The following is a 72,089-nucleotide window of genomic DNA, read 5'->3' as shown; positions in this document are numbered from 1 at the left end:
TAGGCAGACATTTTCCTTCCTAAATACCTGCCTCAAGCTGATCTTCCAGGAAAAAAAACCAACAGGGAAATAGTTCAGCCATTTCTGAGTTCCAGAAGGAAGGTAGATATGTCGGTAACAAGGAAGAAGAGATGACCAGTTGCTTAACTGGCAAGTTCCCATATTCTGGAGCAGAAGTCTGAGGAGTCCTTGCAATGAAGTGCTCGAGCTCCCTACCTGACCTTGGCCATGCTATAAATCTTTCAGAAATCACACCTGCACATGCTTAGTTGGCAGTTGGTTTTGGTGGCTCAGGTCCCCAGAGAGCCTGCCTTTGCAGGGAGACCAAAACGGGGTGGGAGATCGAAGGGTAGGTGGCAATGGTGTGGGAACATGGAGACCGATGGAGAAGTGCAAGGGAGAAGGGATGAGTGGGGTGGATAAGAAGTCAAGGCTTGGACACCAATGTCAACAAATGCTGTTGCTGCTGCTGACCAACGGGCTCGGTGCTCACAAGCTGAATGCTGATTTAAGTATCTTCCTTCACAGAGCTGCATTAAGATGGCAGGTGTCTGCCATCGGTCAAGAGGTCACTGTGAGAACAAGACAGGCTCCAGCTGTGCTTCCCACCGCCCCTCCAGGGCTCACCTAGCAGCAGGCTGAGGGCCCTCCTGTCAGAAGCGTGGTCTGCAGCAGAAGTCTGTAGCCCTGCAGCCTTAGTGGTGGGACTTCTGGCAAGAGGCACGGAGCAAATGACATGATTATTCTTTTGCTTTTAAAAGGGACTGAAGAAAGCATTTTTCCTTTTGCTTTCCTCTTTCTTTCTTAATCTGTGACAATTAGGGATAAGCTGGCCAAAGGGCAGGTGGCTTAGCTTGCCAGCTGGGAGCCTTTAATGGCTGAGGCTGCTGTTGTTTTGTGGAGAGGGGGAAGCGGATGAGTCTCTGTGTCCTGTGTCTAAACTGTGATGCCTCTCTTGTGCCCTTCTACTTGGGCAGTAATTGACAATATACCCTGGAATCACTCAAGCTCTTGAGGCTAATCATATGGGCATCGCTGTAAGTGACATCCATAATTATTTCAGTAAAGCAAGCCTTTGGAAAAAGCAGTGTCTTTTGTGGCACTCACTGAAAGCTATTTCAGTTCCTTCCTCATAACAGATAGCCCTCCCCCACAGCCTGCACTGTGGTGGCCCTGTTCCGCACAGCCACACGGCTTCTGTCATTTGCTTTAAGGGACGTGTTTAATTCTCCAGATCTGATTTTCCTGAGGCGGTGTTGAGTACTGCTTGAAGTGTAACTGGGTGAATGGCTGTGGACTTTACTGTCTTGTTATTATGACTGGCATAGATCTTTCTGCTGCACAGTATTCTCCAATATGCTGCAAGATAACAACTTAGTTTTCTAAAATATGGTTTAAAAGCTTAACTCTATCAGCAAGTGAGATAGTTCAGGGGATTCTTTAATTGGTCATTAATGCAGTATTTAGTGGTAGAAAGTAAAGGCTGTCTGCCACACAGTTATACTATGCCTCTGTTAATAGCCCATTAAAATACTTGTAAAATCATTTTTTTTAAACTGTACACTCCCTTTTGGTTTGGGAATAAGAGGATATAAATTGTTTTGAACTTGTTTCACTTAAAATATAAAGGTCCCATTAACAAATATGTGTTAAGTAACTGTACAAATTAGGGCTTTTGGCACATAGTCTGCCTTTCTAAAACCTATGAACAGAGCTAGAGGCTACTGAGTTTATCATAATGCCAGTCTGTTGGGTCCCAGACCAGAGTAGGGAGCTCAGGTGCCAGAGCAGGTAGCGAGGCACTGGGCTGCCCCAGGGGACGTCTCCCCTTAAGCAGATGCGAGCCCCCCAACCTCAGGATATCCTTCTACTGTTTCACAGACTTGCACCATGAGAGAATTATCAGATGCCTGCATTGCAGATGCCTGGAGTGCCAGTATATTTTTTCAGGAGTAGGGGAAACATAAGATGGGGCTGAATGAGTGAGTGTTATGCTCAGACAGTGGGATCTGAAATATTGGGGTGCAGTTTTGTCCTAGGGGGTGCTCTGCAGGTGCCTACTTTGTACCATGCTCCTTCCCATGTTAGGCTCTGATTTCCAGGTCATCCTATCATCTGCCTGTTACTTGGAGAAGGCACTCAGGATTTAGTCAGGTTGAAATAAAGATTGAAGGTCTTGAGATGGCATGTTGGAGTAGGAATGCTGAAGCAGCTCTTCTGTGGCTGTTATAAGGCTCTGCTTTGGGCTCAGAGTCCCTTTTTTCTTTCCCACTGCTGGAATTGTTGAAATAAGCAACTGCTGCAGACAACAACCCAGGCATCAATTTTATTTTCATGTACTACTCAAGGGATGTCTATTTGATTGTCTTTAAAGAGGCTACTAATCCCTTTCTCTGCTGGCAATGTGAAATGATGGCACTTGATTGCTGAAGACGCAGAGCCACAAATTTCATGTCTGATGGCTTTTATTAGAAGAAAAGCTCCCTTGGAAGTGGTGCTGCTCAGCAGGGCTAATTTAAAGTGCTTTTTCTCTCCCTGGTGTAACTATTGTAGGGTGCAGCTGTTGCTGATGTTGTGGAAGAGCTTCCAATTCCCAGGCAGAAACTGGGGAGTAGGGCAGATCTTCTGGAGAATCTGTACGTGTGCTATGGTCCCTAATGAGCATGGTACCTGACTCAGGAAATCACCTGTTGTATATCACAGTAATAACATGAAATAAAAATGTTAAGGGATTTGTCATCAGCTGCAGTCTTTTGCATTATTATTCTGTATCTCACCCTTTAAGAAATGAGTTTCTGAGCCAAAGAGAATACTGACACAGTAAGGAAAGAATAAAGCAAGGCCAAAACTGGGCTTAAACAAAATTCAGTACTTCAAAGCGCTCTATGCCTTTTAGAAATATTTATTTTTAATGTCTCTACTCATCATAATAGCTAAAAATAAGCAACCATTGGAAGACTCATCTTTTATCCCTTGGTTATACAGTCCTCTGTCACTTGCTACTGTTGATTTCTAATTCACTCTTGCAGCATGCTGTAGCCAATGATATTGAAGTGCTCTATAAATATTAATTAAACATTCCAATAAATCATCCTGATGGTTCGCAATGTTTTTATTGTGCCTGTTGCAACAACTCTAACAAAGATATTGATACTTGTGTATGTATACACTCTTGTATGAATCCTTAACCATAACCAAACTAGGGGTTAACTCTACACCAAATATTTTTATTTCTTCCTTCAATATTCAAATCCTTATTAGAAGCTCCATTATGTTCAAGGAGCAATTAAAAGATACAAAATATCCCTAGCTATTTAGAGTATAAAAATATCAACATGAAATGTAAAAATCTTAATGTAGTGATAGTAAATATTTTCAGACTTGCAATACTCATATAATACTCTTAAATTTAAAAGACCACCAGCGGGAATTATTGAGTGCAGCATCAAGGACATGGCCTGACAGAACTGGAAGTATTCAGATACTACAGAGGCTTAGGGAGTGGGTGGTACATTTAAAAAGGATCACTGTTTTCTCCCAGTTCCAATGAATTTGAGATAATTTTCTGCATATCCTGACTTTCTAAAATGATGCAAAATTTTGGACAATTGTTGAATACAAAGGCAATAATAGCATTTGGAATTCATGGTGACACTTGATCACATTTCAAGCCTGTGATCTTGGTAGAGTTTTGTTACTGCTGACCATATACTACAATATAACTTGTTGAGTCTATACAGTGTTTGTATTGATTTCCTTGTCCTGGTAAGAATTTGGCTTTTACATTTCTTGCTGCTGTGTTTCACTGAGTTAGTGTCTGCTTCATATCTGTCTGTTTAGAAAATCTGGGGCATAACTATGAAGCATAATAGCAAAGAAGTTCTCAAGTATATAGTCCCAGAATCTTCCTTCCTGAAATCTCCCCTTCAAAGAATCCCAATTTTTAGATTTTTGTCTTGATAAGACTTCTCCTGTTTCTAAAGTGCTAAATAATTAGAGAAAATCCATCTTAAAACTTCTTTAAGTCTCCTCATTCCATGGTGTGTTCCAACCATAATACCAGCTACACCTGGTCATTATGTTAGAATTCTTTGTTAGCACTTATAAACCAGTGATTTTAGTCTTTTTACAGCAAATCTCTATGTGCATTTATGATGTCATAGTAAGAATGATTATCACATATACAGAACTGTATTCATTTTTTGTAACCTTAAAAAATCTGCAAGTATGTGCATATACAATTATATTTTGTACACATATGCCTTAATAATAGCACTTAGACATTATAGTGAGAGAAACAACACAAGGGCAGAGAAGGAACTAGTTTATTTTGTGTATGTGAACACAGGTTTCACTGCACACTGAAGAATCATCTTTGCTGAGAAGCACTTTGGCTGGTGTCATGAAGTTAATAAATACACATATCACAATGCACTTAAGAATTTGCAGCAATATCCTGTGAATACTATATAAAAAAAAGCACATTAAATTTTTAAATATCAGAGACCTGTCTTTGTGAACCAGAAAATAAGTCAGAAAATCACCAAAATGCCAGGAGGGCAATCTGAACAGAGAAGGCTGGTTAGGAACTGGATTGTAATTTGGGCAATAAACCCTGTTTATGGTTGTATCCCAGTCATTAACTGTCTCTGCCTGCCAGAGGAAACTGGGACTATTAACTTCCTCTGACTGAACCAGAGGGGGAAAGCAATAATTTCTTTTACAAGCAGAAGGAAAGGTTCTGCTCAATAAAGAGCAATTAAACATTTTCTATAAAAAAGAATGCTCAGGAGCTCATGCCGCCGTCAATAGACATGTGGCCATCAAAAGCTTTCTTTTAGCTCTTTGAAGGATATTCCATGCTATTTGTGTATTTATTACATCTCTGCAATCGCAAACTTGACAGAAGCCAAATTTTGTTGGGGTGAATAGTTCCACTGGATGACTAGTGATCTAATGAATTTCCTTCTCATCCCAAGCAAGGAATCTTTGAGTGTTTTCAGAGATGAGGGCTAAAGATGTGCTCTTGTATGCTAATCTTGCTTTGTATAACTAAGGATGACTTTTTAATTATTCAGATAACTCTCACTTTCTACCTCTTTAATGAATTTATAATTTTTTTTTTTCTCAGTAACACATTTGTTGGATTACTATCTTGGATCAGTGACCTGTTTAGGAAATTATACTCTATCATTACACACTGTATAAAGAAATGTTTCCTTTCAATCTCCTTAGGTTACAAAAATATTTTGGTGCTATTATTTCTGTTAGAAGATTTAAATCTTGTGATCCTTGTCTGGATCATAGCATTCTGTGTGACACAAAAAGAAGAGAAACAGCAGTCCTTTTCACATGGAGTTCAGAATTGGACAGCAATGAAAGATGCAAAAATAGGAGACATGCCTTCTAGCTGTAAGAAGAATGGCCTGGGAAGAGAATGACTTCATTTTCATAATATACTGGTAGCGTTTAGCCCTATGAGTAATTTTCTTTCAAGGAAAAGGGTAATAAATTATTGCCAATTACTCCTTCAATTTATCATTATCAGCATATAACAGTCATTCACTTCAGCAGTTCGTAAAAATGTGGTATTTCACAGGGTTTTATTAGTACCTGGATTACTGTGCAAAACAGCTTTCAGAAGAGGGAGGCTGCATCATTCCACTGCTTCCCATCCATCACCAGCTGGCTATCAAAGGATACAGGAGTAAAACAAACAACGAAAATTACTGCCACATGCTGGTCCTCTTTCCACTATAGTGTCTGCAGTAATTGAAAGCTTGGCTTGTCTAACTGCAGCTGAATTCATGCAGCATCTAATGCCAAACAAAGCACCAATATTACTGCCATTTCAAAACTCATTTTCAGTAATGTTCCTACTATTGAGTTGTGGGCTAAATACTTCCATACTGAAGCAAAATCCTCACTGAAGGTAGAAGAGAATTTGGCTTGACTACATTTTGGCCCAAGATCATTCTATCACATTGCATTAGAAAAGGTATGCAGCAGAAGTGTGGGAGCTCTTCCTCGTCCCACAGACAAATCACCCCATCAGTATTTGTCTTCTTGTGATCTGCCTATTGTTCAACACCCTCAGGTTGCGTTACAAATCCTGCTTATATCTCATTGTGCTTGCATTTGCTGTCTGGATAAAAGAAGATGGAGAAGGAGAAAAGCAAAGATTTAGGGAGACAGAAAATATTCAAATGCAGCTATGGCAAAGAGGATAACGTGCTGAAGAAGCTGTGTGAAGCAACTTCATTCTAGCTCTACTATACTGCCTTTCTCTTTAGCTAGGTAGGAAAAGGTTATTATGACAAATACTTCAATGTTCTCTCTGTCCCCCTGTTGGAGGGATTTTCAAAGCCATAAAACTAACAACACTATTTCATTTCTCCTTTAAATGGGAATGGTGAGAACATAACAGGGTGATGGGTTACAACTTCAGAGAGCTGTGTGCCATCCTGCTGAAGTCAATGGAGGTAGATCCATTGGAAAATCAGATCACAGACTGCTGAGTAAGAGAGAATTCCTGTAACTGAAAGCATGGACGGGTTTGAGAACTGCTGATATTTTCTATTAGAGCAACAGAGAATTAGGAAAAGAAGAAAAATTTTGACCCCTCCATTGGTTCAAAAACATAAGCATCAGGTACCATTTTATGGTACAATCCTCAAAAGGTTTATAATGACTTAATGTCCTCCAAGTGACTCACAATAATAGTAAGAGTATGTAAATTGTTTTAGATAATTATTGGCTATATAATATCTAATTATTTGCAGACAAATGGCTAAATTAAAAGATTCTTTGCCTAAAGAACTTGCTGTTCATTTCCTACTTATTTTACCAAAACAAAGCAAGAATTGCTCGGAGATTCTTTTGACTTTTTGGGGAGGCAGGAAATGGAAAAAGAAATGATAGCAAATATATCCAAGCTCTACAAAAAGGCTACAAAAGACATTCTTTTCATTAAAGTACTTTTAAATGCTTTAAATACTGCCAGGATTGGATCATCTACCTCAGTTTATTGAAAGGAATCTACCAGGCCTGATTTTGAGGTGCATGTGGCTAAAACATATATGAGAAAAGGATTTGGCCTAAAGTCTCCATTCTCCTTTGGGAAAGGTACAGATCACCAGCAGCAAAAATATGGAAGATTACAAGCCATTGCTGATGGGGTGGGCTTATAGCACGTAAGAGACATGTAACTCAACAGCTGAAATATTGTGGGTTTGTTCTAGACATCCATTTGATCAAAATGATGGCCATTGCACACCCCCCCCCCCCCCCCCAATGAATGCATAGTAGCTGTCCATGTGTGTCATATATTGGGAACATTCTTCTACGAATTTCTAAGAGTTCATACAAAAAGGTACATATTCTTTGGAAACACATTTTCTCCTATCCTGGAGGTTCAAATGTTTATGTGTCAGATGCTGTGCCTCCCAAGGAAAGTGACTCGATTTAAACAGGAAATTTGTTCCCTTACAGAGAAAGAGAAAGGCTCTGCTCTACAGATTCCTTTAGAAAGGGGAACACATTCAGCACTAGAAAACTTAAAAATATAGCAACAAACTGCATACAAGGCATTTCACAAAGACAGTTGTCTTGGCCATTGCACATATGAGAAAATAAATGAAAAATAAAAGGGTAGATTTTATATAATGTGTTTGAGGGTCTTTCCCATGTACTAATGTCTTCCTTTTAAAGGAGTCTCACACTACTTAATGAGTTGAGGCATAGATGTGTATGTGCATAAAAAAAAATGCATGATATAGCCACCTTAGCTCCATATATTCCCTTTGGAAATAAAAACAGGCAACTGTACTGAGATACTGCAGAATTTAATAATTGATTAGTTTAAGTTTTAATGGCATGTTTCATCTGTGCATTAATCATTTCTCCCCCTTCTGAGAATGATTTTGAAAGTCATTGCTGGATGAGATCATGTAAATTCAGCAGTCGGGCAGTTAAAAGAAAGGTTTAGAGGTCTTGGATAAGTTTTTGCAAAATACTATATTGCAGGTTACCAAGAAATCTTAGATGCAGTATTTTAGAAGGTGAAAAAAATCAATCATGAATCACAAAGAGACTGCATTGATTTTGTTCAGTCTAGTTTGCAATTTTTTCTGACCTGTTTTTATCTGATATGACCTACCCTTTATATACGAAGTGTTTGCTTTGAGAAATATTCATGTTGCTTTGCATAGGATTTGAAAAAATGTTTAAAGCAGTGCCTGCAAATATTTGAAAGAGAGCTTCATTCACTTTTCTCTCAAATTGATGGTAACTGTAGTGTGTGACCACAGGAGGGAGACAAAGACTTGGTTAATGTGACAGTTAGACGCAGAGAACTGTTTAAGCTTCAGAAAAGAAATGTGTAGAATGAATACAGCTGGTGATTTACAAGTATTACATATGATTAAAAATAATATTTTTATTATATGCCATATTGCTTTCTAAATTGCCACCTAACATTATGCAGTAAGAAACAGTTCCCCCTTTTTCCTTTAATAATTGCTGCTAGTGCAACAATTTCTTAGCCTATTTCTGGAAGTGTTATCATGGAAAGTCTTCTCTTGCTGACTGTGCCTATAGCTGACACTGATGTATTTTTGCCAGTAGAAAAATTACATTCAATCATATGAAAATTATGTTGTCTCTTACTGCAGATTGCACTACTAATGTTTGGAGTAAGATGCACTTATTTTTAATTCTCTTGGTTTTTAAATATAACACCATTTGGCACGTGCTTATTGTGTTTTGCAGTGCTTTCTCTCATTTGAGAGCTCTTAGCAAACAGACATGATAGAGATTGATTTTTGAAACTATTTTCTTCCAAAATTTCTTGGCATAAAAAATTATCAAATCATGACTGCACCATCTTTACAGTCTTCTGTAGTTTGCAGAGAAAGCAGAGCTGAGAAAACCTTCTGGCTGGTTGATAGCTGGGAGACTGAACCCCTCTTTCTCTACAGCAGAAATACAACAATGTGCTTGGCCTTGCCAATGTGAGTCAACCATAGCTGTGAAGAAGCCTCTCCAGAATTCATTTTCCTTGTACACTTGGGGTGTCTCTGCTGAGATTGAAAATATGCTCATTTGTCTGATTGGTGATACAGTTTCCTGCTTGCTGAGAGGTGAACTGTGGCTGCTTACACTGGCCATCAAAGAACTGGAGGATGGACTTTGTGTTGCAGCCATATAGTAAGGAAAATAAAACCATCTAAAAATGCATGCTATCATCTGACTTAAAGATGGTGGAAAGGAGCTGGATATGATAAGGCAACAAAGTGATAATGTGGATGAACTTCTGAGCAGTAGGAGTAGCTAGCCATGTGTGTTTTACCAAGTTTGTCATTGTAACACTGGCTTTGTGTTTTATACCTGCTTACAACATTTTAAAAAGAAAGCACCAATTAATCCTTAGGTTTTGGTAGGCTAAAAATGTGCAAAAGTAATTCCATGTGATTAGGAATTAATACTTTGAAGTGCAATGACGTTCAGGGGATGATGAGTTGACTAAATTGGTGAGTACTACTCTGTACTCAATATATCAATCACATTCTGGACTGATATCTGGAAATGGATGGTTTCATATCCTTCTCTCAGACCCAGAATCACCCAGCCTTTTTGATGTTGTTGTGAATTGTAACTAGGTAAGCAACATTTCCAAACTTCATCAAAGAGCTGTCTTATTTCCACATGTAATTCATAGTAAAAAGAAATATATGGAAATAACATAAAGGAATACCGTACTGGACATTTGAAACCTCATGAAACATGGCTAGCTTCCATGCTATTAAAAAGAGCATGCAAACGAGATGTTTAATGGAAGTAGCCTACACAGATGTAGCATCTGTGTGACTTTTAGATTGGCAAAACAACCTGAAAGTAATTTCTTTTAGTGTAAACTCATTGTATTCTAGCAACATCAGGAATTGTTCCTTAAATAAGAACAATTTTGATTGTAAATTGATAGGCACAAACCAGGTGGGTGTGTTAAGCTATTTAGCAACTATTGTTGCTGGAACAGTGCATAGCCAGGGCTTTAAAATAGTGTCGTGGTTTAAGCCCAGCTGGCAGCTAAGCACCAAGCGGCCGCTTGCTCACTCCTCCCACCCCCTCTGTGATGGCGAGGTGAATTGGAAGAAAAAGGTAGAACCTCATGGGTTGAGATAAGGACAGTTTAATAGGACAACACAAGGAGAGAAGAAGTAATAATAACAATAATACTAATAAAAGAATGTATAAAGTGGGTGATGCACAATGCAATTGCTCACCACCTGGACCCAATGCTCAGCCCATTCCTGAGCCGCGATCCCTCCTCCCCCCGGCCAGCTCCCCCAGTTATATACTGAGCATGACATCACATGGTATGGAAGATCCCCTTGGCTAGTTTGGGTCAGCTGTCCTCGCTGTGCTCCCTCCCAGCTTCTGAAAATTAACTCTATCCCAGCTGAACTGAGGACAAATAGGTACAAAAGGAGCTCTCAAGCAGTCTGGGAAGAGCCACCTGGGCTGTGTGGCAGAGGCAGTGGTCTTCTCTCTACTGTCTTTTTTCCAAAATGATGTGACTGCCATGCCAGCTCTGCAATAGATCTTTGCTGGTGATAATGATTGGCACAGCACAAGCCACCAGAGCTTTAGTCAGTTGGGTAGTTCTGAGCACCTCAAAAAACCTAGCCATTGACAAGTAGGCAGAGCTACAAGAAGACCATTGCACTGGTGGGAAATTTTAAGAAAATGTAATTGTAGGTACAGCTAGTGGCTCTTGGTAGGTTCTTCATTGCAGCTCTCCTAACTATGACAGTGTGACCTTCCTTCCTAGCTCTATTTCTGTGGCCACTAATCCCACAGCCCTGAAGCAGAAAAGAAGGTTTTACTAAAACAGGCTCAATTTGTTTCAGCAGCATGAAATTCCAGACAATGGAAGAGGAATGCGCTGAGGTTCATTTTTATGTTCTGTGTTCTTGGGTGTATGATGTCCCTTAGAGGTCTGCAGAGTAGAAGGTCATCCTTCTTTCAAATGGAAAAAGAGAATTCTGCCTGTAAACTCATTTTAATTTGTTCTAAAACTCAGTTAAGTACATGCATTTGTAATTCATTTTTTGAACAGGGAGGCTGGGAATGGAGTGCAGCAGCTTATTCACTGGCAGTAACTTTGAAACATAGCTTTAAAACTTGGCATCAAAATGATAGTTGCGCTCTCAGGCTGAGACAGTCTTCTTCAGACATGAGGCTACTAGCCTGATTTATTATAACTTTTTGTGCAGAAACTGTGCGTATGGCATAGTTCATCATCTTTGGAAGCTGGCAAGGATGGCCTCAGACTCTTTCTGTCTGTTCTTTAAGCAGTTGTCAAGACAGTCATGGGGATTCCAGCTGCATAAGTCTCTTAAGAATTTCATCCTATTTCCACACCCAAGGAAATGAATAGTACTCAAAGGCTGAGATGGCAGAAGTGAAAGTCTTAAATGAAGACTGGTGCTGTTGGAGGAGATGGTGGGACTAGATGGCTCAGAAGACAGATAAGGGGATGCAGAACCCTTTACTCTGGGTTATTAGTCTAGTGCCTGTCACTTCTCTCCTGGGTAGCATCCGCTGCCTTCTCATGCTCTTTCCTGGGCAGGAGGGCTCTTTCACAGGGGTCAGGATCAGAACTACTTCCAAAAGACAACTTGTACTACTCCCAGAGGATCTGGCCTGAGAAAGAAGGAAATTTTTCTCACTAGATGTGACGGCTCTGAGCTGCAGCTGAGACGCAGTACCTGAGAAATGTCATAGAAAACTCGCTTTGGATAATGCTAGCACTTCAGTTTACAGTCCTCTCTCCTTTTACAGATGCTTAAGTCTCTGTTTCTCATCCCTACTGGTATCCCCCTGTGCCTGGTGGAGGCATGCTCACTCTGTGCTGCTGGGGTACCCTGGCTGCCTGCCATTCGTCTGGGTGACGGATGATTCGAGTGTGTGCTGGAGGTATCCACCTGGACTGGATTATTGCCTCATAAAATTGGGAACGAAAGGAAAAGTCTGTGAATGGATTTCACACTGAGGATGAGTGTTAATGATTGTCAAGACCACTGTCACTATTCAGAGTGAATTAAGATTTTGGTTTAGGGCAGCACAACTAATCATGTACAGTGAAGAGGGGATCAAGAATACTGCTTTCTGCATCGCAGCAGACATACTTCATAATAATAAGCAGAGAGACATCAAGGATGTCACATCGATATCAATGATTCCGTCATGCAAACCCTGTCAGCAGTATTGCATTATTTAAAAAATATAATACTCCACACAGAGACTGCAATACTAAATATGCTTGAGAAAACAATAAAAACAAATGCGTAGAGAGGTAAAGAAGAAGAGCAGATCACATGCGTTAGCATTAATTCAGTAGTTTTTAGGTTTCAGCTCCCTGGGAAATGAACAAAAATTTACTGGCGTAAAACTTCAGACAGATAGAGACTTAAAGAGAAAAGACATGTGAGGACCGCATCTTTCAAGAAGAAATTAAAATGAGGATTGTTCTGGGAAAACAAGAGGAAAAGCTGAGGCTCATTTATGGTCTCTAGCTGGTAGGATTGTGTAGCTATAGGTCTACTTGTTTATTTGGGCCTGATCTCACTCCCAGTTATAATAAAGGCTGAGCTTCTGTGGACTGTAAGGGAGCTGCTCACAGTCCTCAATTCTGGAATATTTGGTGGGCAAAACAACATAGATGATGACAGAAAGGTCATGTCTCTCGGAAGGGCAGGAATATCAGAGTCAGATAGTTCTTCTCCTAGTGGTTTAAGTGCTGAGACAAAAATGTTATTCATTTACCTTATTGTGTTACTACATTGCTCATGTTTTCTTTATATCACTTTCTGCATATATTTTCCTGTTCAGTGTCAATAGAAGAGGGAAGGCAAAAATAAATGAAGACAAGAAAGCTGTGCACCTACTTTTTAAAAAGGAGCTTTGTGTGCTTGTGCACAGAGGAAGAAGCAATTTTGCAAGTACTGAATGTTAACTGATATTCCTCAGAAGTACTCATTTTCCTCTGCACATGGCAGAGTTGCACTGCGAGCCCATTTTAACAGACTGACACATTTTTAATGCAACAGAGTGGGAATTTATTTAAAACTTGAAGTTATTTATTACTGGTGTGTTAGAATTACCCATATGATACAGCAGCCTATACACTATTGTGTAAGTGGATGACTTTTATTACACTTCTACAGATAAAACTTTTACAATATTTGTAATTAAAATATTTTGAAATATTAATTAACTTTCTGTATGAATTACAATTACTATTTCATAAACTTGGTAGGAATTTTTTTATTACAACCCTTTATACCATGCATTTCCTTTAGTCTAAAAATGACTGAAATAAAGAGATAGAGTGCAAGGAAAAGATAGACTCAGTAGAACTGCTCTGAACAAGATAAAAAGGGAAAAAGCAGCTCTGCAAGTACGATTGACAAGTTGCTTTAATATCCAGTGAAAGAAGAATGCAATTCTAGAGCAGCTGGATTAATTAAGTAACATGGCAAAACAAACCATGGGTTATTATCATTTTCAGTATGCCTCAGGACTTAGGGAGGCCTGAAGGCTTAGAGTTCAACTTTTCTCCAGACAAAAGGTGCTGACATCTATAATTATCTTGGGTGTCAAGATATAAAATGTATCTTTTATATGTAATATGAGTATATATGAGACACATCTTATCCAAAATATAAATAAGACATATTTTATCTTGTATATTATATATCTTATTATATCAATATCTTATATCTCTCTCTGTATATATAGAATACATAGATAGCTGTGATTATAGAACACAGACTGAAAAAAAGGATGAAAAAAATCCCAACCTCTAATACGATCAGAAATAAAACAATCTGAGGAAGGAAACCAGTAAGTGGTCTTGAGGAAGTGAGTGAAATAAATTATGTGACCCAGTTTGCTTTTACTAGAAATCTGCTGTTGCCTGGGGCATTATAAAAATCAATCAGACAGGTGAAAATAGAAAGTCAACGACCACTGGATGGTTTAAGAAATTTGTAAAGGTTTCATAGAAAACCTGGAGACCCTGAAAATGATTCTGAATAAGTTCATGTCAACTGCAAAAAGACACACAGATCACATCCTAGAAAATGACACTTGCATAAGTTATCCTTACATACACGAGTAGACCAACAAACAGACTGTTTTAAAAATCCCCTTCAGCCCTGGATGTGCAGGAGAAGAGGTCTCACTGCCGCGCAGCATGAGGAATGGTACAAAAGACACAAAGTAGTGACACTCTGTAGAAGATGTGAAGAACTCACTTGTCACTGTGGAAATTAGGTATGGTGAAGCTTTGTTAATTGCAGGGCCAAATTTCTTCCCTGATTAGAGGTAGAAAAAGGTGGTTGGTCTTGCTCGATCTATTGGGTTTGATCTGAATGACTGATGAAGGAATGCCAATACGTGGAAGACCACTGGATTGGCATTAATTTCTGTTGACCGATGACCAGGGAAAGCAGAAGGGTCAGAAACAACATGACGCAGGTTTGAGAAGGATGTGACTGTTGACTTTATGGGAATTCTGGCAGTGAGAGTCTGGGAAGCACTCATACTGCAAAACTCAAGGCAAACCTGGAGGCAACATTTGCCTGTGTAAACAGACCTGGGCACAAGTGACAACTTTGTTCTTCCTGTCCAAACTGGGGACCATCCAATATTGTCCTGTGTTGGACAATGAACTGCGGATCTGCTTGGATTTTGGATGCATTTGGGAGTAGGTGGGTCACGGGTACTCAGGTGAGGGCTGAGTCCCAAAGGAGAATGAAAGGAGGAAGACCAGTCCCTACCACTTTGGAAAAATGGTCCTTGACAGAAGGTGTAAAGGTGAGGACAGAGTGAATCTGTGGCAAGGTAAATCCAGGTAAACTGGTAAATGACAGTGAGAAAACCTTTCATCAATATGTGGACAAAAGTGTTCAGGGACCAGGATTTCAACCACTGACTTTTTGTAAGACCAAGCTAAAAACAGACCTGAAAGAAAATACAATACCTTGGCAGCATGAAATAAATTCTAATAGCAGTCACAGACAGATGATGTGAGCAAAACTGGCAAAAACATGTATTTCCTTTCAGAACAATAAAAACAAATACACCAGTGATTACTAATAGAGATAGGAACCTGTATGAAATGTTGACATTTATCAAATATTCTGCAATAGAAAATGAGCTTAGCTTGACAAGTATCATGTTCCAGGCCTGAAAGCATATGAAATGAGTAGAGACACAGAGACAGTTCTTATATTTTGAGAAAAAAGTTGCACTGAACAGTGAAGAAGGTAATCAGTCAAAGCAATCAAGGAAAGCATCAGAGAAAGCGGTATCAGGGTATGCTCAGGAGCCAGTGAGTGAAAACCAGCTAGAATCAGAAATAAAGTTATCATGGAAGACTAAAATAGTAATTCTGCTGATATATATGACATAAATTACAAAGCAAACCTTAATTGTTCCATGTTTGTGACTCTTTCTTACCATATGCTAGTGAAAGAAGTTGTTTACTGCCTTAGCAGGCTAAACCAATGTAATTTTGTTGTAAATTACTACACTGGGTCCAGTCCTGATGTCATGAAAATTAGAGGCAAAGCTGTGAGAGAAGATTATTTAGAGATCTTTGAATATCTGAAAGGAAGTGCTAAATCTCAGAGAACCACCCCAACCCGGACCCTGCTGCAGGCAATAAATAAGCAAAAAATTGTATCTGAAAGAGAACCAAATATAAACAACATTCCAGTCATTACACTGTAATAGGGAAACACGAACAGTATATCTGTACTGCGTAACAGGATTTGTGTTCTCTACCATGAAGTTACATTCAACAAGTAATCTACATATTCGGTCCTAGCTTGATATACATCATCACTCAGTATATATGGAAAAACACTTCCAAATTCAAGGCAAACAACATACTGCAAATTCTGTTTTCAAATTTAGAAACTCAGTATAGAGCTATATGCACTTGCACATTTTAAGTATTTTATGCTTTTAATTCTTCTCAAAATAAATGTGCCTACATATGCACTGTAAAACACATATGAAGATGGCAGTATAGCTTTCTTTTGGATATTAAATATAAAAATGCCAAATATTCACAGATGTTGGCAGAATACTTTATTATACTGGTGCTTATCAATAGAAAACAATTTAAAATAATCTTTGAGGGCAAGATTTCTTGAACAAGAGTGGGCTAGCTGCTCCACAAATCAAGCCAGCAATTTCAGTGTTACTCTCTTCACCATCTAGTCTCACTTAAGGAAGTCTTGCTGAACACATACTCTTCCCTAAGAAAGGCTGTAAAGATAACACTCTCACACTCCTTTCTAAAGCAGTCTTAGAGCACTGCATGGTTACAAATCTGTCAGGGATGAATGAACACCAATGTGATTACTTGAATGTCTATATTTGACTACTGCATCCTTAACTCCTTTTTAACATTTTATATTGTTTAAAATTGATAATTACCATTATGAACAGCAACAATAATAACGTGCATGCACTTTCTTATTTAAAACACAGGTGTATGCTGTGATGTCTAGCCTCTGTATGGTGCCAGTGTGTATGAAAAGTTATTTGCCTCATGGAATATTTTCTCTCTTGATCTGCTTAATACTTTGCTAATAGAATCCGATACACATACATCTTCATGCAGTTTATCTTCTACATGGAGTTCACCCAGGAAACTATTCCCACATATATTGGTCAAAATATTAAGTAACATATAACCAGTGACCAGAAAGGGGGAATACGTTATAATAAGTTTGTGGTTTAAATATCGTGGCAGACTGTAAGCAGTACCATAGGCCAAGATTACTTTAGACAAATTTCTGAATGGTTATAATTGCTCTCTACATATGCCTTATTTAGGCATTTTTATAGAGGTATTTAATTACAATGCCATGTGTGTCTTTTTCTAGTCCAGAACAAACACTCAGATTGGTCAGATCCCTCTATTTAGCTTTTTCTGAAAAATGTAACTGAAAAACAGATAAAGGGTTATAAAACCCTAGTATGCATTGGCATGGAGTAACTTGACAAATAAATGCATTTACTGTTAATGGATGGCTGCTTCAAAGTCAGCGCAATTTCAGAATTGGCACTAGAAAGCAGTCAAATGACACAAAGCATACAATATGGAACAAACAGTGGGTTTGATTATCTGCATCTGTCTCATCCTCTCCAGTGCAGGTTTCAGGAATTATCCTGGGTTTGGCTGGGATAGTGTTAATTTTCTTCCTAGTAGCTGGTATAGTGTTATGTTTTGGGTTCAGTATGAGAATAATGTTGATTTGTTGCCAAGTAGTGTTTAGACTAAGTCAAGGATTTTTCAGCTTCTCATGCCCAGCCAGCAAGAAGGCTGGAGGGGCACAAGGAGTTGGGAGGTGACACAGCCAGGGCAGCTGACCCAAACTGGCCAAAGGGGTATTCAATACCATGTGATGTCATGCCCAGTATATAAACTGGAGCGAATTAGTCTGGAGGGGCAGATCGCTGCTTGGGAACTAACTGGGCATCAGTCAGCAAGTGGTGAGCAATTGCATTGTGCATAATTTGTTTTGTATATGCCAACCCTTTTATTATTATTATTATTTTATTGTTATTAATATCATTATTAGTTTCTTCCTTTCTGTTCTATTAAACTGTTCTTATCTCAACCCACAAGTTTTACTTTTTTTCCCTTCCAGCTGTCTCCCCATCCGACTGGGTGGGGGGCAGTGATCTAGCGGCTGCATGGTGCTTAGTTGCTGGCTGGGGTTAAACCACGACAGGAATTTATGCAATTTATACACATAGAGTATATGGCTGATTTGCCACAATACTTTTAGACTTACAGAGAAGCTAAAATGTTAGTTGGAAATCACCTGTTTTTAAAGTAAAACATGCCAGTGAAGATTTGTTGACCCAATCAGAAGCCATCCAATAACTCAACAATGAAGAAAGCGGTATATAGCTTGCATGTGATCTTTGGAGTTGGGAAGTTTTTGAAGAGCTTCATATTCCAGAGCTCTAGCAGCACCTTGGAAACAAGAGAAATGATAGATGTGTCAATATGATGATTACAAACAAACACATCACCAAATCCATGCAGTTGAAGTCATGTCTGAAACGTCACATTTGTCAAAAATCAAAATGAAATGAAGAAGATTTGGAGGTATTATGTTATGCCTGGCTTCCATTTTCCTACCTTGAAGATTGTTGGACCAACAGAAAAAGTTGTCCTCTGCCTGAAAGGTAGGGGCAGGGATGAAGTATACCCATTGGGCCAAATTCCCAGTAGACCTGAGTTAATATGAACAAAGAAAGGCAAAATGAACTGACAGTCATTAGAAAACCTATGTCATTAATTTAATACTGTTTTATGTTCTACAGTCTTAGATCTCCAGCTGCCTGTCACAGGCACAGTCACAGAAATAATGGAAGCAGCTTGTATTTCCTATCATTCCTGCTTTCTTTAAATGTGGAAATATGGCAGCTGTGAACATCTAGGATGTTTGTCCTAGTACCTCCTTTTTTCAATGCAGATGGCTGAGGAAGACCTAGTATTTTGGGGCTCTGGGATTTTTTCTCCACCCCTAGAGATCAGGTTCTAGTGTTGCTCACCTGTAGGTTACAGTTAAGCTCGTCAGGTCTTAGGTTTTCAGTGGTGAAAGAAGTGGTGACTAGTTTGTGTGTGGAGTAGAGATGAATTTTAAAGGTTCAACCAATATGTTTAGATAACAGTTTGGATTGTGAAACCTTTGGCAGGAGTTCTGATCACAGCAGCTGGGCAAAAAAAGATCTGTACTACTGACTGCATGTAGCACATACTGTGCTTATTTGAGTAGCAGTATACAAACTGATGTATGCTCACTAATCTTCTCCACTATTTCACAAACATTTTCATCTTAACATAAGGACCAGGAAAAAAGTCACTGCTTTCCAAAAATCAAATTTGGTATCAGATGAGATTGATTTTCTTTGCTTTTATTAAAGAAGTTAACACATCATCTGAATTAAAAGCCTAGCCTTTCCACAGGAAAATACCTATATTAAAGCTTTTTTCTAAAGGATTTAATGAAGTTGTTGTAGTAGGTATTCTTTCAGAGAGAAGGGTAATGCTTACCATCAGTGAAAGAAGAACTTTGCAATAAGAAAATTCTATCAGGTACTTTATTAATTAATGAAGGCTTTCAGAAATTTCAGCAGAGGACATGAGATCACTCTGTATAGGAAAAAGGTTCCTCTCCAACACAGTGCCTCATGTTTGCATACTTAACCCAGCTTAGTGTTTTTTTCTCCATCTTCCATCACCACCCAAATTTTGAACAACAAGGATTTTTAAAGCCACTCTTGAAGTAAGGTGCATTAAATTATTCAGACTGTTTTCTAAACCTCTTTAGGAAATTCATAGGACACCCCACAATATCTGGCCACACTCCCCATCCCCCCCCCATTAGAGGGGAGAAACCATTACAGGGGAGAAGTGTGCTAAAAGTGACAGGAGAGAACATTCTGTGTCCAAACACTTGTCTTCAATAATTAGCAAGTAATAGGAAAAAAATCATCACGTATGTACAAATGGTAAACTGACTCGTGCCTTGGCAATGCACTTCTTTGCTATGATTGAGCATGCAAGTTCATTTTTAAAGCAGTAATTTGAACGGTGTAAAGGGAGATCTGTTTGTTTGCTTCCTCCCCTGTTCTCCAAAGACAGAGCATTAGTTAAAAAAACAAATGAAGGAAAATTCCCCAAAGAGCCTTAGCAGGGAACAAGAAAAACATCCATTGTAAACAGCGGGTGGGTCTTCTGACAGGCTTTGTTTGCAAATGATAACAATTACAGGTAATTTTTCATTTCAATTGGAAGAACAGGTATAAAAAAAAAAGGAGATCAAGAGAAACAGAGAGCAAGTGAGATTTCCCAAGTGTCTTATTCCCTCCCAGGTCTACAACCTAACACGAGTGTAGAGAGCTCCGTAGTTTCTTCTCATTCCATTAAGTGAGATCTAATTGTGTCTCTCCTGTCTGTTGGCAGATGCGGTTTCTACATAACAACAGCCCAGAGACAGAGCTGCCTGATTAATGCCTCCAGCTGTCATATGCCCCATTATCTGTGCATTTGCATAACTTAATGGTTTAGGACAGGGGAGAGAGGATGCTTAATTTAATGTTTAGCAGGCCCTTGATAGCTGAATAATTTAAGAACTGTCAAGGGAGGTCAGTCCTACAGCGATTCAGCAAGACAGCTATGATTTCTGAATATCATTAAAATCCTTACTTAGGATAATTTGAAAAAAAAGAAGGGAGGGGGTGTGGAAGAACAACAATGCCTGAAAGGAAGCCCTGCTTTTCTGTTAACCATTCCTTCCCTGAGGACTAGGAGAAAGACTTGCTGAAAAAACACCAATTCATAACAAGGCCAAGAGAGAATGGGTTAACTGTATGCTTTCTCTCCCCCATCCCCCAGTCTTCTCATAGCTAAAGGGTGGAAATACAGAATTTACTTAAATTCAACTAACAGCCCAACATGCTTTGAACAGGAAACACTCTCAGTTTCATTAGATGCTAATGAATATTATTAAGCTAATCTGCCATTTGTTTTCTAATTATGTGTCAGAAAGCACCACAGTGGCAGCTGAGGCAACTGCCAGAGTGCGTTTATTTATCTTCCAATCCTGTGTTTACTGACCGACTATAGCACAGAGTGATTAGGATCAAATAAAAAGGGATAAAAAAAAAAAAGATTTTTTTTTGCAGGTTGATTACTGCTGTTCTTTTCCAAGTTCATGAACTTCTGCATGTCATTTGACTGTATTTTAAGAACCAATAAAATTGAGTTATTTAGGCCTCCTTGTGAGGCATTCTGTCACAATACGAAAATGGATGAAAGAAGTATTTTGTGGCTGGACTGACCCTATATATTGGGTGTGGCTGAGATGGAGTTAATTTTCCCCATAGCAGCCCTCATAGTGCTGTGCTCTGTATTGGTAGCTAGAAAGGTGTTGGTAACACACCAGTGTTTTGGCTACTGCTGAGCAGTGCTCGCACAGCATCAAGGCTCTCTCCAACATCCCCCCCTCACCCTGTAGGTGTGGAATGGGCAAGATCTTGGGAGGCGACACAGCCAGGGTAGCTGACCCAAACTGACCAAAGGGATATTCCATACCATATGATGTCTGCTCAGCAATAAAAGCTAAAAGAAAGGAGGAGGATGAGAGGCATTCGTTATTACGATGTTTTTCTTCCGGAGCAGCCACTATGTCTACTGAAGCCCTACTTCCTGGGAAGTAGCTGGACATCACCAGCTGATGGGAAGTAGAGAGTAAATCTTTTGTTTTCCTTTGTTTCCATGTGTGGCCTTTGCTTTTGCTTTATTAAACTGCCTTTATCTTGACCCACAATTTTTTTCCCCATCTTATTTTCTCCCCACCCTGTCCTGCTGAGGAGGGGAGTGATAGAGCAGCTTGGCGGGCAGCTGGCATCCACCAAGGTCAACCCATGACATCCTACCTATTTGGTAGCCAAGTCAAGGACTTGCTCAATGAGTCATGGAGCTATGCTCTGCTATTTCTGTTGAGTTCATTGCATTCATCTGGCCCTGTCCTCTACTCTCCAGAAACAGATCTCTGTGCTTCCAGAGATCTGGCACTTTGAAGACCATATGGTTAAGATTTAAACAACTTCAAAACACAACAGATTAATGTTTCTCCTAAGAGTAGTAGTTGTTAGGTGCACTGTTACTCGGTGGAATGACATTATTTACATGGAAGACCTATGAAGTTATTTCACTGGATGCAGCGAGTCTGCTGCTTTGCTTGTAGTAAGCAGGCTGACTTTCCAGCCAGTGCTTTGCCCCTAAGCACTTCTTCTTGCATACGCTCCTGGGTGACCAGTTCTTTTCCGGCTTTCTGCTCTTTCTTCAATTGCTGTCTGTTCTGCTTTGCCCAGCTTCAGTTCACCTGGTTCTAACAGAAACTGCCACAATTTTCCTTGTGTTCATTGTGTGTGTCCTCCTTGCAGTTGGTTTTTAGGCAAGGACTTCTGCTGCTTTAACTATCCAATTCTATAAAAGATTTGAATAGCTTATTTAATTTCTGATTTAATTTCCGTCATGCATGGGCAATCGCAAAATGTGCTGCTGATAAAGAAGTAATCTGTGAAACTACCAGTACCTTATACTCACTATGTCAGCGTGTGTGTACACATAGTCCATATACACCTGTACACAAACGTATGTACACACAACTGGGTGAGTTACCTCTTTTTTTTTTGTGTGTGTTCTAGATCAATGGCTTAGAACACCATCTGACATTGGAGCACCTAGTTTTCCTCTGAGATTCAGAATAAGTGTAGGGAAAATTGAGTCAGAGGATTATACATAGTTGAAGGAAAGCAACTGCTGTGGCTTATTGGCAGTTGCCCAAGCTTTTATAAGGGATTGAGTACCTACTGTCTTTGTCCTGTTGAAATCTCCTTCTAAGTAATTTTTTTCTTTACATTTTATAAATATGGAAGCTCAACAACTGTCAGCTGAGTTAATTACTCAGCTGGTTTAGCCTGTAAATAACGACCTGCATCCTCACCTTGCAGTTCTTATGCCTGACAAAGACATTTGGTGGGGTGGGGTAGTAGAGCTGTAACAGCATGGAAAGGAAAAAGAAATCTGCTCCTCTGTTACTGGGCTGTTTTGTCCTTTTTGTGATCTTTCCCTGAAGTATGCAGTACTCACCAGAACAGGATGTAGGACTCAATGGCATGTTTGTTGGTTGTTCTGTAGTGATTTTTATACACAGATCTGATCCATGGTAGAAAAGTCATGGATAGCTCAGGTTTATACTTCTGAGGAAATGAGAGATGATGCCAGCTTTTTTTGTTTAGCTACATTACTGTTTCTTGCTTGCAGAAAGTAAGATTTTTCACTTGCTGATATAATTTTTAATGTTTTCTTGATTTTCTATTCAGTTGCTTTGTTTTAAGAGGGGAAATTAAGAAAAAAATGTGCATTGTGAAGCTCAGTTTCTGAGAGGTAGACTTCCATCAGGTTCATTTTTGGCTATTGCCTTTTTGTTGCTTCCTAGCAGGGAACTGATTAGAAGCAGTGTGAAGCCAAAGTAGAAACTGGGATCTTTTATTTGGTGAAAACATGTAGTTCCTGGTTAGACCTCACTTCTGAGCACATATTCCTGCACTGTTGGCCTTAGAATCATTTTGCTCAGTTTTTTTCAGAGACAAATTTAGTATTAATGCTAGAATCCCATAATGACAATGTTGTCCATTCTTAGGCTTCTATAACAGAACAAGAATAAGAAACAAGATGGGAGGGGAAAAAAATCCTTACGTGTGCTAACATAAATCATCACAGTTTTCCAATCAGCACATATGGTACGGTAACATTGCCCACTGCTTTGAGACCCTCTAATGGAAGACCATATGGGCTGCTGCTGCATCAAAACACAATAGGCCTGTGTTTAGGACTCCGCAGTGACCTGGATTCAGAACTTCCTTGCTTTTATTGGTTTGTGTGTCTGCATCAACATTTTTTCTTCCAACATAGTGGTTTGGGTTTGGTTTTTTTTTCTTTTTTTTTTTTTTTTTCCTGATTCCTTTGTTCAGTGACAGATTCCTGTGGATAGAGCAAGACAAATATGTGCCTGTGGTTTTTGTATTTCATGTGATTACCTTTGCATATTTTGGGACATTTCCACATTTCGGAAATAGTAAGAGAATGTTGCAACTGGATCATTTTGTCAGAATAAATTCACAGAGAGAAAAAATATTTTCCTTTCTCTGGTGCATATTTTTTGAATCACAAAAACGATTAGTTTGGAATCACAGAAAATAGGGTGACATCCTGAGAGTTTCCAGTGGTTCACAGTCAGTGCCTTGCAAAAGTCACTCTGTCCTATGGCTACACTGAAAGGGCTGCAATGCAAAATGTTGTTTAAATTTTATTTACCTAAAGGCTTATACACCATTACTGCAAGTGGGCAAAATGAATACCCCTGGATCTAAACACTCCAGCATGCTGATACTTGGTACTAAGGATATCTATTATAGGTAGAACATACTTCGTTGCTTTTTTCACACTCACTGATCCCTAAAAATAATCAGTCATGCTCTCTTTTTTTCAGGGAAAACATGCAAATCCTCCATGGATTCCACACTGTTTTCCTTCAAAAGATTCTCTTTGTCTTCATGTGTTCTGGCCAGCTCCTCTTCCCATCCCACTGTACTCTTTGGCTGACTTTAGGGCACCTGAAATCCATTGGACTTACAGTCCTCCAGCAAGTTAGGGCTCTTTAGCCCAGGCCTCAGTTGGAGGTGGGTATCTGAGATCCTCCATTTCCTGCTCACTCAAAACAGAACAGCAGCGGATCAGTGGTGGCCTCTCCTGGACCGTACTGTGGTGTGCAGGCAACCAGTGGCATTGTATAATGATACTCCTCCTTCACCTCCTCTTAAATTATCTGTTATGCATGGACCGAGGGTAATGTTCTTGATCTACTCAGCTTTTTTGAAGTATAACAAAAATATAGTCACCAAGGGCTATGCATTCACCAAGGACCTTCCAAGCCCAGTTTAAGACAGAAGACAGCAGATGGATATGGAGGACAGATGGGGACATGGTTATTAACACAATGATAGAGAGTGATTGGCTGGAGAACAGTTTCCCTTTCTGTTCCCAAAGTGGGAGGATTTCTCTGGCAGCTGGGGCTAGCTGGTGGGAATGAGTACAGGCAGAGGAGGGCAGATGTCTTCACATTGTTGAGCAGGGAAATAGGCCATAAAGCTCCCTTCAAGTGATAGCTCTTCTGCATCTGGGGTGGGTTTAAATTGATTTTTTCCTTGCAGACAGGGGTTTTGAGACGTACCAGCCTCAAAATGGCAGTGGATGTATATGGAAGCATAAGGGGCTTAAATGGATTGTGAAAGGGCTCAGACCATGGCAGAAGGATGCATGAGTGCAGTGAGGCAGAGAAGTTGGGTATTACTTACTAACAATACAAGCATATTTCTGCCAGTTTTTTATAACCAGTATCGCTGAGCAAGGGTAAAAGTTTAGCAATCTAGCTATCCAATAAAATAATCATCATTCCAGCATCAGGTAACTGTTTATTTTGTAACTGCTTCTTCTGTTAGTACTATTGCTTTGATGCTCATGCAGCATGAATTTGAAATGAGTTGTAGTACTTGACACTACTTTGCAGTAAAATAAGTAGTAAGTTAAGTAGCCCTGAGCTCTTGGTTATTTTCAGGTAGAGAAAAGGCAGGGATAAGTATTTTTGGTAAAAACCTTTAATTGCTCCAGGTCTCTCCCCTATTCAATATTTGGTTTTTTTTTTAACTTTCCTTTTAAGACTTCTTTCTTCGGTGCTCTGTCACACCTATCAAGGTTCCCTACCTCTATCTGGTTTTTAAGCTTTGAACCAATTCAGATAAGCCCCATAACTATGTGAAATTCTTGATTCTGAAACATGGGCCTGAAAATTCTGTGAAAGCTGGCAAAAGGGAAAGTAATTGGTAATGTAGACCAATTCAGGAGCAGAAAGGAACGGGGAAAGGAACATGTTTCTTCTCTATCCTTCTGAAGTAGACAGGATTCTTCCAAATCTCAAAATTAGGTTTGGTTTTAGGGAAAAGTTCCAGTCAGTGCTTGTTCTTCTAAATCAATTTCAAAACATAAGTTCTCCAATAAATGCCTGATCTCCTGCATACAGATTCAAAAACGACTTTTCTGATTCTGTCTTTTCCTGTCACACAGAAAACACCAAGAAGTCTCACATTCATATTCTCCCACTCACACATTTAGTGGAAAACAATGCAAATGTTCTTCTGCTGCACTAGATGTCACCTAGATGAAAATTTTAAAATAAAATATCCTCTTCCCTCTGTTTCCAGAGGCGATTAGGATGACAACTTAATCAAGACTTCATCTGAGCCCTGCATTTTTCTATTCATCATATCACAGCTCTTCCAATGTAGCTGTCCAGTCCACTCAAGCAGGGTTTTTAAAAGGACTGGATATGTTGCAGATTTACTTTGCTGAAAAATCCCTTAGCCTTTTCCTTAACTAGCCACATATGAAGCAAAACCCAGAAAGACTGCAGGTGTCCCAGAGAGGTGGCTATTAGGAGGATAGCTGAAATGACCTCAGTGCCCTGAACTGAAACCTAAGGAGACCCAGAGAGAGTTCTTGGCAGAGTGTCACGATTTCCCATGACCTGGGGAAATCACTTATGCTCCCTTCTGCTCAAGGGTCCTCATTTGCAAAAGAAGAATAATTTCTCTTTGCTTTAAGGGTTCTGCACCACTAATGACAGTGACTGTTCAGCTTCTGAGCTGATGAAAGGCGGTCAGATATATGCTGGTCGTCTTTAACCTGCTTGGTGTCTTTTGGGGTCCAATTTGGGGTCCAATGTGTAAAGAATACAGTTTTCCTATACCACCTACCATGATACATATAATTTACAAGATCTAAATAAGTATCTGGAGAATCGTATCACATGACGGGGCTGACAGTCACAAAGAACAGAGGTGGTTAAAGATAGTCTTTCAAGAGATAGAACAATTGGGTTCAAAGCCCTGGGTGTTTGAAAGCTACCCATGAGTTCAGAAGAGAGGCCAGTTGCAATCTCCTGCTGCCTCAGCCATATCCTGGGCTGTTCTGCATTATGAATGTGGGAAGGGAATGGGTTTTCATATGTATTTAACTGTTGTTTTTCTTTTGTTACGGTCTTCTGTAGCTGGTATATAATAAAAGGACATCTATTTAAAAGCATTATGTTTCCCTTCTGAGGTTTTCAAGAAAAATGCACAGATTATGGCAAATTTTCTACTCTCTGTAATATGACATTTTACTTTTAAATGGACTCTAATGTTAATAAAGTCTTTATAAACCCTAGCAGCATAACAATAGTGATAGAGCTTGTCTTTTTGCTCAGCCATCAAAATAAAGAAAATGTGTCCAAAATAATTTTTTTCTAAGAAGCTCTAGCAGAAATCTCTTACAAATGTTACATTGAAAGGGATGCTGTGAAAACTGGGCTAAAATAAATGCTGCTCAGCTCAGCCTGAGGTGGAAGTCTCTCTGGTCAAGTCACTTTTTCTCTGTCTTTGGTTTCATGGGTTAAAGCCCATCAGGAATACAATTGTGTCTTAAATCTTCTGATCTGTGTCATGAGTAATAGATTTTCAGTTGCCAAGAGATCAGAATAATTGAATATATTCCAATTTAACTCAACTTTTGATACCTATTTTTAATATTGAATTCAGAGTTTCTTCTGAGTGGCATATGTGGGAATCTGTGAGCATGGAAATGGAAACTGAGAACATCCATGTGTGGACTAAAGGTCCAGCCTGTGAAGCGACCTGATTTCTCTGTGCTGGTCAACTGCCTATGCGAAGAAGTCTTGAAAAAAATTCTGAGTTTCGTCTTTACACAAATACATATTCTGATGAAACTCTGTGAGATGTGAAGCGTCCAAATACTTGTTTTTACTAACCATTTACAAAGCTAGCTACATATGTGCATTCCTGTTCTGGCAGGTTCTGATTACTTTTAATAAAGATGCAAATGATTTCTTCAGCAATATCTACCTGAACACCATTTCATTTGATGTCTATGTGAAATGAGCTAGCAGACAGGAGGCAGTTCTTCTCCCCACAAAAATGACACTATCAGAAAAGAGGATAGTTTGCAACATGATCATGGGATCAACAGAACAGGTAATGTGTGAATAAGTGTTGAAACTGAATATTAGTTTGTCCCTAAAGCTGGTCTCACTTTGCCAAGCTGATGCAGGGAGACAGTAGGCAGTTTGGGGAAGGCTGTATTTTTGTTTTGTTTTGATTCTTGTCTGATCAGAGGTTAAAAAAATGCTATAGATTCTTGACCTATGTCAAGCCAGCAGTTTTCACCAGCACTACTAGACACTAAAGAAAAACTAGTGCTGAATGTCACCTGTAATATTTCAGCTGTCTCTTGAGAAGAATGTGTTAGGTGCTAATTGTCCTGGAAACCTGGTGATCTGTTTTTCACTGTGCATGTTTGTTTATCATTTGTGCCCTTACTGAATTTTTGAGACACAGTTCAATAAAAAATGAAATTGTTGCCCTGTCACCTCTATCAACAGAACACTCTGTCACCTATTGAAGTTCAGCCTAGGACCTCACTTTGAAGACATTAAAAAGTATTACTGCAGGCAGAACCCTTTTTGTTCAGTCAAAAAAAAGTATCCCTCTGTTTACCTGCCCTCAAAATTGGGACTATGAACTCACTTCTGATATGGGGTGGAAAAATTCTTGGCTTATGCTAACAAGTCTGATGAAAAACGCTGGGGTTAAGGAATCCAGCGTGGTGCAGAAATGCACTTGCAAGTAATAGTACATTACCAAATCAAGGCCAAGAGTGAAGCTAAATTCTTTCATTGTGGGGATGCTTTACAGCTTACCCCTAATATGTAGCTTTCCAAACACATGAGATGAAAAAGCACTGCAATTTTTCTTCATCTGCAGAGTAAGAGGGTTTTGAGTGATCTACATGTAGGTGTAACTGCAAGAAAAGGGTCAGACTGAAAATGCTGCTGACACAAGGGAGTATACTGCTTTACACTTTCCTATACTGTGCTGCTTATTCCCCTCCGTATTTGGCCAGCAGATTAAAAAACTGTTTCACGTGAAGATACGTAGTGACCAGCAAATATGCAGTAGAGTAGGACATAAGGACATACTTGTCCTTTTCTTACTCCGCCCTGAATGTATGCTTACAGCCACCACTGGAAAAAGGACACTATGCCAGACAGACCCTTGCTTTAAACCAATATTCACTTCTCTACAGGCATGTGTATCTATTAAAAGGGTGAAAAACCACTGAGACTAGTGAATAGGTTCAGTGTTTCATTTAAATTTTTCTGTGGCATTCATGCCAACTACTAATTAACACTCATTAGTGTTAACTCCCCTCAACCTCCTTCTAACAAGGCACTAAGGCACTGTGCATGCATCAGCTCTGCTTTTTGTTTGTAAATAGCTTGTCTGAAACAAAGCAATTTAAAATCATCTCCTCCTTGCTTTTGTGAATAGAAAAGATATGTGCTCTTATTCACTTTATCAGCCAGTTGAGCATTGCTGTTTCAGAGCCTGATTCAGAGTCCATGGAAAGACTCCTGCTGGGTTAAACATGTTTTAGATCAAGCTCTTAGCAAAGGCAGTACTTTAATAAATCACAGCCTTGCAACGTCTTTGACAGGCTGCATACCTTTGTGGTTCTCTATGGCCTGCTAGCTTTAGGGTTTTCTTTGTCTTTTTAAGGATTTTATTCTACCCAAGCAACCCTGACTTATATTCTGTACAGCCCCACTGAACGTAAATAGAGTTTTACAGACTGTAAGTCAGAACTGACTCTGTTTCTCTGATGTTGTCTTTTTCTGATCCAAGGTTCACTGTCATGCTAGCTTGTCTCTTCCCCTCCTCTTCTTTCAGAATTTCATTTCTCTCTTATTTCTGTGTTTCCAGAGCTCTGGCCCCATCACTCAGCTGCTAAATCTCTGTCTCTCTCTCTATTGGGCTGCCTTCTTCCTCTCAAGTGCCAGATCTTTTCTTGCTCCCAGCAATCTTCTTTCCCTCATCAAGTGTGATAATGTATTTGCTGCTATTTAATGAGATGCCCAAGATGGGTGAACTGACACTCTCATTCTGTCTCCCAGCATCCTTAAATAGATAGCATGATAAATACAAGCCAAAACAGCGTTTTCTGCAGAGGAATCTGAAACTCCTAGGAGACATGCCTTCCCAATCCTCCAAAATAGACAAGGCCATGTCCTCTGACAGTAATTTGACAAAACTCCATTAACTTCAGCAAAGTTACTTGGACTTATGGCGACTGAAGATTTACCCCATAGTATAAATGGAGCTTGTGTTTCACATAAATCACAAGAAAGTAGTTAGATGTATGGCAAATTGAATTAAATATCTGATGTTAAAATACTGCAAGTTCCTGAATTAGTGGTGCTTAATATCAAATCTTAAATTTGCGTCTGAGGTCAAATTAAAATTACCATTATCTAATGGAAATAGCTCTGTACTATTTCTTCAGTGACAGTCATGAGTTTAATAATCTAACAAACCACTGGATGTCTCTACTGTGCCATACAAGTCCAGTTAAAATACATATATCTGGCACAAAAGCCTACTTAAAAAAGAAGGCAATTTGAACACAGACATATTTGAAATTATGGGACAGAGATTTGAGCTGGATCATCTCACTGGATATGCTATGAAATGCAGATGTTACCTACATGGTACAGTAAAATTCAATTCATTCTTTCAAATAAGGAAGTTCCTTTTCTTTTTATTATTTAGATGGTACCTGTTCTTCATAGGTATAGGAAACCACGAATCTCTAGTAGAGTGAATTTTGTTTGCTTTTATTTCTTTAACTCAGCTGAATGGCATTCAGATTTAAATTTTAGTCTTCCTGCTTCGAACACCCTCTGAATGCTCTGTTCCTTTGCAGTCCCTCTCCATGGACTGGGGATGATCGAGATACTCCTCTGGAAACTCTGAATGTTAACGAAGTAACAAAAGGCTACATGAGGACCCAGGCAATTTAGAACAGGAAGGATAAAATCATAAGGACAGGAATACCTAGAGCGTCAAATGTATTATACGGTCTATGTGCTTACATGTGTAGGGGAAAGGAGATGAACCCTCTGGTAGATACCAGCTGGATTTAGTCACCATGGCTACACCTGATTTGTTCTGGCTCTCCCTTCAAGCTGTTTCTTCAGTGAGAATGATTGCAGGGCTGTGAGGTTCCTGTGGGGTGGACATCACACTGCTCCTGAGACAGGCTGGCAGCAACACATCCAGGCACCTGATGAGGAGGCTACAGGCATTTCCTCGTTCAGACACCTCACTCGGTACAGGAAAGGCTGTGCTTAAAATAAGGCTGATTTTGTTTTCCCCGCATCCTGTGCCAGCACCCTTTCTTTTGGGGGGCTGTTTGTATTCTGTATCAGTGTGCATGTTTGTTAAAGGATTCTGAAAGCACTTTGTGACTTGCGTTGTGCAGAGTGGGTAATCTATATGTTCTTGCAGATGAAATACCTACTATATGACCCATGTTATTCTTTCCAGTCCCATTTTGATTTCAAGTTAAACAATGAATAAGCGAAATTAATAATAAACAACACCACTGCACAGTTTTCAATTTATCACAAAACTACCCATCCGTTAGAGTAGTTATAAGCCATTAACAGTATCGATGCTTTTGCTTGTTTGCAGTCCCTCACACAGTCACTTCCACTTTTGAAGAGGAATCAGGATGTGAAAATGGATGCCTGGTTTGAGAACTGGGAGATATGACCCAGCCAAATGCTTCTTTGTCATGCCAGTAATGACAATTCACTGGCATCTCTAGTATGGCTGTGGTGTATTCATGCAGAAGAGATGCCATGTGTGATGCTAGAAGGCGGTGATGGCAAATTATTGTGTTAGGCTAGCAAAGCGGGAATTTAAAGAGTGTTGTCAAATACTCACAGATTACTCTGATCTGGGAAAAGGTATTAAATGGGGGCTAGATACTCTTATGCCAGTCTTAATGACTTTGACTGTAGTTGGTACTTGGTTTTGCTTTGGGTTTTTTTTTTTAAATCCATAAAAATCTTGAAATGGAAAAACCTAATGTCTATAATGACAGTGGGTTCAATTTTACTTCACCCCAGAACTTTGGTCTGAGCAGAGCAGTTGAGTTTTAAAAAGACTGCTCTTTTCTCCTGTATCTATAATAAATTCCTGCCTAGCAAAGTTTAAATATGCAGCTTCAGGGAACAAAGGAAGCCGCTAAAAGGTAGATAAATCATCAGCTTTTATTCAAAGGAACCTTTTCACCTATTCAGTAGCATGAATCTTGCAAGACAAAAACAATATTTTGAATTTTATAGTGCCTTTCATCCAAAACACTTTGCAAAAAAAAGAATAAATTAGTTTCCCCTCATGGTAAGATGTTTGCAAATGTTGATATTTCAGTTTCAGGGTGGAGAAGGTCAAGACAAAATGAGGAACAGTGGTTTCTCCAAAGTCCAACATGGGTAACCTGTGATAAGAGTCAGGAACAGTACCTGGATAATCGTAAGACAAATGTCCTGTTTACTGGATTTGGGAAATGAAAGCATGCAGAGGACAAATCTGTGAAGAACCCAGTCATGGCAGAGAATGAAAAATCACCAGCTGACTGCAGCTGTTTCTGCACTGAGAGCAGAGTAAAGATAAACAGATGTTTATTGGTAAGCACACTCTTCTGCTCATGGCTTGAGCTATGTCAGGTTCGAAACTATGAGCATGGCAATGCCAGAACTCATTGGGGATTTAGCTTTTAGTCTTGGTGTGAGTTTGAGACCCACAGAATGGGAATAAATATGTCCTCTTACCTTGCAGAGCCCCTGCAAGGATGAATATATGGATGTTAATGGATTTCAGGTGCTTAGTTGAATCTGCAGCAATAAGCACTGTATGTGTTTTGCCAGAGCATCTTACCTACTTTGTCCAGGTTCCCATGTACCTTGACTCATATTGTGCATATCAGACACAAAGACTTAATCCTTTCTCCCACCTGTGACATTTCCCTAATGTCCATTTCTTAGTCTTACATCTATACAAGTTTTGATTTTCCAGAATAATCAAGTTTGCAGTTTCACTTGGGAAGACTATTTGCTACCCCAGTAAATTTTCTGACACTCAGTCTGCACATCTTCTTGAGTCTATTTCCACACATGCCATTATACCTTATGCACTGCTCCAACTAACTCCTTGTATTGCCTTTGTTTTTATACCTTTCAAATATTTCACATCTCCTATTATGTCTCCCCACCATGCACTGAGTTGTCATTTAGCCAAGCTACCTTGCAGAATTAGCTCCCATAATCTTGCCCCATTATTCACCTGTGGACCCGTAATTTTTGGGGGCCTCTAGTGTAACCTCCCCCTTTTGTCAATATCTTTTGGGCTGTGGGTTGAACACAACCCACCAAACGTGAATATACAAGAGTTGTACAAGTGAAGGATAAGTCCATTCCAGTTTCTTCATGTGACACCAAAATCCAAGTTCTTTGCCTCTTTTTGCTGCTTTATAACATCATGAACTCTGTATTGCCACTTCCTACCCCTTCTCCATCCTGCTCAATGAACACAGAGAATTTCTGCCTGGAGAGTGTATTTCCCACCACCTTAATGAATGCTTATTTCTCTTTACCAGCATTCACCAAACCCACTGAACTATTCTCAGCGAATTACTAAAGAAGTCTTCTTTCTCACCACCCTCTGGTTACTGAGCTGTTGTCCAGCCTGAACAGCTTTGAACAGCTGTTTCAGACCATCCGTCCAACACTTTTTTCATTTACGCCTGTTGTGCTCAGATTGTAACGATTCATCCTGCTGTTCCACCTATGAAAGTATCTCCCCTATAGGCCCATAGCCTCTTAATCCATCAGGCTTGGCCTATCTGTCTTGGAGAAACCCGTGCTCAGTCTACCAGGCTCTCCAGCTGTGGTGGGACGATTTGCTTCTGTCGTCCTCAGATGTCTGCCATCAATCCGCACCGTGACTAAGGTGAAAGTACAGGGTGAAATACAGCCTGCACCTCCTCATTCCACGCCAAGGGATGTTCTGTACTAAGGCACGGTGGTCCTCGTGCCTCCTGAGCCAGCAGGCTTTCAGCACGGCTCCTGTGTGCTGTGCCATGCCCTGCACAGACTGGCGGGCAGGATGCCTCCGTTTAGGTTTGTCACAGGCACTAATGATCATGAGCGCCTGCTGGAAGTCAAACTGGACTAATAATATTGCCAGTGCCTTGAAAGAAGGAGGGGGAGAAGGAGCAGAGCTGAGTGTGAGATAGGAGGCTACAGGAGGACCATGATTTCTACAACTCTTCTGAAAGGCTTTTAATGGTCTACTTCATGGCCTCATTAAGCGAACAACGTCAGAGCTTTAAAAAGAGCCCTTTGCGATTCTTGCACTGGGCTGGTAATATATGTCACAACAGATACATATAGAAAAGCAAAGGAGCACAGAAATGTGCCGTATGGTTGGACCCCAAAGGAAAGAGCTAGAACATTTCTTCTTTCACCCTCCACTCTGAATCCTTGCAATAATTAGCCAAAGTAAAATGAATATTAGCTTATGCTTAACTGCCTTTCCAGCATGTTACTCTGCATTGACCCAGTAGTGCTAAACCAATTATTTTTTGAACTTTATGGCTTTAAATAATCCTCTGCTCTAAAACTCCCTCTACCCCTCAGCTACTTAACCACAGGCCCGACTGCCCTAAATCCTTTTCTTATACTTTGTAGCTTTTTAAGCAAACCCCCTCTTTAAGTAGACATAATCCCTTCTCTGTAGAAAACATGAAAGACCTTGAACAAATCAAGATTTCTCCATGGAGAATTCAGCTAATCCTGTGCTTAGCTCCTAACAAGGAAATCCATCTCGCCACCAAGCACCCCATTACTAGAACTAATGCCTGACTTGAATAACAAGCACATTATTGTGCTTTAATTGTAGCACTGCTCTGTCACATGGAGAAGTTGGAGAGGAACGTGACTCGGCTCCTCCAGGAAAGACAGGTCACGCCTTTTTGTTGTTGTTCAGGTTGCTGTGATCTAAAAGCAGACTAAATTAACTATTAATATGGACTGCACATGCTTCAGATTAGATGAAACAGCTGCATTGTAGCTCTGTAGTACACTTTATTATAAAACAAGTGCTGTTGTACTGGATTACTATTCTCTTTTACATTGTCTCTTGACTGTTGCGAAATTCATATGCTGGGGCTTGAAGGGGTACAATCGTGCCCTTGGGAGGAGGGAGGCATCAGCCATTTGGTCACAGAAAATTATGTTAATGTTAAATCAGAGTAAAAGCAAACTAATCCACACCATGGATGCATGGTCAGCACTTTTTCCTAGAAGGGCTCCCCACAGCACAAGGTGGTTACTGCCGCAATGGCAGAAGGCAGAAAAAACATTTTGTGGGAAAATAACTGTACATATCAAAGAGACATAGAAGATGCCGTTCCAGCTTCGGGGTAGTGGTGTTAGCACTGATGTAAGCTGTGCACTTGGTACCATCACAAAATGGAAACAGGAAGAGGATACCTGGTACAGATCCCAGGAACGAGGGGCTACACTGGCCTCATGGGCCACTGGCATTGGGAGAGTCATTGCAATTACTCCTTGAGTCCCTGGTGGTCCAACAGCCACATCTGAATTGGAAATGAGCAGTACTGTGGGAAGCAGACTGTGCGCACCTCATTGTTTGTGCTTAATGAGCACGCTCGGAAAGCGCATGGCTTTTTCCCCAGCTTGCAGGGGTTTGGTAAGCAGTGTCCATTGCATTCAATCAATGGCTGTAGAGGCAGATATGGAGCCAGGAGCCAGTGTGTGAGGAGTGAGCCTTGAATAGGAAATACTCCTCCTGACTGATGTGCTCATGTAAAGCCACGCTGCCCCTGATTTAGTCTCTCAATCAGCTCCACGGCATGGAACTACTGTGTGCTCCTTCTGCTGGTTCAGAGAGTTTTGTGAAGCTCCTCTGGATGCCCTGATGTAGTGTGGGACTACAGGTGATTCCCCAGCTTTTTATGGATTAAGAAGAACAAATTCATTTGGAAGATGGCTGGAGTGACTCCTGGATTAAACAAGGAAAGATCTTTGATCCTGTTTGACAGAGTGGAGAGACTTAACTCTGAGAACTGTAACTTATTTCTATGCTTGATAAAAGCATACATGTATTACTAGACAAGAGTGATTGTAACAAGACAAGAGGAAATGCTGTCTTTTCCATTGTGATGAGTAATTAGGGTGAAATACCTTTTTTATTCAGGCATGGTTTATCATCCTATGTGGAGAGCATAGGTTGCACATTTATTCTTTTTGTTTATAATGTGCTTTTCTAAGTAAGATTTTTTCCTCTCTGTATAATACAACTTAGCTGTGGCTGCTGCTGCAGTCATGTCTCTAGATCCTGAAAAATAACACTGAGGGATGGGTGGGATGGGGGAGACAAGGAGCATCATCACATAGATTTAATGCGACATTAGGCAAATATTGAGCAAGATTTTAATTACAGTGGTTATGGCAAATTTTCCTGCTCTGGGAGATGTCAAATTCCTCCTATATTTAGTAACCTGAATACAAGAACCTCATTGCCTACTCTCTCCATCTCAGGCTGCATATAAAGTGCAGACTAGGAGAGTTAATGGGTTGTAGTTTAAGGGGAGTTCCACTAGATGATGGTATAAATCTTCATAATGAGCAAGACCAAAGTGGGCAGCTTAAATAGGAGTCCAGGAAAAGCAAAATGCCACACAACCAGAGGCAGTGACAGCCCCTAATCTTTCCTTGCTGCATTAGAGTGTGGCTCCTGACAATTGCACCAGCCACACGAACGTCGGCAATGTCCAGCAGCATTGCAGTTGGCTGTGGCACCACGCAGGCAAACTGAATAAAGAAGTTGATTTACTTGATTTAAAATCAAGTAACAATGTACTTAATTTATTTTGCAAATTAGACGGGGCTAACATCAATTCATTTTTAAATGATAGTATAAATGGGAGTAATTGTGTAATTAGCAGCAAATTAATTACAGGGCAGAAGATCCATTTACATGAATCTTAAATAAAAAATTAAAGCTGGTCTTACGTTCCCCCAGCTGACAGATGTCAGGATGTTGTTGGGGCATGAGTCTCACTCTGTCTGCCCCAGGAGAAGAAAAGAAACAGCTTTTGCTACAGCTAGCTGACATCTTCTGTAGCTCACTCAGATTGGCACTGGAGGCTTCAAGTGGGAGTTTCATGGAGGCTTCTCAGGCAGGAGGAATATTCCCTGACGAGATATCAGTTAGGAGAAAGGGCACATGGGGAAGACAATGTCATCAAGAAAATCTGCTGAGAACAACCTTTGAAATGTATCAGCAATGGAGAAATGCTTGCCTTAGACTGTGGGGAGAGTATAAAAAGTGTATGCCACTTCTGGATGCCAGTAAGAATAATACTACCAAGGTTCTCCACTTTAACCTGGGGGCTGGTGCATCTCGCCTAGAGCATGACTGCACCATTCAGCTTGAGGAATGTAAAACCCGGGTTCCATTTTCATCTCCATTTCATTGTACTGGCTCTGGCTGGGATGGAGTTCATTTTCTTGAGAGCAGCCCGTAAAGTGCTGTGTTTTGGATTTGTGCCAAAAACTGTCCTGATAACATGCCAATGTTTTGGCTATTGGTGAACGGTGCTTGCACAGTGCCAAAGCTTTCCCTGTTTCTTACACCCCGCTCCCCCCCAAAGGGAGTAGGCTGCGGGAGGGCAAGAGGCTGGGAGGGGACACAGCTGGGGCAGCTGACCCCAGCTGGACAAAGAGATATCCCATGCCGTATGACATCGTGCCAGCAATCAAAGCTCAAGGACAGGAGCAGGAGCAGGGGACATTTGGGGTTATGGTGTTTGTCTTCCCAAGTCAGTGTTGGGTGTGCTGGGGCCCTGCTTTCCAGGGAGTGGCTGGACATCTGCCTGCCCATGGGAAGTGGAGAATTAATTCCTTGCTTTGCTTTGCCTGCAAGTGCAGCTTTTGCTTCACCTGTTAAACTGTCTGTATCTTCATTCATGAGTCTTCTCACCTTCCCTGGGTTTTTGTTCCCACCCCGCAGGAGAGGGAGTGAGGGAGCGGCTGTGGGGGTGCTTGGCTGCTGGCCGGAGTCAAACGACTACATTCATGTAGTGGATTTATTACCCTGTAATTAATTAACTGCTAATTGCACAATTACTTGTATTTACAGTATAATAAAAACCACAAAAACACAAAGATGATGAAGATTAAGTTAGTGATGAAAAAGGAAACAGAGCTCAAGAATACTGATCCACAATGTCCTGGTTTAACCAGTGTGAAAAGAATACTCTATGTTCCTGTAGTAGCTCTGCTCTCTAAATCAGTGTATTTCAAAAAGTAATGGGAAATGCAGAATCTTGAATGCTAGGACTTGAAGTACTTGCCATGCAAATTCTACATACCTATAAGCGCATACCTGTTCAAAGGTAGAATTATATGCTCATAAGATGGTCGTTGAAGACATCACAGTACTAATAGGTATCGGTTTAATCATCTTAAGGCAAAATATTGAAAATCAAAGCTGATTTTATGTAGACAACTCTCACACATGCTTTTGTCAGCAGAGCTGGGAAAAAAGGACCACCGTTAGGAAATGTTTGACTCTGTGCCACACACCATCTGCTTAGCCTTTCATTTCAGCTCTAGGTGCTTTTGAAAATGGTGACCTTGATGATTCTTTTTACCCACACAGCTTTATAAAAATGTCTTGTTACATCCTGTAGGGATGTAACTTCTAAGAGCCGAGAGCCAGCCAGAATCAACTGTTATTTTACATGGAGCTGCTTGTTGTACAGGGCTGATTGGTTATAAATTGGACATTGAGTAGCACAGGCCTCTGTAAGGCATCTGAGTAATTATGGAGCAATTTGCATCCTTTCACAGATCTGCTCAGGAAAGCCGTGAATCTGTAAGCACAGCTCGATGTGCAGAGGTGTGTGCAGAGGCTGCAAAGGGGCATAAGCAAAATTAAGTACTAAATTTGGGCTCCTCCTCTCTGGCAGCAGTGATTCAAAGCCTGTAAGATGTCATGGCCCTCCCTTGCTTTGTGCATACAAAAACGGTCAGCTGTAGTGGAGGACTCTGGTTTCCAGAGGGAGCTGGGCTGAATATTAGTAGTTGCTGTATAAATGTACTAACAGACCTCAGCTACCTGGTAGGAGCAATTTGGCTGCTTCTGCAGCAAGCCTGTACTTGTGGGAACCGTGGGAAGGAGTCGCAGCTTGGCCCCTTCCCCTCTTCCTCCTTCCTCTTGTGTACCAAGTCATGACCCTTCGCTGCTACCAAACTTCAGCTTTGAATGGGTCAGCGTGAGCCTGGAGCCCCGGGCAATCACTTTGGCTGCTCCCGTTGAAAATCAGGCTGTCTCACAACTGCTTTATTCTCCTTAATGCAAGACTGCATATCTTTTACACACTGACCTGCTGATTGCTTCTTACTTTGCTTTGTTGAGCTTAGCAGTCACACACTCTGTGCTTTATATAATTAAGCCCCAAACCAGCAAGTGAAGTGGTAGCTGCCCTGTGTTTAATGGCAGAACTATGCGCTGCCAGACCCCCACCAGACCAAGCAGCAGCACAAGTCAGGTGAGGGCACATGCTAGCACTGCTGTCAAAGTCAGAGCACACAGGGTGAAATGTTTGCTGGCTCTAGAAAGACAGGCAGTGGTGAATCTGTTGTAAAGCCTGCATGCACAATATTAACCCATTAGAAAACCTTGGGCAAACGTGAAGCAGTGGCCTGAGTTCATACTGGTTGGCTACTTTGCATCATGTGGCTGCAATGTTTCTGATGTGGTGCTAGCCAGACTTCCTCTATTGTCAAACCATGACCTGTGCAGAGAGAGGATCATTAGTTTGACCTCAGTGGCATAAAAACAGAACTAAAAGCTTTTTATGCATCTTTTGCCAACTAATGGATCTTTATTTCCCCATCCCCCAACAACAATAATCCTAGTATTTCCACAGAGGATGCATTATGGTAATTTCTGTGGTTTTCCCTTCCTCCATTTACTGTAGGATTGCAAAACCAGTGCCAGGAGTTCACCGTGTATGGGGTTTTAATGCTTAGTAGTTCATAGATTTTTACAAGCACAGGCAGCAGTCTAAAATAAAGAGAGAGGAAATCTCATGTCTTGACATCTGAAATATTCCCAGACTTCAAAGAAGTTTCAGCTGGCCAAGCAGCCTCATTTCAATAACTCAGAAGGAAGGTGTTAGGAAACTTGGGAGTGGATGAGTTCTCACCCGGGAGAGAGCAATGGAGAGCATGAAAGAAAATAAATCCCTTCTGGTGGAACTGGAGTTGAAGTGTCAAGGAGCTGGAGTCCTAAAGGGGCTAGTATGAACTTCAGACTGAAGTATATAAGGGATGTATTTGGCTTCAGCCAACTTTGAAGTAATAAAGCAACAGTCAGTGTTGGGACATAAGAAAGAATAACCTTTGAAGCTTCTGAGAATGTTGCTGATGGCTTTTTTTTCTTTTTTACTTTTTTTTTTTTTTTTTTCTTTTGGGAGGGCGGGGATAGAGTCATTCATCAGTTGCAAATCATCCAATAGAAGAAGGCTTCCTCGTCTCTGCTTTAGGAGAAGACAGCAACTGCCTTCTGGGCAGAAACAAAGTATGTCTGAACACCTGGTCCCATAAGGAATCTGACAACTTGGCACTAGCCACGCGTGGGCTGGATTTGGCAGAAATGCTACTGGCAGTGCGACTTACCCTCTTCCTCCTGGGGATGACTGCCTTCCAGAGCACACACAGGTGAGGCAAAGGGTGATGCAGAAGAGTGGCAAATGACACTTTTCCTCCCTGTTGGAGGGCAACAGAGGTGTGTTTCTGTGTAGCAGACAAAGGTGTAGCTGAATGCTCTCTTTCAAACACTTCTGCTTGTTAATGAAAATATCTAATGCATTACAGCTGCGCGCTGTGCGGTTGGACAACGATGCTGTTTATTCTTTCCTGCTAGAGTTACTCTCTCAATTACTCTGTGGAGCCTCTTAAGTGAACTATTCTGAGTTCATGCTATTCAACAGGTCAACTCTACACCATTAAACATTTTCCCTTGGGAGAGACTCCACGGAAAACCTTACTCAGGGGCTCTTCCATAAAAAGGAGCAATCATCTGAAACGAATGGTTGCAGAAGGCTCCTGGTGGTGGCTCTGGTAGTGGTAGTCATGATAAGGGACAAAAAGCTGGTTAAACCATCTTCCAGGAGTGTGAAAAACTGAAGGCTGTCAAGGAAATTGCAAGTAAACAGGGACAGCCGCAGCTTCACTGTTTTATAGTACAACAGAAACGCCAGTAACTTGTGAGAGCCTGAGAGCGGTAGATTATCTCACTGTTGCAATTTACTCTCAGGCTTGGGGTTTCTGTACATGTGCCTTTCCCTGGTGCTAGTGCAGTTAGCCCCTGTATACCAGCCTGATTAGAGCTACAGCTGCCTTTCCACCTACCAGCTTGGTAGCTCAAGGTCATCTAGGAATCAGGGGTTCTGGATTTATAAAGATCTTTGGTAAAGCAGCACATTGTTATAGTAGGGGGTTAAGACATCAAACCTCAGGAGGGATCTAGTCCTTTGAAATGACATGTAGCTTTTAGATCTGCATGAATTTCTCTCCAGTAATAAATGGCAGATTTACCTAGAGTATATTTTATAGCATTTTGTACAGCTACAGATTGCTTTATTTCTTTGCATAAATAACAAATATCTCCTGTACATTCCTTTTTTCTTCTTTTAAGCTGCAAGAACTGCAGGAGATTCGAAATTTCTGGGTAGATATACTTGCTATAAATGTGTATTGTAGATTGGGAATAATAAGGACTAACTTTTTATAGACCTCTCTCATTAAAAGTCACCTTCAGAAAACACTGCTGTACCTTGCTTATAATCAAATGACACCTCATAACCACCTAACCATTTTTAATATCCCCTAGACTCCATTGCATTATGCCAAGGCTCAGACACTGTCTAGCTAGTCAAGGAAAAGAGTATACCATCATATTTAAAAGCAGTTATTGGGACAGGTTTTACAGGCAGTAGGCTAAGACAATTCAGAAACAATTGCTTATGTGATAGTTTGAGGATTTGTCCCTGTCAAACAGTTAATATTGCTTTAATACATGAAGTAGGCTGTATAAGACAGCAATAATGAAAAATGTCAGGAAAGACAATATCAATTGTTATTCAACATCCACATCAAAGATTACTTTTTTGTCAGTAGCTTTCAGAAAATGTATTTTCCATCAGATCTGATTGCGTTCTTCTTTGAAGTGCTCCATCCTCCCGGTAGATTTAATGTGACATCTAGGCACTTTTTAGTCCCTGGGCCTCTGAGGCGATTCAAAGAGGCACAACAAGCCATCACAGGTTTATCCTCAAAGGCCGACACTGTCTGTCTGATTTATTGTAACTTTAAGAATCATCTCCAGCAAAGCATGAGCCTTTCTACCCATCCGCAGCTTCAGACTTTTATCAATTCATTTGTATGCAGCCTGTACATTCTGGAACTGAGAGCCCTATAGCCACTCATGGAAAATGCATTACCTGCTACTAATCCTTTTTATCTTTAAAGTCTGTATTTTTTATGTATAAGTCATTTTGGGTTATCATAAAATATACATAATTCTCGCCCCAAAAAAGACAAAATGAAAAGAGAATATATAATAAGTTATGAGCTTGCCATGTCCTTATCACCAAGGATTCTAAATAAACAGCTCTCTCTATGTAAATACTGCGGGATATAAAACTGTGATTACTTTCAATAGGGAATAGGAATGCTTCCATTTTTGTTCCTCGTTTCAAAGCGAAACAGTGAGATGAATCATTTTAAACGTGTTTGGGAGCACTTTTATTTTCTGCTTCGTTGCTTTGGGGGCCTGACGGTTGTAGGGGTTGCCTGTCAACCTTCTGTCATATACTACAGACATCCAGAAGCACCTTATGGTTTCAGCATTTTGCTTCAAATTCATGGTCAACTGTAAGTTAATGACAGCTGTTTTCTTTCTTTTGGTTAATGCAGGATGTATTCAAAGCACCTGCAATATCTCATGGCATACTGTGAAAAATGGTGATATGGCTGAGAGGATGATACAGTTCTGGGAGCAGGGCTTTCTCTGCAAATTTGGAGTCAGCTCACTGCAAGTTCACTGCATTATTTTCTTAAAATATGCTCCTCTGTGTATGGTCCTGCCAATAACTTCACTAGATAAATGAACCATCCAAACTTTTATAATTTTGGATACAATATTGATCATGGATGAAACTTTTTCAAAATTAAACCCTACTTTTATCTATTCATGTCAGTCTTGTGTCTCACACGCATTCTGTATACCATATGCCAAGATTATGAAAATTAATAGTATAAGGCAGGCACATCAATCCATATTTAGACACTTATGTGTATCTATATATCTGTACACACACACATACAGATATATATACACACACACAAAAGTCTTTGCATGTATGCAAGTATGCATGTGTACAAAGCTTATTTCACCATGCATATTTAAAAACACTTATTGGGACAGATTTTACATGTGGTGGGCTAAGACAGCTTAATTGACCGGAGTAAAGTTTGTAAGTTCTTGCAGCTAGTGTGGCCCCAAACCATAAAAGTGTTTAAAAGGTCACCTTTAACTGAAACCATTGGGATTTAGGGACCTAGCAGGAACTAGAAATCTGTATGTTTTTGCAGTATCATTTTATATGTCCCTAGGGGCTTACTGTTTTGGTGAGTCTGGTCTCCTGTCCAAACTCATTCTGTACCTCTGAGGAAAAATTAATGTTTAACACTATACACATACTAGCAGATATTACATTAACTAATTAAATTAGCTGAGTTACACCAAGATAAAATATAATGGAGAATAGACCTAGGTCTATTTGTTAGATGGTATGCAAGAAACCAACACACAGGGAATGTAAATTCAGATCTATTTTTCACACTTGGATATAATACTTGTAGACACTTTTAATGAATATTTTCCCAATCTAATGGACAACATACTAAATTATTAAAGTGGCGAGTAAGAACAGTTGTACAATACTGGTAAAACACTGCTGCAAGCAAAATGACTGCATATATAATCAGAAATGACTTTTGTTGATGAACTACCTGTTTTTCTTATAAAGTTACAATGCCCATAAAACTCATAGCATATGATAAAAAGTAAATAATACTATGTAAGGAACTAGTGTGAGAGACTTAATGACGTATATCTTTGCATACTTTTATTGGTCCCATTCACTTCATGGGACTATTCACAGCATACATGAGGAAGTTTGTCCCTTTGCATGTTTAGGATTGAGTTTTACATGAAAGCCGTTAGACCTGTGGGATTGAATTCAGCAGAAGAAAGCCAGCCTTTCAGGAACTTGCTGATTTACTGGCAAGTGCATAATAGGAAATGTTGGGTCAAGTCCTGCTTTTCTTTCCTGAGAAGTCTCTGCAGAACAGCATTCCCCATTAAACAGTTATTCTTTGCCAGCCATTCCCTCCATCAGGACTTAATTTCTAAACTTTTATTGCAATGTGGTATCTGGTGAGAAAGGATATATTTTTGAGGGCTCCTTTTTTGTCTTTAAAGCATGCTGCAGAACAGAAATATGTAACTAGGAAAAGCATATTACTGCTTTTTTCCTGAAGATGTGCTTCTTTTAAAACATGATAAATACTACATACTGGCACAGCCCATTTATTTCTCTAAGTCTGGTTTGTCCTCTGAGTTTGATTTTGCTCTTTAATAAATGAATCACCAATTTTTTCCTGCCCATACTAAGTGCAACTTTTGTGCAAATTAAGCATTCCCTCTTGTTACCACATTGATGTATTATAAATAGTTATTCAACTAAAATAAACATATTTATCACTGAAATCTGGACTTCCAGAATGTATTATAGCTCTTTTGATGGGATAATTTGCTGACCTATTGTTTCTTACCTGTAGTACTGTTTTAATAATGTCCTTACCTCTGGGTTGTGTCCAGACCCTTAAGGTGCACAGTGGCACCAAGCAAAGAAACCTAGTCTGCTGCAGAGTTTTACTATGGGGGAACACAAATGGTGGTGATTTACTATAGCGGGAGTTCTAGGGCACACAGACCCTATTACTCACTAGTCCCAAGTGTTTTCTCTGCCATAGAAAGATAATTAAAATTCTGGTCCACCGACCACTGAGATAAATAGAAAGACTGTTATCTTCACTGGAAACCAGATTGAGCCATAAGAGGGCAAATATGTGTTCAGCTAGAGAGTGCATACCTAACAGAAAGCTACTTCTCTGTTTTAAACACCTCCCAGATGCAGAAGCACCAGTGTGTTTATGCTTGTGACACTAAAGGACCTTCTAGAAGCACGCTAGGTGGGAACAGCAGATTGGTAACTGTGAATTAGCACAGCCAAAGGCAGACACTGCTCCCTGTGTAAGTTAATTGTGGGCAAAGTAACTTGTCATAGCAAGTTTCCTCCATGGCCTTATTAATGAACCTTGGCATTCCCTCAGAGGGATCTTCTATGAGGGTGAGAGAGTAGTTCAGGTTTTATATCGTGCTTTGGCTCAGATTTTATGTCTTGTCATCTGTGCTTTGGCTTTTCTCCATCCACATTACTGCAAACAGACCTGAATTATTGTTAGTAATAAGAAGAAATTAATTTCATAAAGGTATAATTTGTTTAGAAACTGGTATCTCCAACCTTGTAACAAGACTTACCCGATTTTTTTCATACCAGGCGCTGGCTACTGGTTTGTCTAGAAGAGGATATATACAGACACCTCTGTTTTTTAATGGGCAAAGTAATAATCTTAGGAGTGGGAATTAGGATGGGATGGTGGAAATGCTAAAATCTTGGGCTCTGGTAGGGGAGGATTTCCTAGGCATACACCCACTGACAGATAATCTGGGAAGTGTGGGCAGGCTGGGGTGGCCGTGCAACTTAGTGGCTGCTTAATTACTCTAAGGTTGATCTGGCTTTTGGGGCAGGGTCAGCAAGGCACAACTATGCCTCAGAAACATCAAAATTCCCTGGCACCTTTGGTATGAAATTTCTGTGCTAACTACTGAAAAGCAAGGTGCAGGAAGTTGGCCATCAGACCTAGCAGGGAGAAAGTGGTTTTGTTCCCCAAAGTCCATTCTCTTTCAGTTCTTCTGCTAAGACTGTCTTTAAGGATGTCAGCATCTACTGTGGTTTTTGTATATCCCTTCTCCCCACCCTCCTAACTGGAATGCATTCAGAAAATATCATTACTTGTAACAACAAAAAAAATCAATTATTACCTGTCCTGGAACACAGTAAGAGAAGTATTTTTTTTTACTTTTTTTGTATTTTATTCTTGATGTTTTGTCTCAAAATCAGAAAATGCCAAGTTAAAATTAAAAACAACGAAAAAGAAAATACCACTACATGTTTGCAGATTTTTGTGCATGTTCTCCTAGCCACCTATATTATTTAGTTTATATGATAAATATTTCTGTGACCTCTATCAAACAAGTGAATCAAAATAAAAATATACCAGCAGGTCCTACGGTTATTATTTAAGAGAGTGTGGTATTTTAATATTCTTTTTCTGACATTTTCAGAATCTAACACATACCCTTTGTGTGACCAGAACTGATCTTAGGTGATCTACATTCACTTCCTATCAATGCTGTCTAGTTGCTAAATTGCCACCAAACAGAGACCGTAATATTTTGCACAGTTTGGAGTCTTATCTGGGAGACAGAGTGCAGCAGGTTCCACTGTATTACCAAGAACCAACATTCATCTGCAAGTAGCCTCTTCTCCTTGCGGCACTCAGCCTGTATCACTTGCAAATTCTTTTTGCCTGCACGTTCTGGGAGCCAGCAAAGCCTGTTCCAGCTTGGGAAAGCAGATGCCCTCTCTGAAGAAGGCCACATTTTGTCAGGCCTAGGGAAAGAAACATACTAAAAAGATGGAAAATCTCTGTATAGCAAGAAAGACAAAATAAGCCCTTTATATCCCAATCAACTTTAAGGTGCTGATTTAAAGGAAAATCCCTGTTAACCTTAGGAAGAACTGGGCTCAAATCTGTCCAAAGGTTTTTACCAGTCCAAAGTGACATATTTTCAAGTTACCCAAGTCCAGAGTGACACAGGCAGAGAGCCCGGACTACCTGTGCTGGCAGGACTATTTGTGAAAAACTGAGTTCAGTTCTTAGACTCCAAAGAGATCAGCATATAAGAATACAAAACAAGAAAATTTTTGAAAACCTAATGCAAAAATTCATAATTTCAGTGATTACTTAGATGATTATAGAACTGATGTTTGTTGGGGATGTAAAAGGGGATGTTTGTAAAAGGGGATGTTTGTTGTTGGAACTTTTGTAAATTTTGTCCAAATATGTTAGAATAATTTACAGCAATTTATACACTTGGATCTACACCGTATTTCCAGACACAGCTCTGAGTGAGGGACAATGCAAAAACTTCTCAAGAGAGTTAAGCAGGCTAGGAAGCACTGTGGCTTGCATAGTCCTTTGTGGGGATCTGTGAGACTTGTCGTTTCCGAGGCACAGGAGCTGCCCTTTGACACTTGGCCACAGTTGGTCAAGTGCATGAGTCTTCCAGGTCAAATCCTATTCTCAGAGACTGACGCCTTATAGCTATGTTGTTCTATATACAACATGGGTTTTGTATACCCTTAGCGAGAAGAAACACTCAGGGAGGTGATAAAGGTGTGCTTCTAGTGATTTTGCATTGCTGGAGGGCACAAATCTGACTCTTAACACATTGCACAGCAGTGGCAGTACTGAGATTACTAAATTCACCTGTTGATTTTCATTTAATGCGTGTGGCAGGCAGCTAATAATGTATTTCTACATAAACAAAAGCCTGTACAAAACTATTTAGTATTTGGTATTTGGATGGAGAAGCTCTGTTGAATATCAGTTTAGGCAAGAAAATGCAGGGGTGAGAGGAGGGGGTTAGAATTTCAGAGCCCAAGGATGTTTCAGAAGAGTGAACAAGGATGGAGCTGTGGCTTGAGAGAAATTTTGGGAGTTAAATGTTTGGCTAGAAGAACCATGGGAATGTGAGGACAGAAGCTATGTTGTTTAATGTCTCCTGCACCAGAAAAGAAGGACTTTTTACTTGTAAATGAGCTGCTTTCTATCTAATTACCAATCACTCCTCTTAAGATAAAATCAGGCCTACGAGTCTCTGATTTTGCCTTACTCCTTCAGCAAAAGGGGTTGAAAATAATAGATAAATAGTGACAGAGTAACTCCTTCTGCTTCTAGCCAACAACAGAAACATTCAGGTAAGAACAAAAGAAGTATTGCAGGGAGGCAGCATCAAAAATACACCCCAGGCTGACTTGGCAGTCCTGGTCTGGCTTTGTATGTACTGTGAATGGAAAACTCTTGTAGATGAGAAGAAATGCTGTAGTCAGCCTGGGCTAATACTCAATGGCCTTTGCAGAATTGCTGTGAAATGCCTAATGCCTGACCTGAGCTGGAAGTTCATGATTTCCTGCATGTTCTTCCTGCCCTGTTTTTCCTGTTTACACTTTTGTCTAATGGCTTTTTTTTTAGGAGAAAGCAATTTTGAACTAGAGAAAAGAATTCCTTCCTTGGAGACACTCAGAAGATGACAGCTTCAGTAAACACAGTGTGTTTTATTCTTCCAAATGGAAACTGTTTGTGAATTTCTTTTCCCCAAGATGAAATGTGGATTTCTTCCTTGAGCCTCTTGGTTTTATGAACTAGGGTTGAATATTTTTAATTTCTTCTGACATTTTTAGCATTGGCTGGTTATTTTTTACCAAACATGCTGATAATTTTTAAGATATTGCCTTCTGACAAGTGAAGCTTTAATAAAGTGCTATTTTTCAAAATATTCCAAGTCCAATTTATCATAGGATGATGTGATAAAGACAAATATTCAACCAATAATGAAAAGCTAAGTAAATGGGAATGTTTAAGCTCTATTGTATGCGGGGAAGTACATTAAGACAGATCTAAGAGACACTTTAATGGATTTAACATTAACAATCAGACCTGGACTTAGTATAAATCAAATACCACTGCATTTCAGCCTAATGTACACCCACTCATTCATTAGCACTGTTCCATGCAGATTATAAATATTAGTGAAGAAACCTCCAGCTCTTGAATCTTTCCACAGACCCAGCAATAATTGAACAATAATGATGACAGTCTTATTTTTATGAATCACTATAACTTATTGATTTGCACTTGGGACTTGAGAGAGCTTTCTCAGCCAGTATGCAACAGGAAATGGTTATAAGCTGTTAAAAAGCAAAGGAGAGAAAGAGACAGAAAAAGAAGAAGTGAAGAAGCAGGAAGGTGATGGAAGTAACATTTGGTATCAGATAATTGCAGACATAATGAAGATGTAATGAGAGGGTCCCCTAACTTACCAACAAGGTGATACAAGGTAAATTAATAACCCCACCTCACATATGTGTTCATGCATACACATACCTTTGAGAAGAAAGGAATTTATGGTATATCTTTATTTTGCTTTTCAAAACAAAAAGAGAGGAAACACATGTAAATATTTTATGAATTGCATATGTGTAATAGTATAAACACAGGAGGAAAGTGGACTTTGCTGCTGTCTGTGATATACAGCTTCAAAACAACATAAACAGTGTAAGGTTCTGGAAATATGTGATCCATTACTATGAAAAAGAGCAGAACTCTCCTATCTTCTTTTTGTAAAAGACTTACCAGTATTTGTTTGGGAGCTTTTTCCTATCTTGTATCTCAAAAACGGTAGAAAATTGAATACCCTGTATAGATATGAGGGTAATACTGGCATATATTTCTGGTTTGAAGTAGGAGGTGTATGTGTATGTGTGTTATTGTTAGCTTTTCTTCTTTCTTGTTTTTGGAAGGCAGAAAAGATCTGATTTCACAAACGTAAAAGACAAACCGGAATTTTTTAACCATTTATTTTATTGTACTAAGATTGCACTGGTACTTATTGAGTCTCAGATACCTAAGATGCCACCAAATATTAAGTTCACCTGAACATTGTGGTCTTTTTCTGTAACTGTTGGTTTCAAAAGTAAGTTTACATAATTCATGCTAGGAATTCTTTATGCTAACATTTAATGGTGTAACAATTACTTTCTTTTGCCAGACTCTTCCTCCCTTTAATGATCTAAAATTTGCATAGCTTATCTCAGCCTAATTTACTGAAATGAGTTTCATCAAGGCCAGATTCTGAGCGAGATTCAACTGTGCAAAAGAAGTTTTGACATTCAGAAGTTCACCATAAAGCTCCAGGCTGATGGAATTTTAGAGAATTTCATTAATAGGCATAATTAAATTACAGCAGTTTTTTGGATTCAGGTGTCCTTCTGGGAACTCTGAAATATTTAAGCTTGTAACATAATCCAGTGAAACATAGATGTTTAGGAGTCTTGTGCTATGAGTAAAAATGTCAAAAGTATTATTTTTTTATGTTTTCTAATTGTTTTATAGTATATGATCATAAAACCATATGTTGCCAAGTGCAGTTACAAAATGCACTTGAATATGAACTACAGACATATTGATTAGATTAATGCAGATTGCAACACAGTTATTATATATTAACATATAAAATGTTCATACTGTAAATATGCTGAAAAAGAATAATCATCAAGATACCACAGCTGTGGACACTCTGTCAGGGGTTTTGAGGTTAAGGCTCTGTGAGATAACAGAGAGAATTAACCCTAGGTGAGATTGCCTTCCCCCAAATAAAATGAAACACCTGGTGAAACCAGACCAGCAGAAATCTCGAGAAGTTCTTTTAATAGGGCACCTGGGAAGCACCCTCTCAGGTTAGAAGATTTGAAGGACTAAAAAGTTAATAGGGTAAGGTAACCCAAAGGTTTGCTACGTGGGAAGATGCGAACAGCTGAGCAGGTACAGCAACTATTAATCTTATTTGCCCTCTTTTAGCAGCTTTAGGACTTTTGCTAGCTAAATCCTTAGTCAACTGCCCATAATAGCAAGAAGAGGAATGTTATTCTGTATCAAGTACCTTTCTATCCTCTCTGAAACTGTCAGGGGGAGAACTCCATGATGAGCAGCCGAGACATAGCAGCCTACCCTTGTTGTGCAGTAGCTGCTCCTGTAGGAGTGCTGCTACTTGCATGGATTGGGAAAACACCTCAAATCCCATTTAAAGCATCTGCATTCTATTGCTTACTGTCCTAACAGTTTAATTGTGGTTAAATACTATTACCTGGTGAGGTGAATCTGACAGTAACAAAGAAAGAAATTTTATGTCAAATTTATTTTCCAAATGAACATGGTTGGATGTGGAAACCGTGTTACAAAACACTTTCACAAGATCAACACAATGGCTGCTGACTATGTGAACATAGAAGCAGAACAGCAGCACTTCTGGTAAGTTAATCCTATAGGATGTCTGGTATGCCTTCCCTCATGCTAGAAACTGGGATAAACTAAATTATTAACCACGTGTCATGGTTTAACCCCAGCCAAAACCTGAGCACCATGCAGCCACTCAGTCACTCCCCCTCCACCCAGTGGGAGGGGGGAAAGAATTGAAAAATAGTGAAACTTGTGGGTTGAGATAAAGACAGTTTAATAGGACAGAAAGGAAGACAATAATAATAATGATAACAATAAAATGGCAATAATAATAAAAATAATAATAATAATAGAATTGGAATATACAAAACAAGTGATGCACAATGCAATTGCTCACAACTCGCTGACTGATGTCAGTCCCCAAGCAGTGATCTGTCACCCCTGGCCAACTCTCCCCAGTTTATATACTGGGCTTATGTCATATGGTATGGAACATCCTTTTGGCCAGGGTCAGCTGCCGTGGCTGTGTGCCCTCCCAACTTCTTGTGTCCCTCCAGCCTTCCTGATGGCTCGGCATGAGAAGCTGAAAGATCCTTGACTTAGTCTAAACACTACTTGGCAAAAACTGAAAACATTAGTGTGTTACCAACATTCTTCTCATGCTAACTCCAAACCATTATTCTATAACAGCTACTAGAAAGAAAATTAACTATTTCCCAGCTGAAATGAGGACACCATGGTACTTCCTCCAGATTTCTTGTGAGCTATTCCAGGACACGGTTAGAAAGATGAAATGTGGGAAAATTCGCCCAGCTTTTCTTTTTTCTGTGTTCAGTGCCAAGAACTTAATTTGCCTTAATAAGTACTTTTCTCAGCAAAAAATCCATCATACTAAGATACTTGATTAAAAAAAAGTATTAAGAATAAAGGATCCAATTAAGCAGTCTGCAAGAAATGTTTTTGACTGTGAGCAAGAGATATGTGTTCACAGTTCCACTACATAAAAAGGGGTGTTAAAAGAGATGTAAAATAATATTTGGAACCATTATGATTATCTTTAATTTGATCTAGGTGATTTCTGTAGTCATTAGGAACCTTCGCTGAAAAGAAACAGTATGTATGTAGTCGTTTGACTCCGGCCAGCAGCCAAGCACCCCCACAGCCGCTCCCTCACTCCCTCTCCTGCGGGGTGGGAACAAAAACCCAGGGAAGGTGAGAAGACTCATGAATGAAGATACAGACAGTTTAACAGGTGAAGCAAAAGCTGCACTTGCAGGCAAAGCAAAGCAAGGAATTAATTCTCCACTTCCCATGGGCAGGCAGATGTCCAGCCACTCCCTGGAAAGCAGGGCCCCAGCACACCCAACACTGACTTGGGAAGACAAACACCATAACCCCAAATGTCCCCTGCTCCTGCTCCTGTCCTTGAGCTTTGATTGCTGGCACGATGTCATACGGCATGGGATATCTCTTTGTCCAGCTGGGGTCAGCTGCCCCAGCTGTGTCCCCTCCCAGCCTCTTGCCCTCCCGCAGCCTACTCCCTTTGGGGGGGAGCGGGGTGTAAGAAACAGGGAAAGCTTTGGCACTGTGCAAGCACCGTTCACCAATAGCCAAAACATTGGCATGTTATCAGGACAGTTTTTGGCACAAATCCAAAACACAGCACTTTACGGGCTGCTCTCAAGAAAATGAACTCCATCCCAGCCAGAGCCAGTACAATGAAATGGAGATGAAAATGGAACCCGGGTTTTACATTCCTCAAGCTGAATGGTGCAGTCATGCTCTAGGCGAGATGCACCAGCCCCCAGGTTAAAGTGGAGAACCTTGGTAGTTATTATTCTTACTGGCACGCAGAAGTGACATACACTTTTTTAAGAATGTTTTTTTGAAGTGGCTGTCTCCTTTTGTAATGTATTTGTGTTCCAACTTCTTTGGTGTTAGGAATAAGAAACTGATGTTTTCAAATGCACTGAACTGTCATTGTCAGCTGCTCACAACAGTCTGTTAAGGGGCTAACATAAAATACTTCAATTCATAGACAATTGGTTGCACTGTACTCCTGAAGTTTTGAATTGCTTCAGTCAACAGTAGTGTCAAAAACCAAGAGGTATAATTCTGTCTGCAAACCATAGTAGGCAGGAGATAGTAGCTGATCAAGGAGCTCCATCGTACTATCGGCATTATGCATTAAGGCTGTACAATAATTAAACCTTTTATTGATTGCAGGCAGTTAAAAATCACAATAACCTGAAGATTGATCACTGCTTAATGACAGGGAGGCTGCTCCCTTGGAGGGTAAAATACAGAAGTTAATTCTGAATCTGAACTGTAGTAGAGAACAATTCTCAATTGCTGGCTAGCAGAAATGAAAAAGATATATGGCTTGGAGAGCAAGCTGGCCTGTACAAAACATGATACATTAAAGCTCTCCTACAGACCAGGCACTCTGTACCACCTCAGTGCTAAAGAAGGATCAGGAGTATCCTGATTATTTCAAATTGATACACTGACAGAAAATGTTGGTGCTTTGGTTTTGGTCACAATCTGTTCTCAGCTGGATATGCGTACATACCAGGGCTTTAAGGGGTTTTCATTACATGAGCGTAAGGAATAGACATAACCTTGATTATTTTCTCCCTCCAGATAAAAAGGAATATTATACTCTAGAAGAAGGCTGAAAATTATCAAAATTGAGGGGGTCAAGGGAAAATTATGCTTTTTCTGTTGGATAGGTATGATGAATGAGAAATGAGTCAGAAATGTGAATGACAATTCATTAAGCTTATGGAACAAAATACCTAGTAAAAGAAGTAAAAAAACCCAACCCCCCCCCCCAAAAAAAAAAAAAACCCAAACCTAACAGGATCCTCCACTTCTGGAGCTCCTGACTCACTTCTCATCAGAATTTCCACTGGAAATCAAGGGCTTCCTGTGAATGAATAGAAAAAACAGATGTAAGGTGGTAGCTAATTCTCATTTTATTTTCTTTCATTGTAGGTTAGGGCTAGCCACTAGCCTGAGGTCACAGCTTGCTATGGAATGGGGGGTTGCTCTCTTGAGCTCTTTTCTGGAAGACCACACATGTATAGAGGTCCAGCAGGAAAAAACCTTCAAGTCTTTGGGATGTTTGGCTTTGGATTTTGGTTCTTACCTGTTGCTGTTAGAAGTGCCTGTACTACTATCTTTAGTATTATTCTGAAAATATTTTACTCCAGGTGATTTTGTGGAAAAGGACTCTAATGCTACTTTGCTTGTTTACATTTTAAGTTTTTAAAAAAGCACCAACTGGCAAAGAAGCCTTCCACTCATTTAACTAAAATACAAGATTTCAGTTGCCAAATATGGTTTTTAAAATAAGCAGAAGGAAGCTTACTATTTGTTCAATGACATTTTGGTATTTCATTGAAGATAAAGCTTTGAAAACTCCCTTATTTCTGAGGTTTGCAGGAAAGAGTATGGCACAGGCAAAAGCAAAATAAACCTGTGCCATCCCACTGGCATTGCTTCTAGGGTGGGAGTTGTGGTCAGGAACCTGCTGAGACTTTGAATTCTTTCCTGGAAATGCTAGAATGTGTGCCAATTAGAGCTGATTTTCCTATGCTGGTTTTTGGGGGTTAAGAACACTAATTGTTTCCATACAGGAGCTATAAAGAAAAAGGATAACATTGGGTCACTGCTGGCCTGGGACTAAAGATACAGAAATTGTCTCTTACAACCAATCATCTCTGAGTGATACACTTTCCCTGATACTTACAGACTAATTGCATTAAAGGCTGCTTTTTTAACACATGTTCATTAGTGTCCATTTAAACTCATTTTTGTTACTGATGGGATAAAGATATAAAATAACATTTAATTTACTCTGGATGGTGCTAAAACACTTCCCATGGGTAAGTTTTGTTTGCAGAGATCATAAAAAATGTTCTTTTGTAAAATAACATGCTACCTGTCCTAAGCCTATTCTCCCTTTTCCCTATGTCAACAACATCAGTGGGCCAAAGCAGCATATTCCAGCTGCTTTGTACTATGCTGGTCATGTATAGGAGCTGTAACTTCCGTTTACATAGGTGTTTAACCTATGGGAAAGCTTCTTTGTGTCATAGCAGGTGTGTGAAGCAGCCAGACTGTATCAGGACTAAATATGCCTTCCAAAGTGTACATTATTTCCAGTAAGCGCTTTCAATGTATCCCGATCAAACATGCTTGGTAAGCTGAATGTTTTCATTTAAGTAGGAAAAAAATCTGTATCTCTCCATCACCTAGTACTTTAGTGGCAAATAATACAGGGAGTAAACTAATTTCCTTGGTATTTTAGACTTGACAGCGAGTAGAGTGGAAACTTTCTATAATTCAAATCAAAAGGACACAACAAACTGTGTTTGTTTTTAGCCATACCACTCTCTCCCCCTTGGAGTACCTCTCATTAAGATCCAGGGCAGGGAGTACTCTGTAGGAGCTCTCTTTGAAAGTACTGTCAGAGAGCAATTGCCTGTGGGCTTCATGTTTAGGATGTAGGCTCATGAATGAAAGTGAAGAAAGAAAAGTTTAATATTAAGTGGTTTTTCTGCTAGGTTTGACTGGCTGTGCCAGGCATGCCATAAGCAGAGGTGTCTGCTGCAGCAGCTGCTGACTGCTAAATTCAATAGGGCATTTTCCTTTGGAAACTCACTTGCTCTGCTCACTAGCTTCATTTCTGGGCACATCCAGAACATAACCTCAAAGTGGGAGGACATGCTTCCCGCACCCTCTGCCCTTCTTTCTTCCCTTTTTTTTTCCCTTCAGATGTAGGCTTGGGGGAGAATTGGAAGTTTATTTTCTTTGCCCCTTTTATCATGAGACTGCTGACAGCAAGCTGAGCCCCTGGCCGCTTTCTTGCCCTTGCTGCTGCAGCCAAGCCTGTCTGCCTTGGCATTTCTCTCTCCATTTGCGTGCATGTGTGCGTGTGTTCAGGCACGTGTGCGTGCTTTCCTGCCTGCATCCAGCTCTCCTGTCAGAGGATGCTGTCCTTGAACCGAACAAAACCCTCACAAGCTGTGCCATGGGTTGAGTTGCTTACCTCTGCCTCCGGAGGGGTTTATCTCCCTTGACAAGGTTTTGTCTGGTTTTAGTGGCGCAGTTGGTGACAGGCCATGCATGCAGCAGCATGTGACCCCGGCTTCTTGCATCCACGCGGGCAGTCGTCAGAGCTGTCACACAGTCAGAACAAGTTAATTCAACGCATGGAGAGAGAGGTGCGGGCTGTAATAATATCAGGCCTCTGGAGAGGGTGCTGTCAGACAGCATGTACCGGTGGCTGCCGCAGCTGCTACCTCCCGCCTGCGAGGATGCAAGCTGACAGGCGGCAGGTTTATTCGCCTGGAGTCGGTTGGGGAGCACGCATGTTAATTTTCTGACTGTGCAATGGAGCTGGTAATATTGCTTGCTGCAGTGCTTGAGAAGCCGCTTCGTGCCTCTCACCTTGGAAGATCGTTTGAGGCTGCAGGATGTGTTTGCTGGGGTGTTCAGGAGATGGCGGCAGGTTGGGGTGCCCTTCTCCTGCGGCTCTTGGGCTGGTCCTCCCCTGAGTTTTCTTACTGTGCTCTTCTTCACTCACACAGATTACTCTGCACCTGTATTTTTCTCTCCCATTTTGACGGGAGGTTGGTGCTTTTGGCGGCTAGCTGCCTTTAAAAGTTTCACGGCTATTGACTCAGTTCACCCGTGTTCGTGTGTATGTGTGTATACTGCATATATATACTATATACACAAATGTACACACACACAGTTTCTTGAATGATTTTCAGCTCTGGATGAGGCAGTGTAAGGCAGAATCTGCCTATAAAATGTATGTCATGTCATAATTAAAATAATAATCATAATAATCTATGTAAGGCAAATGAAATTTCTCTTTACTGACAGATATGTGAGGCTCCAGAACTGGCTTGTCAAGGACTCCCTGGCTATAAACATCCAGGCATGATTAAACAAGCCAGCAAAACTCAGTAACGCTTGGTTTAGAGACCACAATTAGCATGTGAAAATGGGGGCATAAAACATAAAGGAAGAAGAAAAATCCCCATGTTTTTATTTCCTCCTACTCTTTTGCCTAAAATACACTTAATCAAGGAATACAGCAAGAAAACTATGACTGCTGCCAAGAAAGTAGTAAAAATGCTACCTGCCTAACAGGTTTCTACTTGGTGAGAGCGGGAAGTCCGCTGGAGATACTGTATGGGTAGATGCAGGCAGACACAGGCAGAGCTCTGGCAGTTAGTTGGGATATGAATTAGGGACAACTCCGATCCTTGCCTGCAGCTGTACTGGCTTCTCCTGTTCTGCAATGCCTTGCATAAACTAAACCAGAAAAGCCCTCTGTGCTGGTTTTGGGTGGGGTAGAGTTAATTTTCTTCATAGTAGCTAGTATGGAGCTATGTTTTGGATTTGTGCTGAAAACAGTATTGATAATACAGAGAGGTTTTTGTTACTGCTGAGCAGTGCTTACACAGCATCAGGCCTTTTCTGATTCTCACCCCACAAGTGAGGAGGCTGGGGGGGCACAAGGAGTTGGGAGGGGACACAGCTGGGACAGCTGACCCCAGCTGACCAAAGGGATATTCCAGACCATATGACATCATGCTCAGTGTATAAAGCTGGGGGAAGAAGGAGGAAGGGGGGGATGTTCAGAGTTATGGCGTTTTGTCTTCCTAACTAACTGTTACACATAATGGACCCGTGCTTTCCTGGAGATGGCTGAACACCTGCCTGCTGATGGGAAGTGGTGAATGAATTCCTTGTTTTGCTTTGCTTGCCTGTGTGGCTTTTGCTTTACCTATTAAACTGTCTTTATCTCAACCCATGAGTTTTCTCACTTTTACTCTTCTGATTCTCTCCCCCATCCTGATACGGGGGGAGCGAGCTATCGGCTGCATGGTGCTTGGCTGCCAACTGGGATTAAACCATGACACCCTCTAATGAGATAAATAATGTCTTGTCTACATAGCCAAATAGTACCTCTTGTGTCATAAGCTGTTCTGCAGTTGGTTGACTTGACTCGGGAAGAAAGTCACTTCCATTTTATTCTTTATTTTTACTCAATGCCTGAGTGGTGAAAACAGAGAGAGGACAAAGAAATTCCTTTTAATCTCTTGACTACAGTGACTAAATTTGGAAGAACTGGATTTGAGATCCAAATGTCTGAGGCTGATTCCAGAATTATATATTTAGAAATGGAGACAAAACCCAGTGTTTTAGGAAATGAAGATTGAGACTTGACTCATTACAGCTGAATTCTACCATGGGCTAGGAACAAAGGGAGGGAAATGCCTTTTCATACCATGTTAATTAAAAGCGTGAACCCTTTGCTATGAAGATGATGTTGAGACCAAAGTTAGTATGAGTCACAGAAAGGATAGGACACTGATAACTAACAAGAATATCCAGAATTGCAACAGCTAATGATAATGCATACTTCAGAAGAATTATTAACCTGAGAACTTCCCAGTTCCGATCTCAGACAACTAAAAACAGGACATACAATTACTTTTAGTACCACTAAGAGTCAGGAGCAAGATAACGCATTATTTGCGCTGCATGTTCTGACCCAGCTGGACAGCACAGGCTCCAGATGGATGAAGGCTCTGCCTTTGTATGGGAGTGTTGCAATTGGGCCATGATGTCTTGTTTGCTTCCTGAAAGAAAACTTAAATTCTTGTCATTTGGTTAGACACCAGCAGCTTGCCACTGACCTGGTTTCCAGGACTATTGATTCTCACTCCTAAATTGACATTTTAAGGAAACTGTCCAGAATAAGTCCAAGGCCTTTCCTTTTCCATGAGAACTTGGAGTTCATCACTCTGTATGTATGTATATGTATATAGGAAGGGTTTTTCTTTATAGGTCTCCATCTTACACTTAGCAACACTGAATTTCAGGTGTCAACTAATTAGTTGAGCATAAGACCCTTGATATCTGTGCATTTCTTAAACAGGACCAATGTAGACAAATATCACTGGGGGTTAAAGTGCTAACTTCATTTTTGCTGGTAGCTAGAGCTAAAACATGATCACAGATTTTTAGAGTTGGACAACATGGGACAAGAAAGATGGTTCTTGCTGCAGGGAGGGAAACAGAAGGGAGTCTCAGACAGACACTTGCCTCAGAAATGGCTAGCAAAAGAACAACTTTACAAACAGTATTGTTTTAAATATGACTCTGTGCTACTAAAGATATTTGTTGGCTGTTAGGTAAAATTAGAATTTTATGATTCCTTACCATTGTCATATGATAAAAAGCATGTGCATTAACCCATGAAATGTCAATCTCATAGCATGACAGCTGGAATGGATCCCAGCTGTGATTATATATTAGATGTTTACAATGAGGAACAGTTTTTTTAGAGTAAAGGAGTTCAACTTCTCATTGTGTGAGACTGTTTGAAATTTCAGAATAATTTTATGGTAGGTCATACAGTGCAGTGTGCTCTTAACCACTTTATCTTCGGGAAACAGAATATTGAAATCAATAACATATTTATACTATTTAAAACTTATACTTTGGCAATGGTTATTTATTAAGGGATTGGAAATCCCTTGAAATATCCTAGCTTGTGTGCAGTGGCTTAAGTAGTGAAACATAACCTCAAATCATACTATCTGTGGCACACATGCAAGATGTAATGGACTAGAGGGGCATCTTATGTTGATGCTTAAATGATGCACATTGTAGGATCCTTTGATAAGTGGTTGGTCTATGAATTTGCCTGTGTCTTGAGTGAAGTCGATGAAGTAAAAATGAGCTCATTGTGTGCTGCTTTTCTCCTCAGTAAGGTGTGCTGGGAAGAATAGGAATATAATGAAATACTGATTTGCTCTGGTAGTGCTTTCTTTTTGGGGGTAAGTTAATACAATTGTATTAAGTCAGTTTCCCTCGGATTTCCAATCCTTTCAACAAGGGCTGTCGCAGAGATTACTTGCATTTATGGTAGGGGTTTCAGTCTTACAGTTTTTTGCTAACTGACTGTAAAGTACTTCCCCTCATTTTTTTACCTGTCTCTCTACTGTTTGTGTTTTTTCTCCTAAAATGTGGTTCAGGTTTGTCTGGTGTAAAGTCAGTGCATTTATTTTTCATTTCCCCACTGTTGGAGGGCGTATTCACTCGCATCAGGGATGAGCTGATCAGCTGTGGACAGATGGCAGGTCTGCCTCAGCCCCCTGAGCAGCTGCCTCTGCTGACAAAGATGCTCTCTGTCTCCTCAGCTGAAAGAACAGGAGAGGGCTTGGAGAACCATTGAATATTTCATCTGACATGAAGTGAAGAAGTGATTTTACAGCTTACTTAAGGTGATTAAATTAAACTGATTCCCTTCATATATATTTTATTTGTTGCTTGACTATTTCTTATTTTGGAGAGGAGTGGCAGCATAGGCTGTATTCTGACTCTCTCCCTCTGGCTCTTGCACACAAGCACTGCCCCTTTTGCCCCCCTCCTGAGACCTGCACACAGCTTTTGTTTCAGGTCTTTCTTTCTGAGAGGAAGGAGGTCATATTATTTTGATTAATCTGATGGTATATCCTGGCTGCTAGATGTTTACCCCAAATTAGGTAGTCAGAATAGTGTGTTTTATTTTCTGGGTTGTTTTTTTCCCTCTTGTAGCCCCCAGAGATGTAGGAAGCACTCCTAAGGTGTGGTGGAGATCTGAATAAAAATGCTCTGACACTTGCTCACTACAGTCTTGTCAGTGTAGATAAAGTTTCATCTGATCAAAAAACCCCTGCAGGCAAGAACAAGACAGCTTTTCTCTCCAGTCTGCTGCTGAAAAGGCTTTAACAGAGCAGGAGTCAGTAAATTAACACTGGCTATTACCAGTTTGAGAGGTTTTGTTTAGCACTTAGCTAATTTTGTAGTCATGTGGTTTGAACTCCAGATGGGAGGGTGGTGGTGAAATCTTCCACGTGGCTTGTCACTGGGCTACCCTTAACCGTGTGCAGGATGAACCTACAGAGCTCTAGGAAAGTGGGCTTTGCAGCACTGTTCACCGCCAGTGTTCCTGGTGCCGGTTTTATGGATGTAAAAGGTCACGCATTATCAGACCAGTCAGCTGTTAGACGTGACCCTACAGCAATCAATCAGCCAGTGCCAATTGCCTAATACTGTCCTCTTGATCTCCACATTGGGGATGGCTAAGGCTGCTCAGCATAAGAAATACGGCTGTGTCTTTCACAGAAAAGTTTCCACTGTGATTCAGGAGCCCTTGAACATTTTGGTGTCTGTCAGCAGTGCAGGAGGAATGAATGTAAAATATCAACATAGTCTTCGTGAAAGGGCAGTGCTTGGGGACAGACAGAGGCTGGGGTGTTGGCTTAGATCAGAGCCCCTCTTCACACCCCAGTTGCAGAAGGAAGTGGCACCAACCTTACTGAGGGAGAGAACAGAAGAAAAGAAATGAAAATTAGGATTGTGTACTATCTCCTTCCCTGAGACGGGAGTAATAATATACGATCATCTCCTACTTACCTGGAGTGTGGAAGATCACCATGTTCTTATCTGAGATGCATTGAATGGTATGGTGGCTTGGTGAGGAATACAGTACAGTGAGGAGAAAATGAAAGGTTTCCCGAGGAGGCAAAGTCATGAAAAGTCCTGAGGAGGAGGGCTGGGACTCTTAGGTGCCCAGGTCTGAGACCCTTCAAAGGAATATATGCTGGAGTGATAGGAGTGAGGAGACACAAGGGAAAGAGAAAGTAATGGCTGTCTGGAGAGACTGATAGGAAAAAGGTTATTAATTTGAGCCAAGATATTAGTCTCCTCCCCACTGTATCATTCTTCATTCCCATGAAAATGTGAGAGAAGAATTTGGCTTGTCCCATAATATTTAGTAATATGATTTACACCGGTGTGTGGTTGTGTTTTGGATAGCTAAAGGTTATGTTTTGGGAAAAACAACTAATGGGAGAAACTCAAGGCAGAGTCAGGTACTTTTGTTGCAATCCTGCATATTTGAAAAGAACCTGAAAGTTCTGTTTCCCTCAGTACAGTAGGAGCCACATAGCAGGAGCCAACCTCTTTGCTTATGGCTTTGTCACCTTCCTAGCCATTGTTCAGCTCCCAAGCCCGCTCTCCATCAGCTTTTTCTCAGGGTCACACTACTATTGCTACTGTGGCTGTGTCCAGTGATTTGGCTTTCTTGCTCCCTGTCCCTCTGGTCTTTTGGTATCTTTTTTACAGACATGCAAAACCTTTGAACATAATACCCAGTGAACCACCTTCACCTATGGAGTGAGCTGGAAGTAAAAAGTTCATTGCGTACAGAGAAGCATCAAAACCTCTTCTATTCTGTTCAACAAAGCATAAGATTTTTGTGGTCTGGGCTCTTTTCTTAGTTCTCTTTCAGACTTTATTGTGAAGCATGAGGCAGGAAGCTTGGTCTGGCTGCCATGGTTCCCCCACTTCTGAAGGCCAGGAAGGGGTGAGGTGCCATAAGTTCATAAAGTCCACAGAGAGATTTGAGAAGTCAGGCTGGAAATTACTGCAGAATGAGAAAGCTGCTACGTAGATGAGATGAGGTTCTGGCGGTGTGAACACAAGGACCACAAGAAAAGCAGAGGCCCCTTCCACACCAAACAAATTACCTCAGGGGAGTGCAATGAGCATGACCTTGAAATGAGCATTCGACTCCATGAAAATTGTGCTGAAAAGAGCAATCATACACTGGCCAGTTTATTGTAAGAAATAAGTGGAAATACACGCCAGAAGGGCAGTAGAGGTATTTGTAAAATGCCGTCCTGATGAGCCTTGTCTCTTATAAAAGATGCAAGTTTGTGAGACTTATTACAGTGAGTAAATTAAAGAAGGTTTCTGATATTGAACAGATATGTCAGATGCCCTTTTCTCATAAAAGTTTTGCTGATGAATCAGTTTTATGCTGGTATTTTCTTTCCTCCTTGGACATGTACCAGTCTTGTTTCCTGACTGTGTCTATAATCAATTTTTCCCTTTTTTTTCCTTCGTGAATTAAAGAAAGAAAAATATACTGGTTGATTGTTACTATGAAAAGTACAATAAAGCTGATTATCTCTTTTTTAATTTTTTTTTTTTTTTTGTATTTTCTGTCTTAGAGTTGTATTACTTTACAAAAGAGTAAGAGAAGGAAGTGGAGGGAGAAAATTTGGTCTGGAATCCTCTCGGTGGTTGCAGTATTTGTCAGAGTAGGCCTTGCAATTTGTGCAGGCTATATTTGTTGTTATACTGGAGAACTGGAAGATAATGTCAACTCTGTTTCTCTTCCTACTATTTAATCCTAGACATGATTAGGGGTGGCATCTTTTGCAATTTACAGCAGCTCTGGCTGTCTGTGTGTATTTATGGATTTATTGGGCAGTCAGCACAGGGATCATTGGAGCACAAGCAGAGATCTGGTCATGTTCCCTTTTTCTCTGATCGCATATCTTACCTTTGATGCTGAACATAGAATATCAAAGAAGCATTTCTCCAGCTTTGGGATACCAGAGAACTTCCTTCATATAGAATGAATTTCTAGATTAATACTGTGTGATGTTGCATTAAGCTTAAGCTAATACTGTGTTTTAAGGCTTGTCCTGAGAGTTGCTGGTACCTACCATTTTTGGAAAAAGACAAACACACTCTACAGCTGCAAAACTGCATGCATCAAAATGGAATGGTATGCATAAAAGAAATCTTTCTGCACCTGCATGATGATATTAGGTAATTTTAATGTACTCTATACCTGTTATGCACTTGGAACCTTTGTTAAACTTTTGTGGTATCTTTGAAAATAAGATGGAAAATAATATTAGCTTCCTGAAACTTACAAACACACCCAACTCAATTTTACTCTGGTTGAACAGGTAAATTAATATGAAGAGAAAATTTCACACAAAACTTTTTCTTCCACAAAATCCTCCTTGAATTCTTGTCATGGTTTAAGTCCAACTGGCAACAAAGCACCATGTGGCAGCTTGCTCACTCCTCCATCCCAGTGGGATGGGGGTGAGAAAATATAACAAAAGGTTCATGGGTCAAGACAAGGACAGGGAGGGATCACTTGCCAGTTATGGTCAAGGGCAAAAACCAGACTCAACTTAGGGAAAAAAAAAACCCAAATCAATTTAATTTTTTACCAATAAATCAAAACAAGGATACTGAGAAGTAGAACAAAACCTTAGAACCCCTTCCCCCCACTGCTCCCTCCTTCCAGGCTCAACTCCACTCCCGGTTCTCTCTACCTCCTCCCCTGCAGCAGCGCAGGGGGACGGGGAATGGGGGCTGGGGTCAGTTCATCAACACCTTGTCTCTGCTGCTCCTTCCTCCTCAGGGGCAGGACTCATCACTCTTCCCCTGCTCCAGTGTGGGGTCCCTTCCACGGGAGACAGTTCTCCATGGACTTCTCCAACATGAGTCCCTCCCACAGGCTGCAGTCCTTCCCAAAATTCTCTGGCATGGGTCCTTTCCGTGGGCCGATCATGCAGGCACAGACTGCTCCAGCTCAGGCTTTCCCATGGAGTCATGGCCATCTTTGGGACATCCCCCTGCTCTGGCGTGGGGTCCTCTCTCCCCGGGCTGCAGGTGGGCATCTGCTCCCCCGCTCCCCTCCACGGGCTGGGGGGGGGACAGCCTGCCGTCTCACCACGGGCTGCAGGGGCATCCCCCCTCCGGCGCTCCTCCTCCCCTCCTTCTGCACTGACCTCGGTGTCTGCAGAGGGGTTCCTCTCACATTCCGATCCCCTACTCACTGCAGTTCCCCTTCTCAAATCTGTTCTCCCAGAGGCGCTACCACCATTGCTGATGGGCTTGGCCTGGGCCAGAGGTGGGTCTGACTTGGAGCCGGGGAAGCTTCTAGCAGCTTCTCACAGGAGCCACCCCTGCAGCCACTCCCCTGCTACTGAAACATTGCCACACAAACCCAAAACAATTCTCCACCTGGACACTCCAAGGCAATTTTAAGGAATGCTTTTCCTTATTTGTGTGCTATCATAGGAGGAAATTGCTTGTTCCTGTTAACACATGGTCAGGAGTGTGACCTTGCCTCAGTTTTTAAAAAGAAGCAATATAATGTGCCTTTCAGTCCGTCAACCTTCAAGTCATCAGGCATTTAGCTCGTTAGCAGTGTGATTCCCATCTGACTATAAGGAATGCCTACTGATGCACAAACGCAGTTAGAGCTAACCTTTCATCACAGAACCCTGTGGAAACCGAATGACTTTCATATGAATCTTTGGCAATCTTTGTAGCTCCTAATAGAAATAAAATAGAAACCTTTGTCATAATATACATTAGCTTGAAGAAGGAAGTTCAAGAAGTATTATTGGAAAATTAGTTTTTTTTGTAAGGATTCGAGACCAGGGATACACACCTGAAAGGTTTAGGTCATTTCAGTGTTTATCTTAAAGATTATTTTTTTAAAAATCCAGTTACTGATTTAAAATACAGAGAAAATCATAGCAAAATTGAACACAATATTGCTGGTGTAACCTTTGCAGTGCCAAAGAGAGAGTATAATAATTTTCCTCCATCTTCTGGCCAAAGTCCTAATATAGTCTCTATGAGGTTTGTCTCATTTTGTGGTGAGAGCACATTTTTGGCTCATATTCAGCCTAGTGTCCACTCTAATTCTCTGGTACTTTCCAAGGAAGCAGATTTCAACGATATTTAGGGGGTGTAAATGTGTTTTGTACTACTGCTGTCATCAGGGTAAAGCTAGTAAAACCCCACTAGACGTAGATGACCTGGGATGCTCCTTTGGCTATCCCTTTGTCAGAAACTTCCTTTTTGTAGGGATTTGCTTTATCGTGTTTCACTTTATTAACTGCCTTTTTTTTGGTAGAAATCCTAAGCATTGTAAATAAAGGCTATATTTATAATATCTTACTCAAAAGATGACTCAATAGTGTTTAAAAAACCTAACATCACTGTAACTGAAGACAGTGACATTATGAAGTTTCCCTTAAGACACAGACAAGACACACTGAAGTTAATGGCAGGCTTGCACACACTGGCCACACGCTGCTGAAGTCTTTCAAGTAATAAACAGGTTGTTCAGTTTATATTCATGTGCATTACAGCATCTGTGCTGAGACTGTTCATGATCTTGTTTTTATCTTGTGGGGTTTTTTATTTATTTATCTATTAATTTATTTATTTAATTTGGGAACTATTGCTTTATAGGATTTGAACCTTTAGCTGTTACTGGCTGCCAGTAGCCATCCTAGTCTACCTTTATTCTCAGGTACAAGCAGAGAGAACTCTGACTTTTCTTTCCACTTTGGTTCTCTGATTAGTCCCGGTAGTTCAAAGGGAATTACTAAACTGGTATGATTTGTCCCCAGAGAACTCTTCCACTTTAGAGAGATTTCCTTCTTCTGCAGAACATCCTACAATATATTAAGTGGTTGAAAAGAAAGAAACGTCTGTGGTGATGTAATACTCTATCTTATCCTGGTTCCCATAATACGTGGTGAGGACCTTGACTTGTCAGTAATTTTTACAGAGGACTCAATGAGCTCCAGGGAAAACCTGAAGATATCTGATAGTCCCCCAGGACAAATTCTTTAATACTACATAAAGGAGAAGTGGTAGGGATGGAGGTTTTTGTTTTTGGTTTTTTTTCTTTCCTTTTTTTTTTTTTTTTTTTTTTTTTTAAATCCTAGGTATCTGTTTTGTCCTGAGCAACTGAAAAAAAGTTGGAAAGCTATATTAATAATTTGGACCTAGATTCTGAAAAACTCCCTTGATGAAACAAACCCCTCTTTCTCTCAATAGTTCACTGTATGAAATATGTTTGTGGCTGAAAACAACACCATAAAAACCTCACTAAGAATAGGAAGTTGCTGCAGGAATGAAACTCCCTTTCTGGCTAACAGGGCTATGTTTTCCTATGCAAATGCAGCAAAGCCCAGAAATTAGCAATGACTGCTAAATTAACACACTTGAAGAGCTTGGCTGGTTCTAATAGGCAGTCAAATGGTCTTGTTACATTGTAATGGTGCCAAGCTAATTGAAGTGATTACTGTTGCTCACGAGCAGCCCTTTTGAAGTAGAAGTCTTTTAAATTATCCATAGACGTTAAATGTCAGACACTATTGTGTAATTATACTTTGTAAACGCTGAATGTCATAAGGCATCACAGGTAATTGAGGTTTACACAGAAGAGCTTTATCTAAACCTAATTGGGCATCAACTCTTTGTCACTATTTCTAAACCTAATTGGGCATCAAATTTTTGTGCCAGGGGACACTCCAATAGCTCATCACAGCCCTCCCCCCATCACTGTCAGCAAGGAAATACATATCACAGCAAATCTGACCCTCCAAACCCAGGACCCCTCACAGTCCAATCTGTGCAGCACAGCACACCAAGAAATGGAAATTTTAACAAGGAACCAAGCCTCTACATTTCACAGGTGTGAGGCATTAGCAGCTAGCAGTGCTCTCCCAGTTCACCTGCATCCTGGTTTCAGTTATCACACTGCCAAACCACTGTGGTAGTCAGCAGAAGCTTTGAAAAGTGTGAAGAGAAGAATATGGCTTAACAAATGTGTATTTCTTTTTTAATTTCCTTTTTCATTTACTGTACTTTTTTTTTTTTTTAATTATTTCCTAATATTGGTATTCCTGGTAGAGGTTATGATTCACAGCACAGAAATCTGTTTTCCAGCTGAATCTTTGGCTTTTACTTCTGTCATTTTACTAGTAGGAGGCTGTTAAGCTCCATGAGACTTTCTTCCAGGTAAAGAGTTTTCCACAGAAGTATCCTGCTAGCATCATTCATATACAGTGATTGATTGCATTGGTATGTCTGGCTTTTGCATCTGGCTCCTTGATTTTGATTTTTTTCTTTTTTTTTCTTTTTTTTTTTTTTTTCTGAAAATCCAAGAATAGCAGTTATGCAGTCTTTACACTCAGTCCTTGGTGCACATCTCCAAAAGTGTTTTATTTTGCAGACTTGAGTCCCCTAGCCTTATTTATACAGAGTCTAATCCGAAGTTTACTGATGTCATTGAGTGTTTTGCCTCTGACTTCAGTACATTTGGTTTGCAAGCCTATTAAATCAATCTGTTAAAGTCAATAGTTTGCTCGTCATAAAATGCAGAAATCCAGAAACTGCTTAGTACTGCCACTTTTGTGTAATTTTGTGTCACAGCCTGTTTTGCATGTTTTCATCAGGTGCTAGTGGGTAGTGAGTGTTGAAAGCACTCATTACAGGTAATGATCTTACATCTGCTTTTTATTTGTTAATTTTAATAGTGTGTTGTGACTGGGGAGGATTTTCATTGACTTGTGGGACGAAACATTGATTGTGCATTTCAGGGAAAAGGGTGCAGAGATTTTCTGAGACAATAAATTTCATCTGAGAATCTCAATCCATTTGCAAAGGAAGAGTTCTCACTGGTTACTCTAAATATTGGCACTGTGGTTTTGGCGTATTATTATTTATTCAGAAAACCCTTAATCCTTATCAGACAGAGGATAAAATAGAAGCTGCTCACTCACTTGGGAAAAAGGTATTTATACTGTAACTTTTTTTTTGCTTCAGCAGCTCAGACCCTTTTTTACATCACCTCCCTGCTTTCCCAGTCTGTGCACAGCCTGAAGTGCAAGTCATTTTCTGATGAAAGGAGAAAAAGAAAGAATATTAATCTGACTAGTTTTGAAATGAAGCACAGGCAGTTCTTTTGTTTATACTGCATCAAATATTTGAGATGTGTAGGTGGACTTATAAAACAGACATGGGAATAGGCCGCTAAGTTGTAAGAATTTCTTTTTTTCTGCTTTTTTCTTTTTGGTGGTGTGGTTCTTGAGGTGATATAATTAATTTCCTTTAGCTTTACTATACATTTGCATTTTAGAAAGATAAAAGAATACCAATTTAACTTCTGGACAAATGTGCTGAATTAAATTGTCCCATAGAATGTGGCCAAAATGGAAAATAATAAAAGGAAACACTGTGAAGTGTATCAAGTGCGTATCCAGCTATATTTGAGATCCATCACTTTGATGTTTGATTTAGTCATATCGTCTAGGTGTTTGATAGCCTCAGACTTCCTCTCTCATATAAAATCATATACATGTTCTTTCCTGGGATGTGCTGAAGACTGTTGTCAAAAAGGTGTTTCATTCTCAGTTGTCTACAGGGGTCCCGACATGACTGCTAAAATATCAGAAAATGAAATTAAACCTGATGGCTGTGCTGTCCCCAAAGGGCAGAGAACCTGATTTCACTTGAGGCAGAACACACTAATCCACAGCATTAGCAACTTGCCAAGGCTGTCTAAGTCAGTGCTTGTCTTTGTCAGGAGTGGGAGGAAGGAGAGATGTACATGGAGCTGGCAGGTAGGACAGGTTTGAGCAGAAGGAAATTGGTGCTAACCAAAGACATTAGCAATAATCTACATTTGGCAAAGACTGAAAATAAATGGCAGAACAAAAGGAAAAGGAAAAAAAGAGAGATAATAAAAAATATTGATTTTTTGATTTGGGGATTTAACTTGCTTTCAAGATTTTAAATTTAAACAAAGTTAAAAGTTGTACAATGTATTTCTTGAGGTGGTAAATGCTGGAAAATGTCAGAGATTTTACTGCACATTTTTTAACAAATTAACATAGTCTGTGTTTATTGTGGGAAAACAAACATGAAAAAAGAGATATTTTAGTGAACAATTTTGTTAAAGACATAGAAGTATATTTCCCTGAATAGGGCTGAGTATCTTAAAATGTTAATTTTGAACAGATAGCCCTCCACCCCCAACTGATTCAATAGTAGCAGGGTTGTTGTTATTTGATACATATCCAATATGCCCAACACCTTCTGCTCTTTATCTGGGAAGGCCTGGTCCCTTCCAGCAATGCTGCATCTACATGGGGTGGATGTGGAGCACTATGGTTTTCTCAAAGTGTAAAACTGTATGGCCGTTTTCTAGCTACTCATGTTAATGCATGAACAGAATTGTGATAGATGACTTGTACCATGATCTTGCCTAATTTTCTTTTCTTTCTAATGTTTTGACTATTTCTTTCACATTGTTGGTTCCATTTTTTGTTTTTAGAATTTTGCACTTTTTTTTAATGAGTCCAACCTGCATCACACTTCAGTTCAGTTTTTTGTCATCTGACTTACTCAGTCTCTTTACTTACAACTGAACCAGCAATGTCCATATTTGTATTAAATATCCAATGCTAGATACTATATGGGCTTGAGAGGGTGGTCTGCTGTCGTTGTTTAACCCCAGCCAGCAACCAAGCACCATGCAGCCACTCACTCACTTCCCCCACCCAGTGTGATGGGGAAGAGAATTGAAAAATAGTAAAACTCGTGGGTTGAGATAAAGACAGTTTAATAGGACAGAAAAGGAAGAAAATAATGATAAAGATAATAATAACAAAGGAATTGGAATATACAAAACAAGTGATGTACAATGCAACTGCTCACCACTCACTGACTGATGCCACGAACAGTAGCCCCTGGCCAGTCTTAGCCCCAATTTATATATTGGGCATGATGCCATATGGCATGGAATACTCCTTTGGCCAGTTTGGGTCAGCTGTCCTGGCTGTGTCCCCTCCCAACTTCTTGTGCTCCTCCAGCCTTCTTGATTGTTGGGCATGAGAAGCTGAAAAGTCGGGCTTGACTTAGTATAAACATTACTTAGCAACAACTGAAAATATTGGTGTGTTATCAACCTTATTCTCATACTAAATCCAAAACAGAACACTATACCAGCTACTAGAAAGAAATTTAACTCTATCCCAGCCAAAACCAGGACATTTTCTCATCCTTTAATGTCAGCTCATGCAATTATTTCCTAATTTCCATTGAGGAGTCCAGTGTACACTCCTGTTGCTCGTAAAAACATTTGCAGTCAACAAAGTTAATATAAACAATATAGACATAAATATTCCATTTATTCTTGAAATAAGGTATTTTACATTCTGGTCCCCATCTAATGTCTCCTCTTCATCCCTTGCTCTCCTTCCCAATATGCCTCATTCACTGTTTCTCAGGAATGGTCTGAGGGGGCTCCACACACTCTTGTTTTCATCACTGAATTTTTAAGATAAACTTGAAAAAAGTTGCTGAAGAAAAGGAGTGCAGAAGCTGTGGGTAAGAGGAAAGGAAAAGGAACTTAAAATGCAGCTAGCTCTTCTCTATCAGACTGTGACCATCAAAGTGAGTAGCCATACTGGAGCAGACTGGGACATGCTGGTAGCAGTACTGTGCAAGCAAAATGTTTGTGTCAACCAGCATTGAGCAGAACAGCCCCTGGATTTGCTGATTTCCCCCAGAAGTGTTTTCACCTAGCACTGGCTCCTACAAGAGCTACACGTACTGCTCAGTCAGGCTTTGTGGTAAGGCAGTGGCCAGGAAGTATTAGTGCTTGTGGACTGCTTTGCTTTTTGTGCTGGTGTGTGTAATGTTATAGGTGTGGTAGTCTGTGTATATTTCCCCTTTTACCCCCACTGATGTGTAATTCTGCAGAGACAACCTGGAAGCTGTGCTTTTTTATTTTGCCTTTATCATTTGCTGTTTTATTTGCATTCAATTATTTGTTTTTATTTTATTTACTATTTTATAATGGAATTTTTTTAGACAGATGAATATTTCATAAATGAATTATGTTTAAATGTTTAAAAATGTTTGGTTTGTTCTTTCAGTAAACAATTTTATCAGCACAATAACACCATCCAGAGCATGTGTTTGGTGGACAGTACACACACACCTAAGCTCTGTTATTACAAAGGCTCCCAGCTATTTTCACAGGGCAGACTACAGTTCCCTGGGTCAGGCTGACCTCTTCCATAAGAGTTATCTAGGCTTCATATGGTACAGTCAGACAGTGACCTTGCACTGTTCATTTGGAAACAGCACCATTTTATTGCCTGCAAAATGAAAGCTAGAAATGCCTTTTTTGTTTTCTTAACCCTTTTACCAGTGACACCTTTCTCTTGTTCTTTCCCTTTTGCAACGCACCCTTGACACTTGTGAAATGAAGCAATATTGGCTCATCTTTTGGACTTCCAGATGCTTTTACAAGTTTGGGTGCTTTTGTCACAAGGTACTTGGGCCGTTTCTAAGGCTCTTGGAGGCATGGTGTCATACCCCACT

The sequence above is a fragment of the Aquila chrysaetos genome, chromosome Z (genome assembly GCF_900496995.4).
Source record: "Aquila chrysaetos chrysaetos chromosome Z, bAquChr1.4, whole genome shotgun sequence".
Lineage (NCBI taxonomy): Eukaryota > Metazoa > Chordata > Aves > Accipitriformes > Accipitridae > Aquila > Aquila chrysaetos.
Note: the sequence above shows the minus strand (reverse complement) of the source record.